The sequence below is a fragment of the Rhodofomes roseus genome (assembly GCF_022264815.1).
Source record: "Rhodofomes roseus strain CIRM-BRFM 1785 chromosome Unknown C8Q71scaffold_37, whole genome shotgun sequence".
Taxonomy (NCBI): Eukaryota; Fungi; Basidiomycota; class Agaricomycetes; order Polyporales; family Fomitopsidaceae; genus Rhodofomes; species Rhodofomes roseus.
This window is the reverse complement of record NW_025952993.1, coordinates 173442-238566: the sequence shown is the minus strand read 5'-3', so window position 1 is coordinate 238566 and position 65125 is coordinate 173442. Positions and strand designations below refer to the sequence as shown.

At 55.6% G+C, this 65125-nt stretch overlaps 20 protein-coding genes across 20 annotated transcripts; 17 read left to right on the top strand and 3 right to left on the bottom strand.

Moving 5' to 3' along the window:
• Positions 1–6206: 6206 nt before the first annotated feature.
• C8Q71DRAFT_718104 (uncharacterized protein) lies at positions 6207–6590 on the top strand (the record flags this gene model as incomplete). The annotated part of the gene is made up of 1 exon (XM_047921212.1): positions 6207–6590. One exon carries the CDS (start codon positions 6207–6209, stop codon positions 6588–6590), a length of 384 nt encoding a protein of 127 aa, XP_047773059.1.
• Positions 6591–9432: 2842 nt separating this feature from the next.
• C8Q71DRAFT_863175 (uncharacterized protein) lies at positions 9433–10271 on the top strand (the record flags this gene model as incomplete). Its single annotated transcript, XM_047928131.1, has 2 exons — positions 9433–9543; positions 9615–10271. 2 exons carry the CDS (start codon positions 9433–9435, stop codon positions 10269–10271), a joined length of 768 nt encoding a protein of 255 aa, XP_047773058.1.
• A 973-nt stretch (positions 10272–11244) lies between these two features.
• C8Q71DRAFT_682685 (uncharacterized protein) lies at positions 11245–11571 on the top strand (the record flags this gene model as incomplete). The annotated part of the gene is made up of 1 exon (XM_047919773.1): positions 11245–11571. A coding segment is annotated over one exon (327 nt), but the record flags the coding sequence as incomplete, so codon positions are not given.
• A 6403-nt stretch (positions 11572–17974) lies between these two features.
• C8Q71DRAFT_718060 (uncharacterized protein) lies at positions 17975–19348 on the top strand (the record flags this gene model as incomplete). The annotated part of the gene is made up of 1 exon (XM_047921211.1): positions 17975–19348. One exon carries the CDS (start codon positions 17975–17977, stop codon positions 19346–19348), a length of 1374 nt encoding a protein of 457 aa, XP_047773056.1.
• Positions 19349–20256: 908 nt separating this feature from the next.
• On the top strand, positions 20257–21869 carry C8Q71DRAFT_790072 (uncharacterized protein). Its single transcript, XM_047925286.1, has 4 exons — positions 20257–20680; positions 20746–20785; positions 20848–21305; positions 21359–21869. Exons 1-4 carry the CDS (start codon positions 20578–20580, stop codon positions 21787–21789), a joined length of 1032 nt encoding a protein of 343 aa, XP_047773055.1. The 5' UTR covers positions 20257–20577; the 3' UTR covers positions 21790–21869.
• Positions 21870–22172: 303 nt separating this feature from the next.
• On the top strand, positions 22173–24091 carry C8Q71DRAFT_718049 (GTPase; the record flags this gene model as incomplete). Its single annotated transcript, XM_047921210.1, has 3 exons — positions 22173–22373; positions 22461–22503; positions 22557–24091. The coding sequence occupies 3 exons, from the start codon at positions 22173–22175 to the stop codon at positions 24089–24091; spliced, it is 1779 nt and encodes a 592-aa protein (XP_047773054.1).
• A 766-nt stretch (positions 24092–24857) lies between these two features.
• Positions 24858–26595, top strand: C8Q71DRAFT_863170 (galactose mutarotase-like protein; the record flags this gene model as incomplete). The annotated part of the gene is made up of 12 exons (XM_047928130.1): positions 24858–24977; positions 25038–25128; positions 25183–25222; positions 25278–25329; positions 25388–25454; positions 25513–25590; positions 25642–25685; positions 25738–25799; positions 25850–25918; positions 25971–26158; positions 26214–26418; positions 26469–26595. The coding sequence occupies 12 exons, from the start codon at positions 24858–24860 to the stop codon at positions 26593–26595; spliced, it is 1143 nt and encodes a 380-aa protein (XP_047773053.1).
• Positions 26596–29159: 2564 nt separating this feature from the next.
• C8Q71DRAFT_689533 (uncharacterized protein) lies at positions 29160–30452 on the top strand (the record flags this gene model as incomplete). The annotated part of the gene is made up of 2 exons (XM_047919846.1): positions 29160–29192; positions 30003–30452. Coding segments are annotated over 2 exons (483 nt in total), but the record flags the coding sequence as incomplete, so codon positions are not given.
• A 294-nt stretch (positions 30453–30746) lies between these two features.
• C8Q71DRAFT_799689 (fungal-specific transcription factor domain-containing protein) lies at positions 30747–31736 on the top strand (the record flags this gene model as incomplete). Its single annotated transcript, XM_047925906.1, has 3 exons — positions 30747–31265; positions 31366–31496; positions 31556–31736. 3 exons carry the CDS (start codon positions 30747–30749, stop codon positions 31734–31736), a joined length of 831 nt encoding a protein of 276 aa, XP_047773051.1.
• A 647-nt stretch (positions 31737–32383) lies between these two features.
• Positions 32384–33475, top strand: C8Q71DRAFT_799688 (uncharacterized protein; the record flags this gene model as incomplete). The annotated part of the gene is made up of 1 exon (XM_047925905.1): positions 32384–33475. The coding sequence occupies one exon, from the start codon at positions 32384–32386 to the stop codon at positions 33473–33475; it is 1092 nt and encodes a 363-aa protein (XP_047773050.1).
• A 468-nt stretch (positions 33476–33943) lies between these two features.
• C8Q71DRAFT_402848 (MCM2/3/5 family-domain-containing protein) lies at positions 33944–37629 on the bottom strand. The gene is made up of 8 exons (XM_047918338.1): positions 37262–37629; positions 37079–37211; positions 36307–36995; positions 35413–36257; positions 35242–35357; positions 35096–35189; positions 34761–35036; positions 33944–34709 (listed from the first exon to the last, which is right to left on the bottom strand). The coding sequence occupies exons 1-8, from the start codon at positions 37536–37538 to the stop codon at positions 34128–34130; spliced, it is 3012 nt and encodes a 1003-aa protein (XP_047773049.1). The 5' UTR covers positions 37539–37629; the 3' UTR covers positions 33944–34127.
• A 290-nt stretch (positions 37630–37919) lies between these two features.
• C8Q71DRAFT_717998 (MoaB/Mog domain-containing protein) lies at positions 37920–39225 on the bottom strand (the record flags this gene model as incomplete). Its single annotated transcript, XM_047921207.1, has 7 exons — positions 37920–38145; positions 38203–38342; positions 38414–38613; positions 38681–38757; positions 38825–38863; positions 38916–38996; positions 39050–39225. 7 exons carry the CDS (start codon positions 39223–39225, stop codon positions 37920–37922), a joined length of 939 nt encoding a protein of 312 aa, XP_047773048.1.
• A 907-nt stretch (positions 39226–40132) lies between these two features.
• On the top strand, positions 40133–40896 carry C8Q71DRAFT_863166 (uncharacterized protein; the record flags this gene model as incomplete). The annotated part of the gene is made up of 2 exons (XM_047928129.1): positions 40133–40649; positions 40697–40896. 2 exons carry the CDS (start codon positions 40133–40135, stop codon positions 40894–40896), a joined length of 717 nt encoding a protein of 238 aa, XP_047773047.1.
• A 338-nt stretch (positions 40897–41234) lies between these two features.
• C8Q71DRAFT_402785 (permease for cytosine/purines, uracil, thiamine, allantoin-domain-containing protein) lies at positions 41235–43705 on the top strand. Its single transcript, XM_047918337.1, has 11 exons — positions 41235–41702; positions 41760–41849; positions 41906–41989; positions 42041–42064; positions 42114–42173; positions 42230–42386; positions 42443–42474; positions 42529–42741; positions 42790–42835; positions 42897–43174; positions 43227–43705. Exons 1-11 carry the CDS (start codon positions 41491–41493, stop codon positions 43615–43617), a joined length of 1587 nt encoding a protein of 528 aa, XP_047773046.1. The 5' UTR covers positions 41235–41490; the 3' UTR covers positions 43618–43705.
• A 272-nt stretch (positions 43706–43977) lies between these two features.
• Positions 43978–46368, top strand: C8Q71DRAFT_843686 (uncharacterized protein). Its single transcript, XM_047926573.1, has 3 exons — positions 43978–44392; positions 44447–45877; positions 45932–46368. Exons 1-3 carry the CDS (start codon positions 44120–44122, stop codon positions 45983–45985), a joined length of 1758 nt encoding a protein of 585 aa, XP_047773045.1. The 5' UTR covers positions 43978–44119; the 3' UTR covers positions 45986–46368.
• A 1852-nt stretch (positions 46369–48220) lies between these two features.
• Positions 48221–49018, top strand: C8Q71DRAFT_863164 (uncharacterized protein; the record flags this gene model as incomplete). Its single annotated transcript, XM_047928128.1, has 2 exons — positions 48221–48359; positions 48420–49018. The coding sequence occupies 2 exons, from the start codon at positions 48221–48223 to the stop codon at positions 49016–49018; spliced, it is 738 nt and encodes a 245-aa protein (XP_047773044.1).
• A 508-nt stretch (positions 49019–49526) lies between these two features.
• On the top strand, positions 49527–51323 carry C8Q71DRAFT_402640 (uncharacterized protein). The gene is made up of 7 exons (XM_047918336.1): positions 49527–49607; positions 49656–49734; positions 49782–49894; positions 49952–50196; positions 50248–50418; positions 50482–50723; positions 50784–51323. The coding sequence occupies exons 4-7, from the start codon at positions 49988–49990 to the stop codon at positions 51254–51256; spliced, it is 1095 nt and encodes a 364-aa protein (XP_047773043.1). The 5' UTR covers positions 49527–49607; positions 49656–49734; positions 49782–49894; positions 49952–49987; the 3' UTR covers positions 51257–51323.
• Positions 51324–52416: 1093 nt separating this feature from the next.
• Positions 52417–55315, bottom strand: C8Q71DRAFT_402561 (permease for cytosine/purines, uracil, thiamine, allantoin-domain-containing protein). Its single transcript, XM_047918335.1, has 15 exons — positions 54876–55315; positions 54756–54820; positions 54672–54701; positions 54409–54621; positions 54265–54350; positions 53915–54212; positions 53647–53860; positions 53552–53587; positions 53476–53480; positions 53357–53423; positions 53175–53309; positions 53017–53120; positions 52906–52964; positions 52516–52851; positions 52417–52453 (listed from the first exon to the last, which is right to left on the bottom strand). Exons 1-14 carry the CDS (start codon positions 54972–54974, stop codon positions 52583–52585), a joined length of 1680 nt encoding a protein of 559 aa, XP_047773042.1. The 5' UTR covers positions 54975–55315; the 3' UTR covers positions 52417–52453; positions 52516–52582.
• Positions 55316–57551: 2236 nt separating this feature from the next.
• C8Q71DRAFT_728014 (uncharacterized protein) lies at positions 57552–58602 on the top strand (the record flags this gene model as incomplete). Its single annotated transcript, XM_047921913.1, has 3 exons — positions 57552–57721; positions 57779–58074; positions 58133–58602. The coding sequence occupies 3 exons, from the start codon at positions 57552–57554 to the stop codon at positions 58600–58602; spliced, it is 936 nt and encodes a 311-aa protein (XP_047773041.1).
• A 1533-nt stretch (positions 58603–60135) lies between these two features.
• On the top strand, positions 60136–61656 carry C8Q71DRAFT_825032 (NAD binding Rossmann fold oxidoreductase; the record flags this gene model as incomplete). Its single annotated transcript, XM_047926271.1, has 5 exons — positions 60136–60227; positions 60251–60707; positions 60755–61168; positions 61225–61422; positions 61487–61656. 5 exons carry the CDS (start codon positions 60136–60138, stop codon positions 61562–61564), a joined length of 1239 nt encoding a protein of 412 aa, XP_047773040.1. The 3' UTR covers positions 61565–61656.
• Between the last annotated feature and the right edge of the window lie 3469 nt (positions 61657–65125).

Here is a 65125-nt window from a genome sequence, read left to right as displayed (position 1 = left end):
GTGTCTCATTGTGTAGGGAATGGTCTGTTGATAAGTAAATCTTCTATTGACACTTCAAGGATTTCCAATGGTCAGGCCGGTACAGCTGCTTTTCTTGTCTGGCTGGTAAGTAAACTTACTGATGACACTACAGTATATTGTATTCAATTTGTACATTTGTAGCTCATCTTATAGGAAATGTTAGGTTCATTAGTAAATCTTCTAATGTCATTACAAGGGTTTGTATGTGGTTACTTATAAAAAGTGAGGTTTATATTTCATTGTGTAGGGAATAGTCTATTGATAAGTAAATCTTCTATTGACACTTCAAGGATTTTCAATGCTTAGGCCAGTACAGCAGCTTTTCTTGTTCAGCCAGTAAGTAAGCTTATTGATAGCACTACACATATTTGTATCTCATCTTGTGGGGAACATTAGGTTGATAAGCAACTATTATGATGAGACTACAAGGATGTGTACATCTCATGCTGTTGTTATTGTACAGTAGACAGAACACTACATTACAAATGTGTAGTACTATGACAACTTCTGGCTGATCTAGCGCCCACACTAAAGTTGGTAGCACTTACAGCTTGGAAGATTAAGCTATGAGATTTGGCATATGTGCTGCTGGCTGTATGAACATACATTATAGCCACTAACCTAATGTGGGCAAAGAATACTGCCATGGTGAGGAGAGTAAGAAGGGAGCAGGGACATGCACAATTAGTGATATGTCTCTGAAGTGATAAGTTGTTGCCTTTATGTACAACTTTTGTGCCAACATGTGTCCAGATGAACAAGTACATTCATCAAGTCATGTATGGATGGGTTGCTGATACATGTTTCATTTATCCTCATACATTCTGCTATGATCATGATGGCCACACCCTACATATATATCTGTATGTAGAAACCAATCCCATATGAATATGAGACATTCTATAGAATTAACACATGTGGTCCTAGGTACATTGCTCTGCTACAGCCTACATTTGGAACTCACTGACTTTTCTGTAAATGCTAGACAGTTCAACCTTGATGCAGGGTTGTAACTATGATGTATTCTTTTGTGATAATCAACCTCTTGTTCCTACAGTGTTCCTTTGTCTTAATTTCATTATGTACTAATTAAATACAACACACTGTAGTGTCATTAGTGAGTTTACTTACCAGCCAGAACAGGAAAAGCAGCTGTACCGGCCTAACCGTTGAGAATCCTTGAAGTGTCAATAGAAGATTTACTTATCAACAGACCATTCCCTACACAATGAGACACAAACATCACTTTTTATAAGTAACCACATACAAACCTTTGTAGTGTCATTAGGAGATTTCCTAATGAACCTAACATTCCCTATAAGATGAGCTACAAAAGGTCATTAGTGTAACAAACATCAGTAATCTTTTTGTGATCATTGTTAGAAACACCATTATTCCTCAGGTTTAGCACAACTCGGCGCCGAGGTAGTACCAAGTTGCGGCGCCGCAGGTGCACCAAGTCTCGGCGCCGAGCGATGTTTCTCGGCGCTTAACGAGACGGTGCGGCGCCGAGGCTTGGTGCACCTGCGGCGCCGCAACTTGGTGCACTTGCGGCGCCGCAACTTGGTGCACCCCCGGCGCCGGGACTTTGTGGAATCTCGGCGATTGTGCAAAATACTCGGACTTGGTGTATAAGGCTCAGACCTGTTGTAAATATGATTTAGGGAGCTAAACACATGTGCAAGAATAGCCTTTGAAGCAATTCCAGCCTGGAAAACCTGGATCTGGTCTGTTTCCAGGCTAGAAAAGCTCATTTATGGTGCTTTTGAAGCATGGGCATGGTTTGTATGTACCTGATAAAATTGGGAGCATGTAAGGGAATGCTTGTCAATGTATTCCAAGCCCAAAAAACCTAGGTCCAGTGTGTTGATGGTCCAGAAACCTCAGTGCATCTTTGACAATGTGTTCTGGGATGTTTGGCACAATTATCATTCAGATTCCATATGACCGGCCGGTTCATTTCTAATGTAGGTTTGTTATGACTGTCCGGCCCATGTGTAGTGTAAGTATGTCATGCCTGGCCGGTCTGTTTTTGGTGTAGGTAGACTATGACCGGCCGGTCCTTTTGCAATGCAGGTATATGACCTCCGGCCGGTATGTTATAAATGTAGGTACATGAACTCCGGCCGGTGCATTATAAGTCAAGGTATATGAGCTCTGGGTGGTGCATTGATAATGTGAATGTATGAGCTCCGGCCGGTGCATCAATGATGTGGGTATATGAGCTCCGGCCGGTCTGTTATAAATGTAGGTGCCTGATCTCTGGCCGGTCCATTTACAACCATAGATTAAATTCCGGACCATTGTTCAGTAACACTTGTTGATTTGCCCTATTGCCGGCCGGTCCGTTCAAAACAAGACCGGCCAGTCTGCTAACAATGGGCACCTCAGGTGCTGGCCGGTGGGTTTGCAACCTCCGGACACATTTCTCCGGCCGGCGTCGGGTTTCCGTTGACAACGGGGAATATGCAGCCCGGGTGTACCGTTAGGAACGTAAAAGTACACTCATTGGGCTCGAAATGGAGCACGATGAGACTTGCCCCATTGACAACCTGCACAAGGAGACTTGTCCTTGTCACCGATAGAATCCACACCCTTGGTGTGCTTGGGTAGTTGACGGATAACTTCTTCAGACGAATGTCCGAAGCGTTGATGCCAAAGGCGAAAATTTGACTTGTCCGCAGACTTAGCCAATTGCGGTTTCATAATTTCCATGTGCAACATATAGAGATTGTTGAAGGGCGTGTGATGCGCCTCCATGATCTTGTTACCACGGATTCGGTCAGAACCATGCAAAATAGGTTGGTCAAAAATGACCATACGGCCTCCACCTTGAACAAGGGTGAAACCTGAACGTTCAATAACTCCAGTTGAAAATAGGCGACTAGACGCGGCAGGGATATATGCAACATTGGTGATAGTCGACACAATATGTTTCCCTTCAACATGCACAACACCTTTGATAGTGCCTTCACCGTAAGCTGCAATCTTACTCTTGCCGGCTGTGCTAAAAATCATGGGCTCCTCGTAAGGAGTGTAATCCCAAAAATCAGCCATGTCGTTGGTGATCGTCTTGGATGCACCAGAATCCATAATCCAATCAGTCGTTCTTCCTGACGCGGTGTTAGCCGCAGTATACCAAGAAGCAGTCATAGTATTCGCAGACGACGAGGAGGATTCTACAGTTACAACATTCGAAGAGTCCGACGCAGATGCAGTGTTAGAAGTACCAGAACTAGATTGACCATTTCCTCCGTTCTTTCCCTTTCCTTTGCCCTTGCCCTTGCCCTTGTTGTTCTTCCCCTTTCCGCCACCTTTATTCTGAGGGCGGAGATGCGGGTACTTGGTCCAACAATTCTCGCTACCATGGGCCCCACCGCAGTGATCGCAGGGGTCCTTGGATTTATGCTTGACCTGGGACGTCTTAGACGCAGACTGTCCCATACCGGACCGGCGAAGTGATTCCTCAGCAAGAATTTTGCTCTGGACCGAGTCGACCTTTAGATCTTTGAGGGTCTGCGTCGCCAGGAGCGCAGAGATCATCGACTGGTATGACTCTGGCAGCTTCGACAGAAGGAGAAGAGCCTGAGTCGAGTCACCGAGCGTAATTCCGCCACCACTAATCTCCTTGAGCCGGGTAACCAGCTTGTTGATCTGATCCTGCATTGGCTTGGAGTCAGACATTTCCGGAGATTTGATTAACGACTGGAAGAGAGACCAGACGTATGCCGTGTCGGGGGTGCCAAAAGCGGTTTTGAGCGAGTTCCACATGTCCTTCGCATCCTTGAGATCACCGGTGTCTTTCTCGAGCAGATGATGCATCGAGCGATCGGTTCTCATAAATAGAACACCCTGGGCACGGGCATTCTGAGTGGCAAAGTCCGCTGCGGGTGTGCCAGTTGCAGTAACGGCAGGCCAGGCTTGGATAAAAACCAAATAGCCGCGCATGGCGGCTGACCAATCAGCATATTGGGACGCTGAGGAAAGCTTGGGGACATTGTCAGGCTTGACGTCACCCATGGTTGCGGATAGGAGGATAAATTCGTCTTGTGAGACGGATGGTAGTTCTGGGGTAAAAACTTCGAAGGGTAATTCCTCGAAGAATGGAGATTGAGGTCTCGACTCAGGGAGCGGGACTAGGTGTTCAGGATATGGAGGTAACTCCGAAAATTCACTAGCAAATAGGAAATTCTCCTGCCAAGGAGCGACCGATATTCCAGTTGAAAATCCTTCTGGAACTGGACCTAGAGGTTGATCGTAGCGATGTGGGCAACTAGCGTCGTCGCAGTTAATCCACTGATCTTCTTCGACGTCGAAATGATAATCAAAGTTCTCCTCGTAGTCGTAGAGATGATGATGGTCGGTGCAATCGTACGGTGGAATTACTCCGTTCGATGCTTCACTATTTGAGTCTCGGTCAAATGTCTCTTCTTGAGACGAAGCCACAGTGTGATGCTTAAATTCTAGGGACGAAGATATACAGAAAAAATGCGACTACAATCGCTTATCTACCCAGTACAAGTAGTTGTTCTTGTACAAGTCCCCTACGTCCTTGATAATGCGGCCGAAATTCTGGCTAAGATTTATGAAGGAAATCTTTGCAATCAGCTCGCAGACAGAACAGATGTCGTTCAATTCGACTGCAGACCACGTGGTTCCTTCCTCCTCGATATTCGTCAGCACCCAGTTGAAACGCCTGCCAAAATCGTCCAAGTTATCCAACAAGGGAAGACGGGCGTAGAGGCGGTTACGGTGGCGATAGAGGGGCTGAAGGCGCTTCTGGACGGCAAGGAGACGCTTGCACAGGATCTCGACTTTGTCAGCGGTGGACTTCTTGCGGAAGTCGGACAGGAAGATTGGCTTGAGAGCCGTGGGAACGATGGGAGTTTCTCCGCTAAGACGCTCAATGAGCGAAGCCTTGGTCTCAGCAGCAGTGGCACTAGCGGCACGAGCAGCAGCGAGTTCGGCTCGGCGAGTCTCGGCGAGAGCTTCGGCAACGTCCGCTTTCTTCTGCAAATACAAGAGGTGCTGCTCCGGCGAGGTGCGGCAGGACTCCTTGGGAGGAATGGACGTGTCTACGCGGCCAGAGGCTTGGCGGCGGCGACGAGGGGTAGGAGCAAGGATGATGTCGATCTGGCGACGGACGGGTAGATGACCGTACAAATGCCGATGACGTACGGCGATGACGTTAGAGTCGTCTTCGTCAACGTCGTTTCTCTCACGACGAGACGGATGATAAACTTCGTAATTGCCTTTTCGGGCTGCCCTAGAGATGCGCTCAGACAAGGCCTTCGGCACTATGTCACGCAGCGACTTAAAAATAGTCCAACAAAGGACAAAAATTGCCAACTCACTCTTTCAAGAGTTTAGCTTTGGAGCGCGCAAAGAGGGGTGCAGGTGATCAAAGAATCAGAGCGCAGGGCTCATAACCTGTTGAAGAAAGAGGTTTTAGGCTTAGTAAGCCCAGTGGCAGTGAAGGACTAATGAGTGAGTGAACAGACCAGTCCCAAAGGGAAGATCCTATGCTGGCAGGCAGAGGAGAGGACGAAGGATCGTTATCATTACAGGGCAAACCAGCCCAGTATATATACACATTTGATACAGGTCACATGCTGTATCAGTGGTTCATCAGTAAGCACTAAGTCCGAGGTTTTGGGGATATGAGTAAGCTGGTAAGCAGCATGAGTAAGCCAAAACTCGGAGTTTGATGTGGAGAGATATATGAAACGTGATGGAACATCAGGAATAATATGAGACATGATGGAACATCAAAGAGTGATATAGGACGTGATGGGACATCAAGGAATGATATGGAACGTCATGGAACATCAAGGAATGTCGTGGAATATCATGGAATGATCCGGACTAAAGTCACATGACGTAATCTAGGCAAAGTCCATCAAAGAACGTATGTAATCTGACATCGCAGAACATAAGTCCATATCCGTACATAACTGATAAGATAAGAACACTGAAAACTCGGAAGTTCAACACTCAAGTTCTGGAATCAAGATGCATTTCAACGTCGGAACGCCCCTGAGATCTTGGATACCCTCCACGCACGACCAGGATACCGGGATACCCAAGGCCGACTCGTCGCGGGAAGATTTGATACCGCCCTGGTCAAAGAGAGAGAGGGTGGGCATATAGGAGTCACTGGTATGTCAAAATTATATCGTTGAGCGATGGCAACGAATGACAGAACTGTAGGCTACCGCGTGGGCCAAGTTCGCACCGTATTCTCGCTGTCAAAGAAAGCCCACCAGAATGTATTCCAAGACCACCCCGACGCGCCCTCCCATTTTGTCTACCTGGAGTGGTTCAGCCGCTTCAAACCACGTCCCGAGCCCAACCATCTCTTCTATCGCATACAGCGTTCGCGTACGCAAGACGGTGAACGTTTCGCTGCAATAGTACCTTTGGAGAGTTTGCATCGCAGTGCTCATCTCATCCCAAAGTTTGGAGCTGCGCAGCCTCCGGAATGGACGAGCAACAACGTTCTCGAGCTCTGCGAGACATTCTACGTTAATTCATTCACGGACAGGCACACGTACATTACCGTAGTTTAATCACATAGGATTGTTCATCTCTTACGAAGATAGATGTATGTTGAGGCACAACTGCCCTGCGCGAATGCACATAGTGTAACGCGAGTGTGATTGAGTACCCACGTGTCACGCAGTGTGACTCGTGAGTGCGTAGCCTTAAGCTACCTCCAGCTCTCAGCTTGAGGATTTAAGCAATGAGAAGTTAGATGTATGTTCTGTGAACATAAAACAGGCATTCGGCGTGCAGAAAGGTCTTCGGGAATGCGGTCTTGCGCGAGGAGTTGAAAAACTTTGCTGCAATCGCGCGCCACCGTGCCGGCGCTTGTTGTGTTGGCTACGCGCGTGACTGAGACTCCCCCTCACTGATAGCGACCACCGCCAACTCTCCTCAGCCTTCGCCTCACTGCTTTTATCTGCTCAACTGGGTCTGCGGGACGCTGCGTGTTGCGCTTGTGCCGCAACAGTGCATTAACGTTGACCCCGCGGTGTATCACATCTGTCGTTCCCGCAGACCCTCCCTCCAAATCGACAGGACGACTTGGTTCATTGACTCGAGGCAGTTTGCCGCTACCTACGACAACATACACTCTACATTATACCGGTCTGAACTCTTGAAACCGATCAACCGCGAGGCTTCCGCGTGGAGAAGGAGAGCTGGAATGGCCAGGAGGAGGAGAAGATGATGATTCGGGCGAGCCGGTAGTGAGTAACTCCTAGGACGTCTTCTTCATGCCGGTGTTGACAGCACTCGTCAGTCAATGCTGGCATGTTATACACCCTTCTGATAGCTTTCTGACCCCACCTCGCCCTTGGACCCGCGCTTCCTGTCGCCGACCACCTGCGCCTCCACGCCCATGGTGAACCAGCCGCACAGACCTTCCTAACACCGCTTCTCGCTCCTGAGCGATGATCGCAGTGCCCAGCAACACATTTGGACACCCTTCACAGTGGCGGCCACCTACCCCCTCTCTGGTCGGCAGATCCGCCCCCGCGCAGCAGCGCAGTTGAGGACGCTCGCCTGGCACAGCCGGTCAGCGCTCCCACTGGTGGCTCTCACGTCGGCCTCCACCGTTCCATTGAGGGGTACCCAGTCTCCAATCCATTCGGCGGGTGTTCTACATCCCACACTCGCAAGTCTCAGCCCACTGCTCTCGAAGGTGAACATCCAAAGCTGCGCTCACCCCGCAATCGTCTTCCAACCGCCCCATCGCCTAGGTCCCTTGCAAGCCTCATCGAAGACACCGGCATGCGCAGCTCTTCATCGCCAGCCTTCATAATGCCACTGCGACCGGAAGCTGAGCCTAGGATTGGACACACCTAGTCACTGCGGTGCTCCAGCGCGTTCAAGTTATGGCGCCGTATTCGTTGTTGGCCTAGAGGCCTGAAGCACCTCTGGCAGTACAGTTGGCGACAGCACTCTGCCACGAATATGCGCGCGGGTAGTCTATCGCGCAACGAATGCTGCTGCCCTGCGCGGCCCCATTCAGCGCACACACGACCTGGTCCTAGTCGTACAGCCACCTACTCGGATAACCCCAACGCGCGCGCGATACCCGTCCCGCTTGTCCTCATCCCCACGTCCCTTCCAGTGCCCTCCCGCCATCTGATGACCACCCCGCAATTGAGGACCGGCCTCGGAAGTGACGAATCAAGGACGAGGGTCAGGCCATGCGAACGAAAGGAAAGCAGGGGAACGAATGCTGAGTGCGAGTCATTGGTGAGCCATCGGCTTGCCCATGTACTTTTGCCCCCATTGTCGCTCTCTGTGTTGCTCGTTTGCGCCCTCTAGCTCTCGCTCTCGTGCGCTCGAACCCGTGCCCTACCTATGCCCTTGTCGCGGCAGTGACTGCTCATCGTGACAACGAAGCCAATGCTCGAGCTCTGGCTGGCCCACGACACCCTAGCACTGATCGCTCCCCTCCACTGCGGCCTGCATCGAGGTCGTACCACTCCACGTCCGGGTCTCTCGGCGCGCCCTTGGGTACCCGCTTCCTGCCGCCAAGCGCCTGCGTCCTGCAGAATCACGCCAGTCCCGGTTGCACGCTCGCCGCCCAGGAGACCTCTCAATGTTGAAGATGCCACACCGTATCCCTCCCGCAACCTTCGTCAACACCACGCCCATCGTGCACTCCCTCGCAATGCGTACCCCTCATGCCTCCCCTGGTGCGACCATCGTCGAAGTCGCTGTTGCGCCCTCGTCCTTGCACTTTCGGTTTCATCCCAACCCTCGCTCTTTGCTCCCCTATACCCTTCATCCTCGTCCTCACGCCTTCACACTCTCCCTCTTGTTCTTGCCCGCTCACCATCTCGCTTCTCTTCTATCTCGTCCCAGTCTTTACCCGAGCGCCCATATTATCGCCATTGCCCTTGCGCGCTCGCTCTCGCCATTGTGCTCCGCCATTGCACCTTCGCGGATGTCTCGATTCAGCAGTCGCGCCTACCTCGGTCGGGCCCGCAGCACGAGCCTGACGTGGCGCGACGAGGAGCGGTTATTGTAGGATGGAGGCGGGCAGAGGGTTGGACTCGTTGTACTCGGGCATGGGGTAGGAGGGGTCGAAGAGAGAGTTTTGTGGCTCCTGTGATGCGGATATGCCAGGGCCTCCTTGCGCAGGCCGGCGCTGCATGCATGATATCATGGTACAGAAAGGTAGACACGGAGCGATGTAATGATTTCTTGTGGAAGGAAATCGGCGTCAACGTCATGTATGCATTTGTCCTGTGTAACATGTAGATTGTTATTGTACTGTGCACTGAGCCTTTGACTTGACCGGTGACCCCCGAGCCCTTCATGAAGCGTGGGAACACTGGTCCAAGTAGACTTGCGACCCATGCAGTTTTACATTGGTCGCGCAGCGACCTCTTCATGACCCAGCCCACCCTAGCGACAGCGGTCGACATTCGGCATGTCTACACTGAAGACACACACACGATTACCCTACTGATTCTCCCGGGAGGGCCTGGCCCAATCAACCTGGTACGTTGTCAATGTGGTGACATATCTGCATACTCTGACTGGTGAATGACACGCCCGTCCCGATCTTGTAGACACTGAACCTCTGTCGCCACGACACGTCTCTGAATACGAGCAGACCCGCCGTGACCTCTCTCATACCCAGCCAGAGCCGTGTTCAGCGCAGCCGGGCATTCTCAGACGCCGCAACCGTTCCCGATTCCCAACCTCCGGAGTACCCGCTCGAGACGCAGGATATTGACGCGGTCCTCATCACAGCTCACTCTGATCCACTCGCACCTCTACCTTCACCTCGCGCAATGCGAACCTTCTCAAATGCGACAACCGAACTGGATTCCGAGCCAGCTCTTGGACCAACCACATCCCCGGGCGGGCAAGTCACTGGCACGCAGAGGCTCTCTCCGCTGGCGATAATGGGGCCCGAATCAGAACCTGCAGAGTCCCCAGCTTCGAAAATCCCAGACCAGCTTGCCACGTCAGCCCTGCTCGGGCTCGGGATAAATACACCGCGCACGTCGTCGTCCGACGCCCCCGAGTCCTCCGTTCCCAATCGCACGGACTGGCCGGTTGACTCACAAGGCCTCCCGACTACCCAGGCGATGTACGAGATGTTCGGCGTGCCATGGCCCCCTACAATGGAAGACGGTGGGATGAGCAACGGTTGGGACTCCGAGTCGGAGGATGGGCAGGAGGATGGGTGCGTGGGTGGACACACAGGCACAACCTGTTAAGTCGAACCACAAAGATATTCACGGCACTCTCGGTGAGCCATTTACACGCACTTACGTTGATTGAAACTGATTTGCGCCAAGCACAGGAAATACGATATTTGGTCCGAGTCTTTCCTGTCGCTGCTTCAACCGCGACGGCATGCTCAACGCGGCTATCGCGTTCACGGGCGAGGGTGTTCACGCACTGTTGGTTGACAGCTGGCTCACATTATCAAACGTGGTCATGGAATGCGGTGCGCCGGCCTGTCACCTTCCCCATGAATGAGACCTCCTCGAGTTGTATGAGCGCGCTGCAGCGCGAGCTGGTGCGAAGCCGCTGCCATCAGGCTGTGGGCCATACACTGGGCTCGGGACGGCCCGGGGTACTAACTTGAGGGACGGTCGAGTGGAGAACTGCGCGACAAACTGGAACAACAAGGGATGATGCATGGGCAGCCCAACGGCACAGGTATACTTGACGAGCACGGTGACTCGGAAGCAGGGCTACTAGTACATCTGCAGCTCGGCGCTCAGGTGCCGCTAGGTTCTCGATCACGACACCGACGACTCAGTCTAAAAACGCCAGCAATGACTCGATGAAGGTAACCGTAGTCCCCGGCTTCCCTGTGACATTGCATGACGGTTAGCATCTGTAGAGCGATCGTATACATGTACGGTTGTGTATTACATAGTAAGAGTAGTATATTGGAATGCTTTCGGATCAATGCCACTGAGACGTATAATATTTCTCGCATCATACTGCCAGTGGCAGGATAGTATTTTCGGAATGCATTCGTGAGGTATTCGCACCAGTTTACAAACCGTTCACGATGAGAGGCACGCGGCGGCGATTTGGCGCCGATTTGCGCCACATTCGCGTAGGGGGGGTTTCCTGATGGCCGAAGCTCTCGCGAAGCGCAAGGCGCTCCTCTCACGATGGATCGTCGATTCTGGCGCGTCGTCTCCGATGAGCTCGCAGCGCGAGTGGTTCCTCAACTACTCGCCGCTCGCATCACCCAAGCGCGTCTGGCTTGGCGATAAACGCTACATCCTCGCAATTGGGATCGGTCAAGTCGCGCTCACAGCAGACCTCGGGAATGGGAAGAAGCGTACTGCCCTCCTTCAAGGCGTGTACCACGTACCTGACCTGAATGGCAACCTACTCTCGGTCTCGCATCTCACGAAGCGCGGCTATTCGGTTTTTTTCACCACGTCCGGCTGTCGCATCCAGAATACCGAGGGCCAGCTTATCGGCACTGCACACGACAAGGACAACCTCTACGTCTTTGACGGCTCACCTCATGTCCCGGAGCGTGCATACACGGCAACACTTGACGCAGCCTCCACTCTTGCCGACCTTGCCTCTGATCCCTCACCCTCACTCAACCTCTTCATGGCCAAGACCGAGACCTCTCGCGCCAGTCTCGACACCTGGCACCGACGTCTTGGTCACATCAATGTTGACTCCGTCTTGAAGATGGTGAGGAAGGGGATGGCGAAAGGGATGGAGATTGTTGGCGAGATGAAGCAGCGGGTCCAGGCCCAGTGCAAGCCATGCCTCGTCGGCAAGGCAAGCCGCAAGCCAATCGCGAAGGAGTCGGATGTCGAGAACCCACGCATATTCTACCGCGTGTACTCCGACTACTGCGGACCAATGCCAACCACCGCCCGCACTGGACACAGGGGGTTCAGTACGCACATCGATGCCAAGGCTCACTACGCCGACCTTCGGTTGCTCAAAACCAAGGACGATGAGCTGGTCGAGTTCAAAGCGTACAAGCAGCACGCGGAGAACGTAACAGGCAAGCGACTCGCTTTTCTACGGACAGACGGTGGCGGCGAGTACACCTCGACGGTTTTCGAAGCCTATCTCAAGGCTGAAGGGATCCATTATGAGATAACAAATCCCTACACGCCGCAGGAGAACGGAGTCGCTGAGCGGATGAACCGCACCATCGTTGAGATGGCACGTTCCATGTTGAACGACGCTGGGTTGCCGCCATCCTACTGGGGAGATGCAGTCCAGCATGCGGTGTACATCATCAACCGCACGCCGACGCGTGCGCTGCCGGACAACATCACGCCATACGAGGCCTGGACAGGCAACAAGCCTTCCCTCGCTCACCTTCGGATTTTTGGCTGCAAGGCCTACGTCCACATCCCGAAGGAGAAGCGTAAGAAACTCGACGCGAAATCAGTTGAGTGCACCTACTTGGGTTATGCGGAGCACCGCAAGGCTTATCGCCTGCTGCACTGCCCGCCACACGGCGGAAAGCCCACGGTCATCGAGTCGCGCGACGTCTACTTTGATGAGGGCACCGAGGTTGAGCCGAGTCGCGTCGTCATTGACGTCGATCTGGTCGAGGCAGCCCCGGAGTCCACGCCACTCAAGGACGAGGCACAGACGCCGGAGGCTAGTCCCAGACGGTCACCTCGCACGACGGTGGAGGATGTACCTGATGAGGACGATGAGCCGCCGAAGCTCCTGCCTGATCCGGACGACAGTGACGACGAGGACGAACAGCCGCCCGCGCCAGCCGCGCGACCTCCATCGCGCCCAACTAGCACCGCGCCCTCACGCCGCACAGCCGCGACCTACACGCCCGTAGGCACGCCCTACCCCAATCCAGCACCGCCACCATCACTCCGACGCTCGCTTCGCACGCGCAAGGAACCGGTTCGAGACGACGACCCACGTCTCAGGGTTTCGTCATACAATCGGAAACCGAAGGAGCGGGAGGTGCAGGAGACGGGGGATGACTTGGAGGGTTCGAGTGGGCGCGTGGAGGATGCAGGTGAGCAGCCATCACGCGATTCAGTGGGCGCGGATGAGCACGCAAGGCGCGCGAACGTCAGTGACGACCCGAGGACCTACAAGGAGGCCATGTCACGCCCGGACGCGGAACGCTGGAAGGCTGCGTGCGCGGAGGAGCTGCTCTCCTTCACCAAGGCAGAGCTGTACGACGAGGTGGAGCGCCCGAGGAACCGCAAGGTCGTCGGTTGCAAGTGGGTCTTCAAGATCAAGCGCGGCCCTGACGGCGAGATCGAGAAGTACAAGGCTCGACTCGTTGCGAAGGGCTTCACGCAGGTCGAAGATGTCGACTACGACGAGACGTTTGCACCCACCACCAAGTTCTCGACCATCCGGACCCTCCTCGCTCTTGCTGCTGCACACGACCTCGAAATCCATCAGATGGACGTCAAGTCGGCCTTCCTCAATGGCGACCTCGACGAAGAGATCTATATGGCTTGCCCGCCAGGATTCGAGGATCGCCCCGACATCGTCTGGCGACTCAGAAAGGCACTCTATGGACTAAAACAGGCCAGTCGTCAATGGTACAAGAAGATCCGTGCCGAATTCGAGTCTCTCGGATTCAAACGGAGTGATGCTGACCATGGCGTCTTCTACAAGGAAGTTGACGGCTCGCTGGTGATCGTTGCACTCTACGTTGATGACATGCTCATCTTCGCAGACAAGGTCTTGGCAATCGACTCGGTTAAAGCATCCCTCAAGGAAAAGTTCGACATGACGGACCTTGGGGAAGCTCACTGGGTATTGAACATGGAGATCATCCGAGACCGCCCAAACCGAACGCTCGAACTCTCGCAACGCCAATACGTCGAGACGATCCTCGAGCGATTCGGCATGACCGACTGCCGCCCGGTCAGTACACCCATGGCGGCAAATCAAAAGCTTGCGAAGCTCGACGAGGCCGAGGTCGACGAGAAGCGTTACCAGAGCGCACTCGGTTCACTCATGTATGCGATGCTCGGGACGCGCCCAGATCTCGCCTACGCCATTGGCACGCTGAGCAAGCACGCAGCTACACCCGGAGAGGAGCACTGGACTGCGCTTATGCGCGTGTACCGCTATCTGCGCAAGACGACGGACGTGCGACTCGTCTATTGCGGGAACTCGCCAGGTGAGCTCGTCCAGGGCTATGTTGATGCCGACTGGGGGAGCGATCCTATGGACCGCCGCTCGGTCACTGGCCACGTCTTCCTGATCGCGGGAGGTGCTGTCTCGTGGTCATCAAAGAAGCAAACTTCGACTGCGCTCTCAAGCACGGAGGCTGAGTACATGGCCATGTGTAGTGCTTCGAAAGAGGCTGTATGGCTACGACTGCTGCTATCAGAGCTAGGGCAGCTGTCCCCTCTCGCTACCCTCATCCTCGTTGACAACCAGTCTGCTATGGCTCTCGCAAAGAACGCCACGTTTCACGACCGAACGAAGCACATCGCCGTGCGCTACCACTTCATCCGAGAGAAGATTGATGACGGGGAAATCCGCGTGGAGTACGTGCCGACTGGAGACCAGGTCGCTGATGTCCTTACGAAGGCACTTGCCCGCGAGAAGCACGAACGCTTTGCGATGGGTATGGGTCTTGTCACGTCCGCCGCCCGCTGAGTGGGCGTGTTGGAATCCAGGTACGGGGTTCATCGGGAGTCGGAACGTGTCGCGGCCGAGAGAGTCGGCGGCGCGATGATGGCGCGATGTGCGCGCACGGACATTCTACGTACCTGAAAGATCGATTATCATTGTCACTAAATACCGCAGTCTGCCACGACGCACCTCAGTCTTTTCGCCTCGCACGAGAGACTGAGGTGAGTAACTTACTTTACATTTCTTTTGCCTGATACTGATGTACCGAAGACGTTCCTTATTCTCTCTTACTCTAGGTACATTCAATATAGTCTTTTCGCCTCGCACGAGAGACTGAGACGTTCCTTATTCTCTCTTACTCTAGCCTACTGCGTGCTTCAACCTTCAAAAGGAAGGGGTTTGTATTATATACAGTGTCTTCAAAAAGGGGTGAGGATGATCTGTCCGTACTTTCTCCAGAAGCCGTGACCCTCAAATAATAGCAGCGGGTTCTACACACTCCCGATGACATTGGTATACCCGATTGGGCCAACGGCGCTTACCCTAGCCGTACCTGCGCATTGAAATAATCCATGCTTGATGTGCGATGCAGAGTAAATGGGGCACCGTACACGTGTAAAAATAAATGCTAGATGTGTATGGAGGCCTGTTTCAAGCTGCAGGTGAAGCATGTCGTACTGTGCAGGCGAGGGTCTTGCTGCTTAGTCAGCTGCATCCCGTAATCAAACCTGCGAAGGGAAAGTGAGACGCTTGCTGTCAAAAGACCTTCGCAGATACACGAATAGCTCCTAGGTGCGGTGGTATGCATATAATCTTATGCATCTTCGTGCAGTTGTACGCAGGGAAAGGATAACTTGTCGCGGTCGAGTCACAGACGTCACGCGCGCGTGACGACGGCAGTGCGCTGTGGCGGCATGCTCTGGAAACGCCTGGCGGCAAACCCCGAGAACCGTCACCTCCAGCTCCGGGCTCCAGCTGGAGCTCCAGAGCTCCAGCAACTTTGAACGTAGCTAGTACTATACAGAGCGGGAGGAGGAGGGAGGAGGAGGGAGGAGGACTGTTTCCATGTGCACGTGGCAACTGGCGCCGTACGCGACTCGGACACTCGACAGCGCTCACTGCTGCCGGTGAGCGCGTGGGCGAATACGCGACTGTACGCGAGGCTAGTGCGTACTAGGCGCACAGGTAGCCAAGGTGCTCGGGCGAGTGCGTGTCGAAGCGGGAAAACAGGCGCATTGGATAACAGACGCATTGGATAGGCGTGAGCATGGGCGTAGTTACAGACAAACAGAATCAGGTAAGCATTCGAGACTTGTTCAGATCCACACAGTGCGTGATCTGTGTTGTTCAGTTCAGTCTGACAGCAGTGACAGTGAGCGGCGAAGATAGCTTACGGATTCGATCCGAGAGATGGCTCAGCTCTCCGTGTTTACCCACCATCGCACCTGTTCTTCAATCCCTGCCTCGGCAACCATGTCCACGATGGCATCAAACTGCTTCTGCGTCTTTCTGCGTCGGTATCTTCTCCTCCGCGAGTCATCATGACACAGCAGAGTCAGCACAAGTAATGCTGTTTCAGGCTCCACTGCATTTGACTGGGAGATGGCTCGCGTGATCGCGTCTGGTGCATTGCCGTCTAATCAACAGACACTGCGCTCGATTTCATGTCCAATCCGTGTGTTGATCGTGGCCTTGACATCAACAAGCACCTTCAAGATATTACAAGATGGTCTGCTTGGATGTAGGTGCTCCCACAACCGCGTCCACTGGTCATCGGAAAGACCAAACCCGAGGCAAAACTTGCCAGTGTACTTCTGGTCCTCAGAGAGCGGAGGAATCTGAGGTTCCGCGGGAAGTTGAACCAGCGGCCCTGCCTTGAGTTCTTGTTTCCGAAGTATATCCAATTCTGTCTCCTCATCTAGTACTCCGAAGCATGGTATACCGGCGCTGCGACGAACGCGTGGCGATTTGCCCTCCGGCTTCTGGTCCAGCGACGTCACGAAGGTGTCCTGATATGCAACGTTGAGTCATGGCTCGCTCGCAGAGAAATGAATCAAAGTCTTACTTGCTTAGATTCGACGTTTCTGTCTTGGTGCCCGAGCATGGTAGATTTGGTCCGTGTTCTGTACATCCGCGAGCTGCGCGTATTGAAGCGCCGTCACGTCGACTTCGCGGAGGAGGAGGAGGTATTGGTATACGCATACGACATGGCTACGACGCCTCTACGCCAGGTACGTTCAGTATATACGTAGCCACGAGACCATTCAACGGAACGGAAAAATTTACGGTTGGTGACTGAGTTGTGAAGGTTCAAACGTCGGGAGCTCTCATCAGGGGAGACGAACCTACGTCGTAGCGCGGCGTGTCCTTGTCCATGCCTCTGTGAGAGCGGGATGTAAGTTATTGAGAAGACGGAAGAACAACGGAACGGTGAAGGCGATTGCGACATAGTATGGAGAGCTTCATCGAGGTAGCGCCTGTAGAATGCGCGTCATTCGTCGACGAAGCATTGTCGCGGCATCTCGGAGACATGCTCAACATTGCACCGGCTGACGTCTGGACCCACGAACAGCTAGCCTCGACCAGCAAAGAAGAGAAGCGTACGCCCAGCAGCAAGGGTCTTACCGGAAAGGTGCTCGTTATCAGTCAGCGTCTCATCAATGCACACCATGCCCTTGCGAGAACGACGGTCAGCCGCGCAAACCGAACTCAATGACCTGGGACCGTGAGTAGCATGCGAAGATGAACGTTTGTAGGCGTATGACTCTACCGAGAACCCCTTGCGTATCTTGTACGTATGCGCCTTCACCAGCCTTGCACATGGGTGGGGATCGCGTGCGAGTTAATATTACGCGTGGCATAGCACAAATATCGGGGAGTCAGCCGAGCCCGTCGTCAGACGACCTGCGAGGCAAACGACGAAAGCAGGCCCGACTCGGAGTGTTCAACAGGGGCTACCGCGCCGCCACCGCCGCGCTAGCAGCATGGCTGCGCGGTGTGGCTGGACACTGAGTGCCCGAAAAGGCAGGCAAGTATGAAGGAGCCCGACACGTGCATAGATCGCCAGCCAATGAGAAGCGGCGGAGACGGTCGTGCGACGAGGAACGGGCGGCGAGAGGCGCGCGGTGGGCAGCCCGGCGCACGTTCCTCTGCACACGACCAATCGTCGGAGGCACGATCATGGCCGTCGCACCAGACGTCGCCCACGGATCGCGCTTCTCGCATTGTCGCCCCGTCAGCCGCCTATAAACCACCCACCCCGCGCCTCCAACTCGCTGTGGCACCCTGTCGTGTGCCCACTCGCCCCGCCCCCGCCCCCGCGTCCACGACCCGACTCGCCATGACCGGACTGAAGGACGCCAATGTGCCGTATACAGGCAGCTGCAACCCGCCTCGCCGTGCGAAGCGTCCGCGGACTGACACCGGCAACCCGACGCCCGGTGCAGCACACGACGCGGCGTCGTCGCGGACCCCCGCGAGACGTGCACGGCCGGCCATCCTCCCCAAGAGCCCTGTCCCTGGGACCGGCTCACCGGACGCACTCGACTCGGACTCTGGTGACGAAGACGACTACGAGCCTGACGCACGCGCCACCACCCAGCGCCGCCGCGGCCGCAAGCCCGGCGCCTTGTCGCGCTCCGCCCGCGAGTCCCTCCGCAAGCTCAACCACTCCCGCATCGAGAAGGCCCGCCGGACCAAGATCAACGAGACACTCGCGACGCTTAGCGCACTCGTCAGCGAGGCCGACCAGGAGCAGGCCAAGGACGCAGGCGAGAAGCCAGGCGAGACGAAGACAAAGGGCAGGACAGAGGAGAAGGAGTTCAAGCTGGACGTGCTCGTCAAGACCGTCGTGTACGTCCAGGGGCTCATCGACAAGGTGCGCACGCTCGAGGCCGCCGCGGATGCCTGCCTGCATTGCTCCCGTGATCGCGTCGCGGGATCTACGCCCGATCTGAAGAGGAAGCGGCCCGCAGAGCAGCACGCCAATAGGGACGTCGACATGACCGTCAACGTTGACGAGGAGGACGAGGAGGACGTCGAGTACGCCGGGGACGACGAGAAGGGCGACGGCGAGCCTGAACGAGACTCGCCCACTGGCACGCTCCCGGACCACTCCCCCGCCCTTACCGCCACGGCAGCTGCGGCTTCCACCTCCACCCGCGCGACAATCTCACCGCGCCTCCCGCCAATCGCAGCGTGGCTGCCACACCCCTACGTCGATCCGAGCTGCATCGCCGCCATGTCAGACTCTCGCGCGGCCGCGACGTCGCAGCTGCCCTCGCCCCCGCTCTCCGGCCCCTTCCGCGCTGCCAGTAGCGTCGCCGCGCGGGACGTCCCCGCGCTCGCGCTCCCGGCACCCGCGCACCCTATCGAGCCAGTCAAAAGGGGAGCGAACGCACCTGACGAGCGCCGCCCGGGCGCGCACTCGCGCTCGCCGACGTGGACGCCGGAGGACGAGACGGCCGCGTCGCTCCTGCTGCAGATGAGCAGCTCGCCGGCGTCGATGCGGGCGAGCTCCGCCCCGATGAGCTCTGCGTCGAGCGTAGGTACGTCGGCGTTTGCGCTCCCGAAGGCAATGGAGGCGCCGGCGCGCAGGATGTCGATGACCCGGGGTGGGGAGCAGGGTCTGGCCAAGGGAGAGAGCGCAAAGCAAAGCGCGAGGATGAGCGTCCAGGCGGAGACGCCGAGTTCACTGTTGGGCTTGGGACGGTGAGTGGCTAGTTGCGATGTGAAGAGAAAGACGCACGGACAGATAGAGGAAACGGCGAAGGTGTACGAGTAGGTGAACTTATTACTTTCTATGGCTTCCTCCTCTCTAGAGATCCGCCAGCCTGAGCTTGCGGGTCGTGTACGCGTACGGGTCTGCGTTCGTTCGATACCATGATGTGGATTGTTCCTAGTGTGCAATCGCTGTACTTGTTGTATGCTAGATGGGAGAATGAAGATTTGGGTTTGTTATTTGGATGGGATAAAAACGTCAGGCCTTCAGGTCCCAGAGGTGTCCGTCTGAGTCTCCTTGTAATGGATGGTCTGGGTGAGCTCGAACTTGGTAAACGTCGATCACATGCGCGGGCTCGGTTAAAGTTGCGCACTGCACTGACTTCCGAGTGCGTTCCAGAGGGGCTGTACTAGTGATACAGAATATCCACAAGGATTTGGTAGACTGAGTGCTAATTCGAGTCGTTTCAGAGGTGGGCCGCGAGGACTCGGAGGTACCGCGGCTTACCGCGGTCACGGTAGCCTTACATAATAGTAATAGAGTGTTCCGGTACGTAGCTTACATAAGCTCGGGCATACCGGATCCCCCTCTCGTCCGAGTCGATCATAACTTGAACTTGTACTGCGACCTAGGATTCCCTAGGATTCCTCTATGATGTTAAAGTACTGATGCGAGACCCGTTCTACTGCACAGGTACAGTATCGATGCCTCCTTTACGAGGCGTATGTTCTAACTATGCAGTCCGAAGCTTCGATGTCGAACTTCATACTTGTCACCAGGAGGCATGGAGGATCTCACCGAGATTCATCTAACTGTCCGTCATTCCTCCAAATCATGTCAATGATCGTTCACTGCAAAACGGTCACCGCTGAGTTCCGTGACAAGGCGGCAGGGTATGCTAAAGGAAAATGACAGGACCCACCTGGTGAGAAGTCAATTCTTGGTCGCTCACACTTACAGCGCAAGCCCAGATTTTGAATTTGATGACTTACCGCCGCTCAACCTCGCTCAACCAGCCTGGACGGTATTTGTAAGGGTATGTGCTACAGATATATGCTTGCATACGTGTGGTGATATTCGCGATTCTTTCATGTGTGTGTACCAGGCAAGTACCAGGTGCTTCGCTCCCTAAGAGCGCAACATATCCGTCCCCATGGCATTACGGTGGAGAGATCGAACTGAGCATCCACATCTCATGATTGAACCACATTACTGTTGCTGCAATGCATTCGCAGTGCCATTACGGGGATAGAACCCTACTCAAGGCTGTGTCTGGTCATGCAGCAAGCATCAGATCGAGACGTCGAAGTGTCGAGGAGTCGCCATGTAAGTAAACGCCTAGACTCGAAGACTTGTACCCTCTACCCCAACCTACTCATTCTCTCCCTTAGACCATCGTTTGAGTTGTCAGCTATATACGGTTGCGCAGAGGTGCGTGAACGACGGCACGACAACATGCGATGTTGACGCTCTTCTGTTGGCGTACTGCGCAGACGTGACCATCCATTCCTTGCAGTACTTTGTCCCCCCATGGCGGTGTCCACCCCCAGCGACATATTTTTCTTGTCGTCCACAGATGGTGACTCGGAAACTCAGAGCTACGTTGCAACCATTACCCTCGAATGGGTTGTCGCCGGGACTTCGTCATTATCCTCACCGACATCTCCCGTCACCACAACGAAGGCTGACATCGTCACAAGGACGATGACTTCGGTCTCTATGGCTACCTGGACAGTCACGGAGTCTCGCAACTCTTCTACTAGTATCCCGATGCCTAGTATCATCATGATGCCAGCCGGTGGTCTCAGTGCTGGTGAGGTGGTGGGAATAGCCGCAGGAGTTGTACTCGGAACGCTCTGCATCTTAGCGGCGATGACCGCCTGCCTACTATGCTACAGGCGCGAGAAGGCCCCGTCGCACAAGTTCGTGCCGCTGCGAGATACAGGCGAAGGTCCGTGAGCGTCCCACATCTCTGAATCGCATCCGCACTCATGCCTCCACCAGACCCTCCTGGTGACTCGTCTGTATTCCTGCACATCGCACATAATAAGTCGTCGTGGATGCACGATGAGGCAGAGCCCCTGGCCTGGAGTGTGCCCACGGAACCCCGCACGCCACTCACTCCTGCCTCCCCAGTGCCCTCTGACTTGCTCACGACCGCGACCCTTGGCTCGCCCACTGAACCTGCACCCTGCGTCCGACCTGTTCAGGAACGCCAGGAGGTACCAGACGAGCAGCGTAGGGCCAAATCGCATCCCCAGTCCCGCGCGTCTCGCATGCTGTCCTGGATCGACCCTCGACGGTCTTTGCGAATGCTCTCTGACGCTGACCGTGCTTCTGAAGTGGACTCGGGTTTGCGGTTCAGGTACGAACTGCGACGAGTTAGTACGCCATCGGCGTTGGTGTACACGCCTCCGCCCTATTCTGAAGCTTAATGAGTTGCGTTGCGTTCTGGTGTTCTATGTAAATAAAGCAGTCCGACAGATATATGTTGTATACATCAAGTATACATTAAGCAGAAGTGTGGCCACGATAGTGGTTGGAAGGTCAAACGAGTGGTACCCGCAAGTGTCACAGTAAGGAAAAATAGTGATGATAGTAATATACAGTAACGAAGAATGCTTACATCGTGATGATACCATCAGTAACGCACTCTTACCCGAGTTATAAGCGCCCAGTGCATCTCAACAATTTCGTGGACAACGCGGCTCTACAATCGACCTCCTCCTCCTCTACTACCATCTCTGGCATAGCGTTCTCGGTTGCAATTGCTAGGGATCTGTCGTCTTTCAACTGTTCACTACGCCGGAACGAGCGTATGAGCACGGCGCACCTTTTCCGGCCGTTTGGTCGCTTTACTTGTCGTCGACGCATCACTCTTTCTCTGCCAAGGACAGGGACAAGCCGGTCGTATTCGAGCATTACAGAGTCTGTAGAAGACTCTATCTCCACGAACGCGGAGAGTGACCAAGATGTCCTGAGGAAGAAACGAAGGACGGAGTGGAAACGGCGACAACATGTGAGTGTCCCGCGTGGCTCGTGCAACTTGCGCACATCTTGCACGCAGGTAATAGCTGCATCTGATGTTCTAAAGAATTGAGTCTAGGGGCAAACTTTCCTCGACCACATAATTGTCCATGTACGCGGAGGTATGTACTCTCGACGCGTCAAACGTTCCCTCCTCATCTCTATTGGGGCTCAGGCAAAGGCGGTGATGGTTGTGTCGCGTTCCATCGCGAAAAGTTCAAGCCCTATGGACCGCCCTCTGGTGGGAACGGCGGACGCGGAGCGGACGTCTACATCATGGCAACACCACATCTTACCACCCTATCGTCGGTTTCACCTCGAATCCGAGGGCAAGCAGGCGGTTCTGGGCAAGGGACTTGGCAAAACGGCAGGAATGCACCACCAATCATCATCAGAGTACCGGTCGGCACCATTGTGCGTGAACTGGAGCGGGACGACCAGCGGCGATCGAAAGACGAATACGAAGCTGAGGAGGAGGCACTTGAAGGGCTCGAACCGGAGGAACGCAAGAAGCAGCTGCGCGAACGGAGATGGGTCCATTATCCTACGTACGCGGACGAGAACTTCGAGCGCAGCTTCTTCAAGGAGGCGGAGCGTTCGTTATACCGCGAGGAACGTGAGCGGAGGTATTGGCGGCGACAGAAGGCAAAAACTCCGATTCACCTTGACCTCGATAAGTCTGACGAGCCCGACAACGACGTGGATCTGAACGCGCCGCTGGGCCATCGGAGACCAGACACCATGGGCCACCTCATTGCGGCCGGCGGGCATGGCGGCGTGGGTAATCCGCACTACCTAACAACTGAAAACCGCTCGCCGAAGTTCGCTACGCGCGGATGGGACGGCGAGCGTATCTCGCTGTCTCTCGAACTCAAGCTCCTGGCGGACATCGGCCTTGTGGGCCTGCCGAACGCCGGGAAGAGCACCCTCCTGCGCGCTCTGACGGGCGGACGGGCCAAGACAGAGGTCGCGGGCTACGCATTCACGACACTGAACCCAGTCGTCGCTGTCATTCGCGTCGCTGACGACGGCAGCTTCGAGGGCTCGGACGGGGCGGTCTACGACGAGACCTGGGCGGAGGCCCAACACGAGAAGGAACTCATGGAGAGCGGTGCGCTCGCCGACGCACTTACGCGGAACCAAGCGAAGGCGGCTGCTGTGGACCTCGCATACAACCCGCTCGAGTCTTTCCGCTTTACCGTCGCAGACAACCCGGGGCTCATTGAAGAGGCATCCTCGAATATTGGCCTCGGACACTCTTTCCTACGGGCGATTGAGCGTTCTCACGCGCTCGTGTACGTCATCGACCTCTCTTCCCCCGCGCCGTGGGACGAACTACGCGTGCTCCGGGACGAGATCGAGAAGTACAAGCCAGGCCTGAGTCCGAAGGCACGTATGGTGCTCGCAAACAAGGCGGATTTGCTCGGAGGTGCGAGCGAGGACGGCCAAGAGGATCCACAGGCCGTACGGGAGGCGCGAGAGAAGCTCAGGAAGCTGGAAGAGTTCGTGGAGAGGGAGATGAAGGCACAGCTGCAGGATTCCTCGGGGAATGTAATTGGAGAGAGGAGCCTGGACGTCGTCCCGATCTCGGCCAAGTACAGCATGAATCTGCGCAAAGTCATAGGGCTCATGCGTCAGTATGTCGAGGAGGCGCGGGAAGGGGTCGATCCGTTCCCGAAATCGGTGGCTCTGCATGATGTATCGAAGTAATACGGCTGGAATATCTCTAGTCGCGAACGTCTAGTGGGCGTAGGTTACTACGGTCATGCCCTCCGTGCCCGCGTACGTATTCCTAGGCCAGCGAATTTCACTGACAGGAAGACGCACGCAATCCCCAATGACCATCACCATACGAATCACCGCCGTCATGAGTTGGAGACTGGTGCGTATACTCGTCGCATCTATGTCCATGCAACTCACTTTGCATTTAGTGCGTGTCGTGCATCATGTCAGTCTTGTTCAAACATCGTGCTTTTACGCTTTCTATGGTAGGAGTACGCTTTGTGCGCATGCTCAAGATTACACTCAAATCCTGATGCTAACTCGTCGCTGAGCCATGGTTGTCTTCCTCACCTATGCGTCAACGTAATGTCGTACGAGTGCAAGCGTACTTATGAACTCACGTACCTTTTGGTGCGTCGTGCGTCACTCGAGCAGTCAGCTGCCCATTTTCCATCAATTTGGTATGTTCCTCGCGGCCAGTTGACCTTTCGACTGGTCGGCCAAAGCCTCAGAAGGGTTTCGGGCCCCGCGTGACCAAGGCGGCAGCAGCGGGCCGACCGACCACGGCCTCCTCAACGTCCTCCCGCATCAGCGAACCATGCGGGGAGTGCGCGCAGTGCGCTACCCGGTGATCGTGGTCGCCCATACGATGACGACAGGGTGTCATGCATGGCCGACAGATGGTATTAAAGGGTAGTGCGCTCGCCTGTAAAGGCGACAGGTGCCATTGCCTCAGCATCCCCGTCGTCCTCTCATGCGTCTCGCCAGCACTCTCGCGAGCCTCGTCGTCTTCCTTGCTCACTCGACGGTGAGCCAGGCGTGGTATACTGTCATACAGCCGCTCGACACTATATGGCTCAGTGCTCCAGACAAGGTATGAGTCCAGCTGCAGCGAGGAGTGATAGGACATGCATCTAACAGTGTACGCGTTCAGTCAATTAATGCATCGTATTTGCCGTTCGGTGCGACGCAGACTAGCGTTTGGGTGAATGACAAGTACGGCACACCTCGGGACCTGGTACTAGGTATGCCTGTCATGATTCATATCTGCGTACGAATGAACTGAGCTCGTTCTGCAGGCTATGACAACGTAACTACTTACTTGGACCCGCCTTCTCGGTACTCCTGTTTTGCTAGGTTCATTGTCACGATTGGCTCATGCACGGCGTGCCAGGTACTTCGGTCCCATTGTGGGTCGGTACGCTAACAGGATCAAAAACGGCACGGTATTGTCATTTCAGCCTTCACATTCGTCGCCAAGCTCATCCGTTTCACCCTTCCCAGTTCGAGCTCGACAACGTGACGTATACGATTGTCAAGAACGAAAATGACGGCCTGGATACGCTACACGGTACACCATTTCACTCAGTGAAACTCCGAGTCAGAAAGAACTCAGCAATGTTCGATAGGTGGTTCGATCGGATGGGACTCCCGGCCGTGGACCGTTGTAGCTTGGAGCGAGTCTAGCGTTACCTTCTACTTACAAGGTGAGCATACACAAGCTTCGCTTTTAACCTGTCACTTAGTGTCACCTTGAGATGTGGCTGGCAGCATGGGATTCCCCGCTACCGTCGAAGCATATGTACGTTCGTGTCAGACTCCGTGCACAAACAGTGCTGATAGTTGAATCAAAGGTTACCTACACGCTCTACAACGACGCGGCACTGACGATTGAGATTAACGCAACCGCCGATGGGTGAGACATCCTGAAAAGGTCAGGTAACGAATGAACTCACCGTTTCTTAGCGAAACGCCGATATTGCTCTCGTCTCATGATTGGTGGAACCTGGAGGGTTACTATTCCTATGACGGCCAGTACGTATGGTTTCTTTCTAAGAGATCGAGAAGCCCCATGATCTCGTCACAGAAACTCGTCCATCCTCAACCACACATTCTATACCCCAGACGTGACGTCGTACGTAGCGGCAGACGGCATTCTAATCCCCACGGGCGAGCTGCCCAGTGTTGAGGGCACGCCACTCGACTTCCGCACTGCTCGGACCATTGGCAGCGAATTCAATGAAACTGTTGACGTCTGTGGTACTGGATGCACAGGTACGCACTCTCTTCCACGTACGGTCGCATAACCGTAAACGGAAGGATGGCACAGGATACGACACGTGCTTCGTCCGCGACCACAACGGTACGGACAGTACTCTGGCGCTTGAGCTGTACAGTCCAGCGTCGGGAATCAAGCTCAGCATAAGCTCGGAGCAACATGCAATCCAGCTGTACAGCTGCGACGGCCTCGACGGGACGATCCCTGCGAAAGCGTCCCAGGGAGGGCTCGATGGTGTTGTGTACAGCCAATACAGGTATGATCAGTGCCTTCGTACAGCGCGGAAGCTGATATTCTCTTGGTAAGTTGCGCGGTCTTGGAGATGGAGGAGGTCATAGATGCGATCAACAACCCAGAGTGGGGTATCGATTCTATCTACGGCCCTGACCGTCCATACACATGGTCGGCAACATACAACTTCACCATTGTGTAGGGTAGTTCTGTGTGCGGGACATGGTCCGTAGCTATACTCGCTGTGTAGCTCAGTGGTGGCCGGAAGGCTGTCACCCCGAACTAGTAGTTGCTCAATGCGAACTCGGGTGTTTAGCAGGTTGGTCAATGCCCGAGCGTACCACGCCCAGCGGTGAGTCCGCTTTGTATGTTGAGAGCACGTACGCATTCGGTTGGCCGGCCGATGAGTCGCCGTGGTGCAATCGGTATCATCAAACACTGACAATGACAGTTCACGCAGTGCCGCACCGTGCTAGCATAAGCACGATGCACTGGCATCATCGTCACTCTCAAGTTAAGTTGAATGTCCTCTCGAGAAGCACTGTGGCTGCTGCGGTAGCTGCGACCAACCGCGCTACTCATTTGTTACGGTGTTGTAGGCAATGAATCCAGGTCAGGCATGTCGTGTACTTGCATCGCTCGCGGCATTTCACGATGACTCAGACGCGACCGTGCGCGCGCGACAGCGGAGTCACTGCGGTCTGCATTACGACACGTCCTGGGAACGGCGACGAGAAGTCGCGCGGGAATGCAGCCCGGCGTTCAAGAGCGCAGCTTCTCACCGGCAGAATCCAGGATTCAGAATTGAGAGCATCCGGCGCACGAACCCGGCGAAGCTGCGCGACGCGGGTGGATAGTAGCCGATGTTCCGCTGCATGCAGGCTACGATACGCCTGGCAAACGCGGACGTCTTGATTGGTGGGCCTCACACTGGCGGTGACGGTTATAGAGTGTATGGAGTCTGACGAGTCGACAGGGGCGCGAGCTATTTGTGCTATGTGCACAGTAGCGCGCACCGCCTTGTCCCGCCAAACCATGTTATGTTTGAGTTCAGACTAGTAGGGGATCCCCCGAAGCTTCTCCTGACGGCGCACCTGCGCGAGCTCGTGTGGAGGTTCCGGGCGTTGCTGACGCGTTATTCCAGGGCGCGCCGCCGGCTGGTGTGCTGACAGGGGTGGTGGGGCCCGGGGCGGCGGTAGGTTTGGGTGGTTATTGTGCGAGCGGCGAGAGGGTGGTTGATGTGCGGGTGCTGGAATGGTGTAGGAGATTAGAGGGACGGGGAAAGGGCGAGTACACCCAAAGTCGGGCTGCATGCGAGGGACAGTGTACTGGACCGAGTATACGTACAGCAACAGTGAGGCTCCTACTCGGAGTAAGCTACGAGCGCGCGCGAGGCAAGTTCAGGACTAGACATCAGCATAGGCTGCACAGCGTGGTTATGATTGTGGTGACCTGGGAGCCCGAGTGTGAGAGTTTGTACCGTATGATGACCGTGCCCGGCGTAGATCCCGGACTGGCCTGACATGGCGGAGCCTGTCACTGTGATATTGAGTCTTGACCGCAATTGGTTGGCGTGTTCTCGCCGCTAGCCGTCAAGCCGTGCGCTCGAGAACAAGCGGTAGGCGGGGCGCGTGCGCTCATTTTGTCCCTTTGAGGGCGAGAGGGAGCGGCGGCCGAGATAGCCTCGAGGTCACAGGCGCGCTCGCGCGTCTCCCGCGATGCTATTCCATTTCAAACTGGCTAATTATGCTATGTCATGGGTCTAGACATGGCGGTACGTGTACATAGGACTCACTCTGACACTCGCCTTCCGCCTGCGAGGCTTGACGAGAGCGAAGAACGATCAGCGCCAGCGATGACTTAGCTGGCCCGCGGAGGTGCACACCTGTGCACACTTGTCCGGTCTTTCAGTCGCATCGCTGGTGTGGGAAGAGCTGCTGACAGGTGCGGTCAGAGAGTATAATTAACATGACAGTAACGTCAGACCGCGCGTGAGAGGGGCATGTTACGCGAGACGAGCACATGAGGGTCTTCTTCGTCGAAGAAGCCTGAGAGATTCGTGCGAAGCCCCTAAGCTTTTTGGGTTCACCGACTTCTTGCATCCATGTCGATGGGAGGGAAAGCAGGGCCGTTCGGTATCGAGAACATGTCAGACAAAATACAGTTGGCCGAAGAATCGGACGTGCGAGACAACGAGAAACAGCGCGTAGACATGACAGTTGCGGTACAGAATGTATTTGGAATGCATACGTACAATCCTGTAAGTACGGCGTCTCCGGGGGCACGACTGTCAGGGGCGATCTGCCTTGGCGCCCGCCGGGGGGGCCCGAGGGGTGGCCGGGGTCGCCGCGCGGCTGGTCTCATTCTGAATTCACACTCAGTTCGCACTTCCCGCTTCTCGTCCTCCTCCCGCCCTCTCCCCGCCACGCGCGTCGCGCACCATCTCCTCCTCCTCATCGTCGCCAACGATCCACTCGTCGTCTACGGCCTGCCCAGCAGGGGCGGCGCGACGATGAACGGCGCACAGACATCACAGGTAACCTCACACGCGACCCAGATACCCTACCCCCATCCCCACCACATGAACGGACACGCACAGGCCCCTGCCGCGGGCGCATCTGTGCAGCACATCGACATGACACAGTCTAGTCCATCCTCGAATCATGGATCGTCGAGCGGGCAGCCAAAGTTCTCAAATGGACCGTGCGTACCTCAATTTCCTGTTCCGCATCGACTCCTACTTGATGTGACGTGACCGATAGACACATACGCTCGAGGATCACTGTTGTATGCGCCGAGGTGAGCATTCGCAACTTGTTGACCAGTCAGAGCGATGGGTCTGCACGGCCGCCTTCTCTCATATTGTTCAATTTGGGGACCGCCGGCTTCTCGCTTGATTGACCGACGCATTCGAGGTCTTCGCGCACGAGAAGAGAGCGATTTCTGTGACGTTCACTCGGCGGCCTCAGTACAGGTCAAACGGCTAGTGCTCTGCTTGAGACCACTGTTGAACGCGACAGCGTTACCCCAATCTCTAGCTTGGGCAACCTCACGGCTGTCGCCGCCTGCGGATCGAGGTACCCGAGGCAATGCGAAAGTGTGTGCCGACGTCTGGGGCGCGGCGATAGCGATGATGGTCGGCCAGGATGTCGCAGACGACGCGGAGGTTCCGCTTGGGGATGATGACGTGGACGTCGAGCTTGGCGTGCGCGAAGTGGACAGTCGCGAGGTCGCTCCTCGGAAACACTATTCGTTTGGTCGCTCTTCGCGCAGAGACGACCTTCACTGCGATCTCCGTGGCTGTATTTGGGTGAGGTGTGTGAATCGCCCTGCAAGCAGCTGCGCTACTGCGCGCGAGCGCAATCTCATTCTCTCTCGTGGATGTCTTGTGGCGACTGGTGTCCTATGCTCATTGCACCAGGTCGGAGGATGTTTCCATTGCTGTCATTTACTTACACGAGCAGTGGATGGCCATATACTGTGACAGTCATGGTAACGTGTCGAACGCGTGCTTGGTGCCCGTGCTCTGTGTTGGTGCTCCTTGTTGCATCGTCTGCTTTGGGCCTACGTTCGTCTTCTAGTGCACGGTGTCTGATCTTCCTCCTCTAGTGTAAACGCCTCAAGCTGAAATGCGACAGACGGACACCATGCTCGTCTTGCATCAAGCGCGACACCGTCCAGCGGTGCGTGTACTCACAAGCCGCAGCAGAGAAGATCGACGTGCAGTCGCTGCACAATCGTATTGTTGTGCTCGAGGGCATATTGACAAAGCTGGGCGAGGCATCGCCCGGCGCACCGATTCAGAGCATACTCGGAAGCAGCGGGTTCAAGGCACCCTTCGGAAATCTGGCTGCACCCGGAGCTGACAATGCCATACCTGGGCCTGGGATGAATCATTCGTTCGTGCCGAGCATCAGCAATGACCGTGCGTTGCTTGCAACGGGAGCAACTGGGAGCTCCGTCGTGATCAGCTTGGACGACGTCGCAAGCATCTGGTTGAATGAGTTCCACGACATCGCGCTCGGCCAGGCAGATGCCTCATCGAGTAGCCCGTCCGCTCCTTGTGTCAAAGTCGAGCCGACGCCCATCCTCCTCTCCTCCCCTTCGCCATTCAGCAACTCCGCATCCCCCTCCACCACCTCCCTTCCTCGGTTTGTTCCTCCTGTCCCGTACTCTGAGTTCCTTCCGTCGCCTGAGCCCGTAGGCGACACACATGTCACGAACGGCGCCAACCTCTTCCCTGCGTTTGGGCCCTCCGCGCCCGAGCCTCTGCCTCAAGTGACGCCAGAGCTGCTGAAGCACCTACCGCCGAAGGAGCGCGGGGCAGACATCATCAGGTGTCTTGAAGAGACGATGGTACTTCATCCGTGCTTCCACGTCGGGCACTGGGTGAAGCGTGTCGAAGCGATGCTCGCCTGGGGAGAAGGCGGCCAAACCGGGGCAAGCCCTGTGATGACGAGCTCGACTGGAAGCATGCGCGAGCTCGCGCGCGAGGTGTTCTTCGGGCCGCCTCCAGGGAAGAAGGCGAAGGCGCCACAGCCGAGGCCCACTCTCAGCTTCTTCGCGAGTGCGTGTGCCGGGCTCGCACTCGGTGCGCTTGTTGCAGCGAAAGGACACCCGGATTTGCCTGGCGGGCCGCCGCCGTCGCACTCAAGGCCGGGCTCCTCGTCTTCGAAGGGCAAGGACGAGCCGAGCGAGGCGGAACGGTGCAGTCCCGCGGCGCTGTTTGCGCTTTCGGAGCAGGCGTTCGGCTTGGCGGAACGTACCGCGTCGTACGACATCGATTCTGTGGTTACAATGATCCTGCAGCTGTTGTATCTGTTGCACTGCTGCCCGGGAGGGACGAGTGTCCAGCAAGGCGTGTTACCGTTGGTGAGCCGTGTTGCTTGCTGCGTCACTTCTACCGGAACTGTGCTGGTAGGAGTGGGGTGCGGTGAGGTGCAGTAGTTGACGAGACCCTGCGTTTGTACAGGTGGGGAAGATGATCAACGTCGCGAGGATGATGGGGCTTGCGAATGACCCTGATGAGTTTCCGGGAACGTACTCGCTGTTTGAAGCCGAGACACGGAGGAGGGTGTGGTGGGACGTGTTCTACTACGACCTGTGGGTTTACTTGTCTCCCTCGGACGCGCGTTGAGGCTTACTATGATTCACGGCATCAGCTTTGTCTCGGACTGCATGGGGCACCCGCCATTGATTCCAGACAACTCATTCACGACGCATCTGCCAGCGGACGTGGACGAAGATGCATTTGGTCCGAGTTCATTAGTCTTGCCTGGCCCGTCTGAGGGCAACGATGGCGCGGACCAAAGCTCTGCATATTTCTCACTCAAATGCAGGTGAGCATAGTTGCGCCGCACCTTCAACACGGCGACTGATGTAGGCACAGGCTAGCGCAGCTCATCAAGAACGTCAAGAAACAAACGTTCAGGGACCCGCTTGGCGACGACCCTAACGAGCTATCGATCGACCAAGCGGCACTATATGAGAGTGACGTGACGGCCTTCCTGGCCGAACTGCCGCCCGCCTTCTGTCTTGAGCTCGACCACGATTGGTCGGATCCCGTCATCCCTACGCATTCGACACCTGCGTCGACGGCACTGCTGGCACAGAAGTGTGAGCTTGCCATTCTCGCGAACCGCCTCCTCATGAAGCTCTACCTGCCGTTCCTGAAGGACAGTCATACGGGCGCGGGCAAGCATCAAGCCGTCTTTGGTACCCTGAATGCTGCTCACGCGATCATCTATGCGAGTCGGCTGTTGCATGGTGTATGGGCCAACACGCGGCCCGCAGCTTTCGACTTTTACGATTTCGGTCGGGCGTTGTTCGACGCAGCCGTCGTGTGTGCGCACGCGGTTATCCAGCAACCCGGTGGGATGCTCGCCGGCGAGGCCCTCAAGGGCGTCGCATGCGCCTTGGATGTGCTCAAGACGCTCAGCTCGGACACCGCCGTGGTCAATAGCAGGGCGGATGCAGTGAGGGTGGTCGAGATGATGAAACGGAAGGCAGAGGCTGCGCGTGCGAGCGGAGGGTCTAACGGTGTCGCCGCTGCAGGCATGAAGCGGAAGCGTGACGTGCTCGACAACGAGCGTATGCCGGCGGGCTTCCAGTTCCCCTACGTGGGCCCATCCGTGAGCTCGATGAAGGCTGAACCGGGGCGCTCGCCGACGAAAGCGAACGGTAGCACGGTCAACGCCAACGATGCTGCGCCGGACAGGCCGGGGAGGAAGGAGAAGAAGCAGATGAAGGAGAAGGACAGAGAGGGGGGAAAGCAGGCACCTGTGGGCATTCGCGCGCGGCCTAGTCAGCCACCGAATGGGAGCGGGAGACCCAGAGGCGCATCCGTGTCGAGCAATGCTGCTGCGCCTCACCTACTTCCCCCGCCGCGACACACAGCGACACCCGGAAGCGGACCTTCCTCCGCTGCTTCTTCGTCCGTCTCGCACGTTCAGTCCCTCCCGTCTCATCCTGCCCCCACCTTGCCTAGTGCCCACGATCCATACGCAGCGCGCCCGCCGCAGACACCCGTGCAGCCAGTTCCAGTGCACGAGCACATGCCCCGCGAGGACTACCAAATGCAGTTCTCGAGCGACGATGCGGACAGGAGGCGGTACAATTCGACGTTCTCCGATTCGCCACAAGGACCGTCGCTGTTCGACCCCGCATCGCTCTCGCATCCCAGTCCAGTATCGTACAGCACGGGTCCCAGCCCGCCGAACTACTACCAATATGCGCCTCCGCCGGGTCCGCCGCAGTCGTCCCAGGGCCCTCCTCCTGGCTACGAGAACGGTCCGCAAATGAGCCACCCGCAGAATGTAGCGCCTCCGCCAATGGGCAGCCTGCCCATGGATGCGTCCACGGGCCAGGTTGGGCAGACCGGTCTGCAGATGTCAACGATGGTGGAAACCCGGTACGGGATGCAGTACCGACCTGAGCACGCGCAGCCGATGCCGACGCATGACTACCACCCACATCCGCCACCGCCCCCTCAGGGCATGCCGATGTCGGGCTCGCATGCTTGGCTGCCTCCTGAACACAATGCGGGTGCAGAGATGTGGAACGAGTACAAGTATGTGGGCTAGACATGATACCCTTCGTCGAGTCTGCCCAGCCGTCTATCTTTATTTCTCTTTTCCTTTGATGCTCTCGGTGCTTCGTCGGTTTTCTCGCCTCTCCTCCTCTTATCTTTCTGTACACCGCTCCTCTGATTCTATCCCGTCTTGTTCCATGATTGGTTGGAGCCCATTCTCCAAGTGGGCTCCGTCGCCCGAGTTGTTAGGAAGGAGCCTGAGACACGACATCTATGCACGCGACAAGTGTCCCCGGAGTTTGGTTGCAATCATATTTCACTTGGCTTGTCTGATCGTAGTATATCTGTCGTATATGTCGTATGCTTCGTCTAGTCCTCATGTATCCATACGTTTCATAGATTGTTTTACGGACTTGGTCCTACAAAACACATATCTGCATCTTGTACGCACGATTACCAGGCGGAATGCACCGCGGGAGCCCATGCTTATACCCTGGAGCTGGAGAATTTGCTTCCATGTGCCCTCTCATCTGACGTTTCGCGACTCTCCGGGATGTGCCAACTGAGATCTGATGAGCTTCGTAACAAGAGCAATAACAGACTATACCACGATAGCGCTACAACAAGAACGACGCAATACTGCAAGTACAACCGTACAACCGCAGACGGTAAACAGCCGCTAGAGACACTACAACAAACCTCTCTTATGCGCCATCCACGCGACGAATGGTTCGCCTCTCCCGATCGCCCACCACCTTGACCATACCCTCCTGCTCCAGTTCCTTGATGACCTCCTGGAATTCCGACGTGCTGATTCTGACCGAGCTCTGGCTCTCCAGCTCCTGGAGGGCCTCCGACCACTTGACGCCGCGAGTGCTGCCGGCGTTGCCATCGAGCATCGCCAGGACAGCTTTGCGCATGTCGCCGCGCATCTTCCGCTGCTGCCGCCCGATACCCGTGTCGAGTAGACCCATGTCGATCTCACCCGTCGTGGGATCCCTGGCGCTCGTGCTGATGGCCTCGCGCATGAGACGGTACGCCTCCTTGACGTCGTCGAGTTCGACAAACGGCGAGAACCGCATCCGGGCATGGGCCTCTGAGAGCCGGATCATGCTTTCGAGCTGTCTCGTCGTCGCTGTGATCCGTTTCTCACTCGATCGGGGGTCATCGCCAGCCTTGCGGAGCGTAACATAGCAGCGGACGAGCTCCTCGGAAGCTTCTTCGGTGATAGTTGGGTTGATGCGCGACCGAGCATAGGTAACGTATGCTGCTAGTTGATCAAGCGGCTGCGGCAAACATTTAGCGTCTATCCAACAAACCTAGAGAATCGTACATACCAGGATGTCCTGTCCGCCTGTTTGGGGAGCATCTTCTAGATACAAGCTAACCAAATGCTGCGCTAGCTTCCTATCGATGGCTTCGTCGACTTGGTCGAGGACTAGATAGAGGAGGTCGAAGCGCGAGATAAGCGTCGGCGGCAGGTCAATGTTTTGAGTGACCGTGGCGTTTCTGTTGTACTTCGAGCCAATAGGGTTGGCCGCAGCCAGAATGGAGGTACGCGCGTTTAATGTAGTGATGATGCCTGCCTTCGCTATAGAGACTGTTTGTTGTTCCTGGTAGAAGGCGAACGTCTGAATAGTGCGACGAAGACGTTGCCGCAGACGAGACTCACCATGACTTCATGGAGGACACTGCGAGTAGCATCTGACATCTTGTCGAATTCATCGATGCAGCAAACACCACCGTCACTCAAGACAAGAGCACCACTGGATTCGGGGCTGAGCCGCTTTGTTCGTCCAACATGAGTGCCTGGCTTACCTTTCGAGCACCAATTGCTTCGAGTCTGGATCGCGAGTCACATATGCCGTGAGACCGACTGCAGAGGACCCTTTGCCCGAGGTGTACACGCCTCGCGGAGCAATCTTGTGTACGTACTATGGTACGTAATGTCAGTTGAAGCAGGCATCGAGCCAATGGACGTTCACTCACTTGGAGGATCTGTGACTTACTCACACCTGGATCACCAACGAGCAGTACGTTAATGTCGCCACGGAACCGGGGTCCCCCGCCGCCACCACCTCTCGCGATGCTCTTGTTCGTGCCTCCGAACAGCTGTAGCAATATACCTTTCTTGACGTCATCAAGAGCCCAGATAGACGGGGCAAGCGAGCGGGCGAGGAGGTCGTAAATATCCGGCCGCTGACTGAGCTCCCTCAACTTGGCCTCCATCTCCTCCCGCCTCGTCGCGCGCCGCTCCTTATCTCCGGCGGCATCGTTTTCGTCATCTTCGTTAGCACCACCACCGATCCCGCCCATACCGCCCACACCGGGAATCCGGTCGCCGCCCGCAGGGCGTGTGCTGCGGTCAAAGCCCAGTCTGTCCTCGCTATTCATGCGCACATGCACGACATCCAGGAAGGTCTTGAACAGGCTCTTCAGGGTGCGCTGACGCGGGTTGACGCGGACGGGTATGCTACGGAAGATGCCTGTGACAGCGAGACGATCGCCGGGCTTCGTAACGTCCACGAGCTCATCGTACACGCTGAGCGACACCGTATGCGGTGTCTGACCATCGGGCACCGCGTCCGGGGTTTCTTGCAGGCGAATGACCTGCCTGTCCGCGAACTCGCACCGGTTGTGCACGAGGGCCATTGTCCCCAGGGAGGCACACACCTCGCGGGGACACATCGCCGGCTCGTCGATTTTCCCCCGGTCTATCTCGACCTGCACGGTGTGGTTGCACTTGAGGCAGCGGAAGAACGCGACCTTCATGTCCGGTATCACGGGCGTCGCGCGGATGACGAGGCCCTTGATGCATACGAGCTTGTCCGTATCTAAGGGCACGCTCAGTTGAATTCGCACCTCATCAATGCATGTACTTACCTGTCGGATTCAAGTCTCGCATGTTAATGGCCGGCATTCCAAAAGGCCGGATTTTGTACACCTTGCTCATGATGTCCGCGATCTCCTCTTCGCCCTCCGGACCAACCATGCCCGGCAGACCAGCTTGCTGGTCTTCCTCCGCCACCTCGAGCATGAGGTCCTTGAGCACCTGGTCCATCGCGGGTATCACTTCCTGCGGATACTTGACAAGCTGGCTGAACAGCTTCCGACTCGGCGGATACGACGACAGGTTGACCATGTCCAGGTTCAAGTTCGTCTCGCCCGTCTGGCGCATCCGACGAAGGTACGTCACGTACAGCGTGTGTTCGCCCTCTCCGGGTGTGGACAGCACGCGGGTGCGCAGACCGCGCTCGCGGTCGTAGGCGACACGGTACTTCACTTTGAAGCTGAGTAGAAAGTCACGGAACGTCTGCATCGTCACGTTAATGTTTACCGTCGTGCCCCAGATGGCACGAATTTCATCCGGCTCATCAGACGGAACAGTCGGTGCTGTTAAGTTCGCGGCGGATGAGGCGGGGAGTGACATGTGTGTGCCATCAGAATTGAGGTCGTTATCGAGGTTACGTGGGCGGGGTGCCCGACGAGAGGCAGCTGGAACAGGCGTCACGCTCAGGGAGGAGTGGATATCACCGCGACGGTTCTTTGGTGTGCCTGTGGGAGCCGGGCTCCTACAAAAGATAGGTCAGCATGTCTAGCAACCGTGACAACTAGCAATAGAGTTCTATAGTTTCAAAGACGGTAGCTCACTCACATCGGAAAATCGAGCGGTTCAGAATCGGCAGCGGAACCCGGCGGGTCGGAGCTCATGGCGAACAGAGGACGGCGGGATGGGGTATTTTGCTTGCTCGGGGAGCTCGGGAACGCCATTGGGGAGGAGCTCGACGCTTGAAGCGCATCAGAACGTGCGCACCTTACCGGTACTGAACGAGCTCACCAGTGAATAGCGGAGTCTTTCCCCGTGGCGTGTTCATGCCAAGGGCTCTGCGAGCCACCATTGACATACTACTCCCAGGTGTCGCATGACGTTGCTGACGTGCGGGAGTTCCAGTAGCTGAGGGGGTCGACGCGAGAAAAAGTGGTTGGGCCGCAGGCGCGTCCGAGGTGGGCTGTTCAGCTTGGACTCCGTCCTGCATGTCGACGTCGTCCGATGTCCAGAAGTCCTGAGGAGGAGACATTGGAGGAGACATGGGTGCTTGTGGCGGCGACGACATATTGTCTGTATATGAGCACAGGAGAGAAGGGATGAGGTGAAGGTCGAGGAAGAGGACGGGGCGCGGTCGCGACGCGACGTGACACTCATTTACGCGACATGTCACGGACCACGTGATATACGCGTGCCGCTTTGTGCAGTTTCAAGTCTCAAGATATCAGTCTTAGAGGCTATATATAACTTGAACTTAATGGTATCTGGTATTCACTGGATTTAAACTTAAAAGGACGAACGAATAGTTATTCGTCTACCGATGATGATCGATGATATGCCATATCTCCCCCAAAGGATACATGCTCAGGAACTATGATAGACAGGCGACATCATTCGGCGTACTGTTACATCCCTCGCCCTACTCCGAGTCTGGTACCTCCCCTACGCCCTACATACTTGCCTTCTCCTTGGCCGCTTCCTCCTCCGTGACGACCCTGCCCTCAAGCCTCTCTGCCACTTCCGCCGCGAGCACTTTCACATTTTCCTCGTCTCGCCCGATGAGCGCGACGTACACTCCCCGCATCAGCAGTGGATACGACCCCACGCGCACGCCAGCGGCCTTCGTCCGTGCCTGAAGCTCAGTGAGGTACGGGGCGATGGACGACTCCGGCATGCTACGGTGTGTGAGTCAGTGTCCAGTCAAATGTGGGAGTGGGGTCAGATGGACGTACCTCGTGAAGATTTGGAGACGGAAGGGGCGCTCGCTCAAGGGCGGGAGAGGTAGGTAGAGCTTGAGCCCATCGAGCATCTTCTGTAAGAGTCTTGGGATTCCCGGGAAGACGCAGAGCTTGCCCTCCAGGCGCACCACGGGCTGCATACAAGTAAATTCTCCATGTCAGCATGTGCTGTGAGCACCGGCATTGATAGCCCAGCGACACGCACCACCCATACATCAGGCCCGATGAAGAGTGCCTCGGCTCTCGCAGGGAAAAGGGCCATCCGCTCGCGAGCCTCGCGTTGCTCCGCAGTCTGGTTCATGATGTCGGCGCGGTGGCGGCTCATTGCCGTCATCCGCGAAAGAGTCTCTGCGTGCTTCTCCAGCGGCTGGTTGAACGCCTTTGCGAGGGAAGCATATGTGATGTCTGCCTCGGTTCATGAGTATGACATTTTAGGAAGGACGGTTGTTGATCGCGCAGCATTGTCACGTACCATCATGCGTAGGCCCTATGCCTCCGGAGGTGATTACAAAGTCGTACGTCTGTACAAGTCGACGACTGGCTTCGATGCTATAGGTGCAGACAGACGACAGTTATGAGGCGGAAGTCCGCCATGTGCATGACGTAGCGTACGCACATATCATCCTCGTCATCCGGTATAACTTCGATTCGCTTTCTGTCAGCTTACGAGTTATTCGTGGGACTGACCGCAAAGTCATAAATCTCACAGGTCGATGCCATTCTCAAAACAGAAACGCGCGAAGTAGTTGGAGTTGCGATCGAGCGTCTTGCCGTTCAGTATCTCATCTCTGACCAATGTTGATCAGAAACGATGCACACGGATGGCAACCAGTGTACATACCCTATGATGAGGGCTGCTGCCCTCTTGATATATTGCCCCTCACCGAGAGGATTAGGAGGCACGGGCGACACTGGGAAGTTCCACTCCGTCACTGGCAGGGCATCTGGCGCTGTACCAGCGCTCGCGCCTGAGGCAGGCTTCGCGGATGGATCGCCCGGGATACCTTGTTGCGACATGTTACGGCAAGTCGATTGGTGGGGGACGTTTGTCGGTTCCGGGCGCCGAGCAATTGTGAACCTGGAGTAGCAGCTCGAGAACTGAAGACGTCCGGAGCGGAAGGGTTTGACTCGGAAGTACAGGTGCGAAAGGGAGCGGGGATACATGCAAGCTTTAGTATTAGTAAGTATTCTGTAAGGCTAGGTCGCTCGATAAGGCATTTAGCTTGGTCAGACGCGAAGTCGGACGCCGATGAGGATGCGTACTTCACGGTGGCGTCTGGTGGCGTGGCAGATAGTACGCCCAATAAGTCATAGACCCTGATTTGAACGGTCAGGGACTTGTCAATGTCAGGGACTCATCTGTTCGTTGGTCACTACACACTGTATCATACTTACCTCATCCTAGCATCGCACTTACCAGAAGAAATACCACTGCAGCCTACGTTGATGCCATTCAAGTTGGACCAGTATAATTATCACTGTCAGTACTTGCAAGAAACGAGAAATGAGATTATATCAGCAGACTACGCTAGTACAGCTCAGGTCACGCGTGACCTCGTCTACCGTTACGGGCGAACATATCAGTGCGGGCAATGGGCATAGGAGTAAGGCATAAGGAGAAGGGCGAAAATGTAAGTAAGCAGTGTTAAGAAACGACAGGTGAAGTGATGCGTAAGATATCAACAGGAATGGGTGTTAAGGTGAGAGAGGTCGTCTAAAACTTGTCTAAAACTGTCTAAAACAATGCATCAACGCCCGGTCATGTGACTTGACTGGTTCAGCCGAGCTGAGCCGCCGTTGTTAGTTAAGTAACCTTTATTAGTTGCCTCTTCTACATCTACTATCATACTACATACCCTCAGCGGCTCGCGAACGCTCACAATCAGCTCGCATTCTGCAGCTACGGTACCCCGAACATGCAAAGATGCTACGAGCTGAGTCGGATGTCGAAACAGTCGAGGAAGCTGCGGTCCTTGAGTGTGAGTCGTGGTTGTCTCCCCGCCAGTCCATCTTACACAGTATCCAACAGTTCAAGGGAACCACCCCTGGTACGGTCTTTCCGGCCAGATGGGGCAACCGCAACGCTGTCCTTGACCCAACTCATCCCGCTCTCCGCACGCCGCACTCGCAGATGACAGTGACTTTCTCGGCCTTAACCCTTCGCATTGTCCCCAAAGGCTTGCTATACCACCCATCGATCCCAGTTGGCCCCGCTCCGTACAACCCAAAGCAGGACCCCGGGCAAGTCGATGTTTCGGTTCGCGTCGTCATGGGCGCGAACAAGTTTCCTTCCGCTGTCATGCGGGCCAAGGTCGCTAGCAAGATAAAGAATGCGATGTCACTGGTCGTGACAAGGGGTGCGTACGTGGAGGAGAACGCGGAGGGAAAGCCGAAGATTGAGTTCAGGGAGAAGGATGCTAGTCGGGACTGGATCCGCAATGGTGCGTTGCCTAATTCCCAGCAGCTGCACCGCCTTGACGCGTTCCAGGCTACACATACGTGTTCCATCCGCCACCGGAGCTATACAGAATGCCCTACCAGACCCTCATCCCCATCGTCCGCAAATTGCTTGGTACGGCACGATACCGCGGGCAAAAGCTCGAAGACTTGTGGGCCGGCCGAGGAGCACCGCGCTCGCGGTCTACACCCGCAAACCACCAGTCTCGCAATCGACCCTCACAAGTCTGACCGCGCAGACAAGATGACGAAAGGCCCATGACATTCCGTGCGGTGCGCCAGAATATCGCCAATTGGGGAACCTACGCTGCAATTGGAGCAAGCAATTCAAGGCCAACTTCACCCGGCGACAAACGCTGCGCGCCGCGTGCTTGAGCTGTATCAGACGGTCCGGGCGTTCATGAAGCTGCGTGGCTACGAGTCGTCTTCGTGAGTAGTCCAGGCGCTACCTCATGCAACGCGCTCACAGATTTAGGTCGCGTTGCATGATTGTTATGCACATCCTTCGTAGTCTGCCGATATTCCCCCGTGTACGCGCCCTGTGTCCTAATCGAATCCATCACGGAGTCATGACATGGCCAGTCGACGAGTACGCAACAGACGGTCTTCCGTCGTGGCATTTGCTGCTTACACGTGAGGGCACAGTGTCTGCTTCTGTGTTTGCTACAGGCCAGCACCGGCGGGAACAATAAGGCGATTTCCCGCATGACCTAGCCATTCCGGCGCCGTACCGTCATGCTCGTGCCTTCTCGATAACGGAATTTGTTCATGAGCTCGGAGTCCGACGCTTAGGCAGTCGCCATCCCCACTCAGCTGAGGCAAGCTATGTCGCACACTGACGTTCAGGAGCTGAGGCGGTCGACGGCGAAGTCGGAGATCGAGCTTTACGAGGATTCGGAGAAGCAGCTGCCTGCGGTTATGACGATCCAGGCTAGCCACCCGCTGTGCGCAACTGGGGATGAGGAGACATCGAAGCCGCAAACCACGCTGCAGAGACTCACTGCTCGTCTTGCACGGTGGGGCGTGGAGACGAATGGGTGCGTGTTCAGTCCCCCGTTTGGCATAGAGGAGGCTGGACACGAGACTTTCCACAGCATTACGCCCGTACTGCCGGAGCAGAGAACTGACCGACGTCTCTACCAGATGTTCTTCGTGTGGTTCTCTGCGAATCTGAACATCCTAACGTACGTCTGCGCTAAAGTGGTTTTCTACAACATCTGACCATGGTTTATGTGTGCAGACTGACTGCCGGTACCGTTGGGCCGGCATTCTACGGACTAGGCATCAGGGCGTCGCTCCTGGCCATTTTGGTGGTGGATGTAGTGTGATCAAACCAACTACTGCGTTGTGATTATTCGCTGACCAGATGCAACAGAACGTGTACAATACCTGCGTTCTTGTACGTCGTCAACTCTTGCCTGAAAATGTCTATTCACATCCCAAGATAGCGCTGTTCTGGGGCCGAAACTAGGGATGCGTGGAATGGTGCAAGCTCGCTTTTCTTGGGGGTATGTAGCCTCACTTCTCCGTGTTCGCATGTCGACGCTGATCGATCTCTTTGTAGGTATTACGGGGCATTGATACCTAGCACACTTGTTACCGTCACACTCCAAGGCTATCTCATCCTAAACACCATCGTCGGCGGCCAGACACTCGGAAGCGTCTCTGCGCACCTTAATGCGTCTCTTGGTATCGTGATCATCGCACTCGTCACCCTAGCGGTGCGTGCTTAGGTGTGGAGTACACACAATTCGTGGTTAACCTTCTTAATGTACAGGTAGTCTTCAGTGGATCTCGAGTGCTGCATTGGTATGCTCGCCTGTGTACTATCGAGCCCAGGCATGCTCATAACGATCCCGATAGGTACAATACGTTCATATGGATTCCGAACCTCGTCGCTTTCATCACGATGCTCGGTGTGAGCGGCAAACACCTAGTCGAGTCGCCGCTATCTAACCCTACACCTGTGGGGGCCTCCAACATCATGACGTTCGGAGCGACACTCGCAGCCAGTGTCGTGAACTGGTCTCCACTCACGCCTGACCAGGGCGTGTATCACGATCATACTGCAAGCGCGTGAGTCGCGGCACTGCTGCTGCGAACATGCTCTCACTATGCAGATAGGCTGAGGATATGGACGTACACGTACTCGGGTCTTCTCTTGTCGAGTGTAAGCGCTCACACCACGAAACTCCACTTGTGCTCACCCTCGTGAATGGTTACATCGCTAGATGCCGGCACACATGCTCGGCGCAGCCTTCACAGCGGGGGCGGCCTTCAACCCTTCGTGGAAAGCAGGCCTTGGGAATGGCAACGACATCGGTGGGCTCATCGCCGCGGTGTTAGAGCCCGCAGGCGGATTTGGGAAGTTTCTCGTGGTCCTGCTGGCATTGACGACGCCTAGTCAATGTGCACCGTCAATGTACACGGCATGTAACAGCTTCATGACGCTGGCGCCCACTTTTGCTCGGATACCAAGGTTCTTCCTTGCCATTGCGTCCACTGCCATGTGCGTATCGTGTCGCTCGCGCTGCTTGTGAGGACGGCTGACACGCAAGCAGAATCATACCCGTTGCGATTGTCGGCTCCAATACCTTCTACTCCATCTTCTCCGACATACTTGGGTTCATAGGCTACTGGCTCGCGCCCTACGTCGCCGTTGTCCTCGTCGAACATGTGCTCTATCGCCGCATGCGCTGGTCGTGCTACGACGTCTTCGAGGCGTGGGACGACCCGAAGCACCCGAATCTCGCACCGAGCTACTGCAGTGTCATCACGTTTGTCGTCTCTGTAGGCTTCATCGTGGTTTGCATGGACAAGGCATGGTGGGTCGGACCGATCGCACGGGCAGGTACGGGTGATGTGGGGATGCTGCTCGGCTTCATCCTCGGTATTGTGGTCTATGCGGCAGTGAGGTGGTGGAGCGGGAGGCGTCTGATCGCTTACACATGAGTAGTTTATCTGAAAAGCGAGAATTTCACGAGACCAATGTAGTCCTTCCGCTTGGTTATTGATGCCTGCGTTGCCAAGCCCGGTCTTCACCCGTTGTTCCCTCCAATCATCTAGGGCTGTCGAGCTCTCATCTGCTCATCGGATTGTCAATCCAGTAAGACGGCTCTCTCAAGTGGTCAACTACGCATCTGTCAACAATTATGTCTCTCGCCCATGCTCGTCAACGGCAAGCCGACATCAAGAGGGTCACCAGCAAGAGCACATTCGTCGTTGGCGCGACGCGCGTTGTACGTGTCACATGACCGCGATGGCGCTCATCGTTTCACGGTCTCGCCGAATTCAATGTTCATCTCGTTTCTCATTTCTCGCCGTTCTCCGTTGTTCGCCACTGCCAGGAGCGACCAACACGACTTGAGCTACGCACACGAGTCGCACTCGTCCCGCCGACCCTCCTTCCTCCGGACAGCTTCCCCGGTTCTCCTCTACCCTGGTTTTCCTGCAGATGTGTACAGCACCAAGTCGCGTGCTTGAGATACCGCATCTCCTTGAACAGATTCTAGGGCAGTTTGCGCCCCAATGGACAGACGAGCCGGAGCTCATTGTGATGCGGAGGAGAGATGGAAGAAAGGCCAGAGATGAGCGCAGGACTCTGACGGAGCTAGCATGCGTATCCAAGGGGTTCATGGGTCCCGCGCTCGACATTCTATGGCGAAACCTGGACGATCTTGCTGCTTTGTTGCGTATATTGCCTTCCTTCCAACTAAGCGGTTCTTGGGTAAGCTTTGAGTTTTCTAGGACTACTGATCAGTGGATCCTAATGGTTTTGCAGTATACGATCACCGAGGATATCACGCCCAAGCAGTGGTCGCGCTTCCAGGAGTACGCGAGGCGTGTTCGCGGCCTGAGGTGGATTCACTTTATCGCGTCCACAATGATGGACATTGTTTGGGTCATTCTCGAACGTCATTCAGCCGACCAACCTCTATTACCACGCCTCCACACCCTTGTAGTGCACGGAGTCGACGTGAGCAAGCCGGCCCCACTATCGCTCTTGCTCTCACCCTCTATCCGAACGCTCAGGATGTCGTTCGCAGATGGACCAATCCGCCCCGGGGCGCGAACGAATCCGTTTCTGAGGCAATCAGCCACTGGCGTCCTCATTCAGCTCGTTGTCGCGGCACTACCGGACCTGTCTAGCTTCTCCATAGACTCTGGCATGCCGAGCGATGTTCCTTCGCGCTACCTGACTTCCCTCACGCAACTCCATCGCCTTGAGAGACTCGAGCTAGTGTACTCCAACGCTGTCGTCGACCACCAAGTGTTACAGCACATATCTCACATGACATCTCTCAAGGCCCTCGATTTGAAGATTTCTTTCAATGGGCTGAGTAACTCGGACCGCTTGCACCTCGGCGAAGCATTTACCGGTTTGGAAGAACTCAATGTCTCCGGAAGTGCCCACGACATTCAACGGCTCTTCGAATCTGACGCGGTTCGATGTCCCAACCTTACAAGTCTCTGCCTAACGGGGTTAGAGACCGTCTCGACGGAGGCTCTGAAGGACGCCGTCGCGGCCGCGTGCAAGAAGCTCTCCCAATCTCTGAACGAGGTTAACATGTTTGTGTCCGGAGACACGTTCTCTACGACCCTCTCCCTGATGGACGTCCTGCAACCATACTTGTCCTTCCGCGAGATGGAGAACATGAGCATCGAGCTCGACGGGTGTATCCCCCGCATGGACGATGAAGCCGCCCTTGCATGTGCAAGTGCCTGGCCAGACCTTCACTCCTTCAGTGCGCACTATGGCCCGGCATCGCGTCGTCCCGCTCAGTTCCCGAAGCAGCCAACAGTTGCCGCGCTTATCGAGTTCGCGCGGCGATGTCCTCGGCTAGACTTCCTTACTCTGTCCATATTGGATGTCAGGACCCTTCCACCGCCGCGCTCGGTGGCTCCGATCGGCCAGGAGTCACTCAGTCTCCTGCAGACCAGGATGTACATCGGGGGAAAGACCGCGAATTTGCTTGACCTCGCAATTATCCTCGATCTCCTATTTCCCCGTCTCGGGACACGACAACCCAGCATTAGCACCACGCAAACCGACGTGACCCGGAATATCTTGAATGGTGACATGCACGAGGCACCCGTGCGCATGACCCAGCTATTGCTGGCGGCGATGTGTGCTCGCAGAGAGCTGTCCAGTGGAAGCATCCCTATGGCGACTGACAGCGAAAGCGAGGACACGGACCCGGAGAGTGCTCAGGTATGCATTTCTACCTTGCGGAAGCTGAGTCGAGCTCACTAGTGCCTCAACTAGGTTAGCGAACATGGCTCGGATGACTCGGATGAAGTGATGGTATGGGGTAGCTGAGGCATTGGCTCGGTATCGGGTTGCTAAAATACACACATTCGCCGATACAAGAAGCTGAACTCTTGCGCCTGCTCATTGTGAGTGGGTCTGCGAGGCGCCGGACTCACGTCACCGACTCGACCTTTACCGAAAATGCCACGGCGCTCACTTGGAGGTAGTATCAGGTAGCATGCTGGGGTATCATGCCGGACTCACTCATACGTGTCAATGCGATATTCGCTCATGTTCTGGGCGTAGCCGCCAGAGTTATGTAGTACATGACCCGGCGTGACAATGTTTCGTTGGCTTGAGCCTCAGCGCGTCGGCTGGGTACGCTCCTGCGTAAAGCAACGAACGGACACAGAACGTGAATCGCTCTCAATGTGATAGTAGTTTCAGAATGTATTGGGCGAGTCGAATGGCTGTCAGGATTGGTTGAGTGACCTCGGGATCCGGTGAACGTTTTTCGCTATTCGTCACGCCCCGTACGAACACAGGCAGACCTGCAGAGAGTAAAGGCGGCAGGTACAACATTGACTTGAGGGAATGCGAAGTACCGGGACATAAGACATAAGTCAACCAATGACTTTGAGTCGACGCCACAGTGACATAAGTCATATGACCGTATACGCAGCCAAAGCCAGTGGGCTCAGAGCCACGGCGCATTCGACTTGCACAACTACTTGCCCTCCTCTTTCAGCAGTACATTCTCAACGACAATGACAGGTCTGGCGATCCCGTCCGCATCACCAAGTTACTACAGGCTGCGATGTCTGCGCGCCGGACTGTACTTGCGGGGGACTCTCCTGTGGCGACGGGTCATACGGATAGAGGGAGTGCTCATGTATGCCCTTTGCGCACCTGCGATATCCAGCCTCCCCTCACTGATGATCACTCGAACAGGTTGGCGAGCTCGACTCAGATGAGGAGCCATGATACCGTACTCGGCCGCCGATGTCTACTTAGATATCAGCATAAATGGATTGCAGGCGTGGGCTATGCTTGATAGCCTTGCGGAGCGCGAACCTCACACTGAAGACTCGACGACAGTTAATAACGCTGTTCCGCGTAGGCGCTTTGAAGGATTGCATCAGTTTCTTGACGTACTCATAGACCGCGACTCTGTATACAGCGAGCAATACATGTAGACCGGTGCGACAAAGCAAACCAGAGAATGGTCTGTCGGCTTTGCGGTGAGTCTTGTGTGCGTCAATGCGCGCCTTTGCTGACTCGGACGGCTATGCAATTGGTCTCGCTAGCTCGGATATGTACATGCATTATTCATACTCGTCAATGCTTCCTATCGCCGAGACCTAGTTCGTACCGCAGTGTATGGGGTGTCTTGGTCGTCAGTCTCCAATTGCGCTGTGTCTATACACTCACAGGTAAGTCTGTGTTCTTTGCTTGGCCTCCGGATGATCTGACGCATGAATCACCTCCGTCAGAGCCGGATCAATTGGGCAATGGCAAGCAAGAAGAGACGAATGCACGGTGACTTCTCAGACGAGCTGGGCTGTTGCACCACATACAGTCGTTCTCCGTCGATGGCTCATGTCTGCCCTGCTGGATGCAGTGTGGTATGTCGTCATCGCATCCGAACAACTAGTTGTTAGTTGATCGGACTGTGATTGAGTCTTTATCAAAGCTTCAGTTGACGAGCCGCAATCCTTCATTAAAAGGTCTAGCATATGGACCATTGGCCCTAGTCCACAAACGATCCCCTGCGTTGGTATGTCCGGCCATGACTCTGTAAACTCCTCCCTGATACATGCACAGACTTGTTGCCCCGTTCTCGAGACCCATACTTGAATGGTTAACACCACCATCAATCAAGTGACATGGACTCAGACTGCGCCGTCAAGATATTCGTTGTCTGTTGAAGCTCCACCATCGAGCTCGACAACGTACTCGACGAGTCTCACTACCGACGTAACCATCTCGCCAACCAATGCCTCTCAGGGTACTTCTGGCTCATCGGACGCACTGACCTCTTCATTGTCTTTGTCTTCGTCGGCGGCGATGTCTTCTGAGGTGTCCAGTCCGTCTCCGACAATCATGTCGGAGTCGGAGACGTTACCCTTGTCCACACACCTCTCATCGTCGCTTCGGTTAACCCTCACCAATGGATCCAGCACGCCGACATCGGCCTCAAAAACATCTTCTGTGATTCTCATGCAGACATCGAGAGGGACATCGAGCGCACAGTCAGCACACTCCTCTGTGCCTACGTTGTCTTCCATTGTGCACCACCGGACCATGTCTAATGCCAATATCATCGGTCTCGCAGTAGGGCTCGCTTCGTTGACATCGCTAGTCGCTGCTGCCTCCATATGGTGTGTTGCCCGTCGCTGGAAACTCAAGCGGGCGTTGCGCCACTCGAAGGAACCGAATCAGGGTGAGTGGAAATGCCCTGCTGAACCTTGATAGCGCTGCTCACTGACATCATGTTGTACAGAGCCACACATGGGGAACAACGTACCAGTCACGTCACAGGTTTATCCGTCATCCTGCCCAATGTGGGCGACGGAAGACGTCCTCATAATCGGCACACCTAGACACTCCATAGAGCAATCGGTATCCCAACAGACCGACAATACACGTGCTCCGCGTCTCAATGTCAGGTTCGATATACACCCGCGATCGTCGGACCCATTCTTAGACCCTGCCTCATCCCGTCGTTACACTGCCTCATCATCTTTATCCCATGTAACTCGCGCCGCATCCTTCGAAATCGACCCATCGGCAACATCGGTGAACGCTTTCGGGGACGAGCAGATACATGCTCCGCTCGAGTCACCACTTCTTAGCTCGCCCGCACATCACCTCAGCCTCCGAGACAGCTCACTCGTCGCGCAGCAAGGGTCCTCCTCGTATCGCTGGTCGGTAATGCCGCCTCTGCCTTCGGCTGCCACAGTCCGCATACCAGCGATCCATAAACTTCCTGATCAGCCGGGGCAACACACCGATTCTGGTCTCCGATTTCAATACGAGTCTGCGGCTGCCGGTATATCCACAGACACCCTGGATCGCCCACCAGCATACACAGAGGACTGAGGAGCGCGTGGGCTTGTGACCGAGTGTCAAGTTCTCGGATACCGATGGGCCTGCCGGGCCGCCTGCGGAATCGAGTGGCTTCGTGATCGTAACAGTTCGTCACTTACGACAACATGTCTTGTTAGGCCGATGTTACATTCATTCGTGAGGGATGTACCCAACTGTATCAGCTTGATGATCTCGCAACTCATTTCATAGTGTTGCCCTCCCTCAGGTCACCATGAGCCTCTGCATTTGCACGTCGACATGCTACTTGTTTTGTTTGTGAGCGACTTCCGTACATGAGGTATGTCAAGATATATGAACCTTGACGTTGTCAGCATCGTGGAACGAGTCCTGAGCTGACTTGCATCGATTTACAGTCAATTAAGAGCATACCTGTGTGTGCTATCACATCCGTCGTCAATAAGCACAGCAGATGATGATGGGCAGTTGGCTCTGTGCGTTGAGGTTGATAGATGAGTCTACACCATGATCTCCCGACCTTCCGAGTTCTCCTACATGATAGTCGGACACAACCATTTATCTGAGCAATGACAACTACGTGGTCAAATGAAGAGTCGGTTTTGCTTCTTACAAGGGCTCAAGCGTACGCAGTTCTAGTTGCCGGTACACGATACTGCTCACAGTGATCCAGTACAGCCCTGTCCTGGCACTAAGAGCCGCCCGTATTCCTAGCTGATAGCAAAACCCCGGTCAAGTGAGCGATTATCACTGTGAGTAGTAACCCACGCAGTCAGCTTATAGCGCTCAATTCTTCAAGTTGCCTTGATGTGCTCATGATCATCCATCCTTCTGTGATGACGTCCAGCGACACTCCCAACTTCCGCGAACATCGCCCTTGGCTGCAGTCTGCCATAGCGGATTCATCACAAGGCATGTACAAGTGACTGTCATTTGGGACGAACATATTGACCATCATCATGGTTGCAGCTTATCATAAATGGGCTCGTGCCCCCGTATATTGCGATGGCAGCCCCCTTCTCAGGTTGTTCTCTAATGCCGAGCACTACTTCAAGATTCACCCAAGGCACTTACGCCCTAGGCTCGCCCATGTGGGCCCCCGCACAGATCTCCACCACCACCGAGTTCGAAACGAACAGAGCTTTGGATGCAACTCCCGATAGCTTCTCTTCCGCTTCTCTTGCGATTGTCAAATCAGGCAGCGAAATTGTTGCGTAAGTTACGCAGAAAACGGGTTCTACGGGAGATACTAACATCGCTTCAAGTTGGCACATCAACAGAGTTCGACCAACTCAGTCATCCCGAGGCGTGCTGCTGGGTGGAGTCGTCCTCGATTCAACTAGCCCTCCAGATGCACCCACGACGTCGAGGGCTAGTATATCCGAGAAAGCTCGTATTTTCTATGCCACGATGACATCAGACGGCGAAACTGTTGTGTACGTTCCACAACGGGTTGCGGCACCTTTGCGGGTCAATACTTATGTTACTCACATATATAGAGTGACTGCATTCGTCCCCTCAAGCACCCTCCCTCCAGCTATCCCGCAGGACGCACCCGCACCATTGGACACTACCAGAATCACTCAGAGGACCGTTGGGGTTACTCTGGGGGCCCTACTCTTCATGGGTCTTGGGTGTCTGTTGTGGCGGTGCCGCCGACGCCGACGCCGGCAAAGGTGGAACCAGTGCTTGACTGCCAGAAGCGACACGCGGCATATTATACGTCGAGTATCGGGAACCAGTACGTGCTAGTCTTACATCGCTTTCATTAGTATCTTCATATGACAACGATATCCTGCAGAGACGTTCACCGAAGATGCATCACCTATGGACTTAGAGTCGCACTCGGGGGCAGATCTAGAGCTAGCCGAGTCGCCTGCCCTCCAAACGGCGACCGACGCAAAGATCTCGCATCCGCCGAATGCCAATCTCGTGGTTGACGAGAACTGCCCAGATAATCGCAACGCTGGACTTGGTCTCCCGGATAACGTCTTGCCGCTCCATACGACGGTCACAGAAGACGTTTGGTCGGGACCAATACGTAGCACAGCGCAGGATGCCCCTTCCGTGGCATACGCCACTTTTCTGCCTCATACACGGTCGTCCATAACCCCTCCGCCGAGCTTCCGAACACATCCGAGCGCGGCAAGTGTCCGTACGTCGTACGACCAGCACGTCGATTCCGGATTCCGCTTTCATCCAGGTGGCGAATCACAGGCTCCGGAACCTCGTCGTCGCGTTGTCGACCTACCGCCTGCATACACGGAGGATTAATCACGGAAACAGGAAGAGCGATAAGAGCCTACTGACTGACAGATATGCGATACTACTAACATCGTCGTCACTTCGATGCCATGTTCGACTAGTAAGCGCTTCGAGGGTCTTTGTAGCGTAATCAATCACATACATCATTGTCGGCCGCCAGAGACACCACGGCAAGCTGTTCTGCCTGCGGGACAGCGACCTCTTCCCAGTCGAAGTCGTCGTCGCTGTCGGCTCCGATGTAGTTGGGCTTATGACAGATCATCTCGTGAAGTGAACCTGTTCTTAGCTGGGACTACTCACGTTATGGCGCTACCATGAGGGTGCACCCTCTTGCGCCTCGGACAATCATGACGAGCTCTGCTGCCGCTCATCAGTTATATTATCACTGGGAACACCCGTAGCCTACGATGTTGCTGCGCGTTCCCATAACACGGTCACAAAGGACTTTACAACATGAGATTCAGTAATGCGAGCCTGAGTTGCCCGCGCTTTGCGGCCGTAGAGAGAATACACAGATGGCATGGCGATGCCGCTTCTACGCGACACTGGCACGTTGGGGCGTACCAAGGTGACATAGAACCGAAGGTCGAGCTTGCGGAGGCGCGAGACTTCCATAGAGGCTGCACGGGATGTGAGCAGAATTGCCGTCCATTCGGACCTCCATCCATGTCGTGCGTTGTCGCAAAGGCTGTAGCCGAGGGCGAGGACCTCGAAACGGTGTTGTGTGGCAAGACAGGACCCACTGGGCCCATGACGGTGTATCAGCAAGTGTTTCCCAACTTTAAGCAACCGGCGTGCTACGCACCTATCATCATCGGAAACACGAGACCCACGAGAGACGATCCCAGACGATCCTGCACTCCAGCCGTTACATTGAAGAAGTCCCGTAGCCTCCAGGCATCCTGGCACACATCAGTACATGCAACGTTTCACGCTTGTACGGCATGCGTCCGCGCCAGCCAATCGAACAGCGACTCCTCGCGAAAAGACCCTGCGCTATTCCGGTCCGTCACAGCGAAGAAGAATCCTATAGAAGAGCGTGCAGCTTCAGCTTGCCACCCGTAATGGATGTGATAGCGGTGACAGGTGTCGATTATCTGGCCGCGCTCGTGGCAAGTGGAAGCTTTCCTTGTCGCCGCGTGTACCTGCATCTGTGTACACAATGTCTGATATTCTATCCACGGAATACTCTGCAACACGAGCTCCCTGTGGTTCGAGTGAAGCATTAGCGCGAACTAGTGCATGGACACCGAGATTTGAAATCTTACCAATATCTCGACCAATGTTACGTGGACCGCATCATAGTCTACTAGAACACATGAGCGAACTGTGTCTTCATACTGTTGAAACGATCTCCGAAATGCCATCCTTCGAATCGCTCTCCAGTTCATCCCCGCTTTGCGTCTTCTCCGGCTCCTCGGGGTCATGTATGCCGTCGATGCGACTTATCATACCCGAGTGATCGACTTCCTGGAAGGTCTTCGCTGCACCGGCCGCGGGGAAGATCTGATTGAGTGTCCAATATATGGAGGCCGATACGGCGAAGCCTGTGAAAAACGATAGGTCATAGATATGGATGGCTGCCTCTGAAACTGGTTGGCCAGCTATACAGCGACAGGCATGAGCATGAGGATAAAGCCAAGCTTGAGACGACGTACCGGCACCAGCGAATCCTACGACATTGATGACTATGCCTGAGATATACGCCACATATGCCCTGCATCGCTCAAGACCATCATGAGCGAATCAGAAGGTGGTACAAGACCTACCGTAGATTGATTCCATACGTATAACTGTACCAGCCACCTTTATCGGGGCGGTATAGGTCGCTGACGCGGTAGTGCCCCTTGTGTATGATGTAGTAATCTGTGACCTACAGCGCGAGCTGAGAAAGTCGCGCAATCAGTCGAGGTCGACGGTCGCTCACCATCACTCCTGCAATCGGACTAAGGAACACAGAGTACGCAGACACGAACGTGGTGTAGTTGCTACTCTTGAGAACGTTCCATGGGAGCATGCACAATCCAACTATCGCAGCGATGTAGCCTCCGCGACGGATGTTCTGCACACAGGGTCAGAGATGCTCAACACATAAGCTAGGCATCTTACGATGAAGCGCGGAAACAAGGCAGTGAGGTCACAGCCAGCACTGATTGAGTTCGCGGCAATATTTGTGCTGAAGTCGTACATGAGCACTGCACTATCCCATGTGATTCATCGATACTCACCCAAGCTAGAAATTCAATCGGGATGCAGATGACGAAGCATCAGGCTTGCACGCTCTGACACAGCCATGAAACGAACCTGTGCGATGACGAACGCTGCCGAGATGAACCATACCTGTATCGAAAGCATTGTCAAATACGACGAAGGACAGATGATGGATAGGACAAACATACCGCAAACCGAGTTGCATGCGACGGGCTATCGTCGAGAAACGTGCCGAGCAGAGTGATCGGAGACCAGATAGCCTCGCCGTATATAGTCTGTGACGACGAGCTGACGATGATCCCGAGAAAGCAGACAATGCCGAAGCCAAGGGGCATGGATATGAGCTGAGGCCACAGAGCATCCTGCGGCCGTCGTGCCCTCGACGCGAAGTCCGGGGCGTTCCTGAACGGATGCACATGAGTATCTCCGCACGGTTGAGGAGGGCGGTACGCATACGTTATGAGCGTAGAAATATTACTGATGCACGACATCGTTCTCGAGATCATCATCCACGCCAGAGTTGAGCCATGCAGTGTTCCCGGTTGCCGCACGATCGGTCCGACACCGTGCGCTTTGACGATGCACCATATGAAGAAGGTGACGATGGCAATCGGGACGATGATGGCCTTGACGGTGAAGAGATGCCGCACTTTGTGGAGGGGGAGCCAGATCGCCGGTAGGGAGATGAGCCAGAAGAGGAAGAAGCACATGAAGTCCCGCGTCGTCGTTCCAGAGGAAGCCGGCATCGAGTTCGCTGCGAGTCGTTGAGACAGGACGCGGACAAGATTGGTGATAGGATTGCGTACGGATGTTCTCGACGCTCGGCCATATCGCTCGCAACATGACGAGCACGCACGATCCACCCAGGCTCGCCTGCACGCCGTACGAAAGGCTCCAGGCGTGACGACTATCGGTGTCTATTCACTATTCTGAGGTACTGTAAGACTTACCACGCCATCGCCACCCGATTGAGGATGCACCAGAGGCTCCCCCAGATCCCGAAGCTAGCGCGAGAAACCACGGGGAAGGTGATATGGAAGATCGCTCCCGGGCGAGCATTGAGCACAACGAATGGTGCAGCCACGCCGAATCCCAACCAAACGCAGAGCCAAGCCTGCCACCAAGATAAACCAGCGTTGATCATAGAAGCGGCAATCTGCCATCTGGGCTTATAGTGAGTCGGGTCATGGCTTCGCGGGAGGATGCTACATACGTATTCATATTGAAACCGTCAGTAACCCAGCTGAGAGGATGGGGAACATCAGCAGTGCGCTGCGAGTTGAGACGACAGTCTTACAACGAGACATAATTCAACATGGCCCAAGTGCGTCGCTCGGGCGGGACAGGATAGAGATCCTCATTCTGTGAACGAGAAAGAGTGATCAGATGCACTGACAACTGAGAGTGTTGTAATCACCTTCAGGAACCCTTCGGAGTACGACAACTCCCCATCTGAGTCCACCTGCTTGACTTCCAACTTGCGAACGAGTCGCTGGAGGTACGCTGTTGCGCTCATGGCAGTCAGTTCGGCACAGAACTGCCTGCCGACTCATGCGACCCATGTCCCTCCTTTATGGCTATGCCTCGAATAGAAATCCCATTGCAGTACGCTGATGGGGGCGACAAGTCGTGTGCTGTCGTGTGAACCGCTAGATAAGTGAGCGCTCTGACATAGTCAGCGTCATGACGCTCGGGGTAGGACAGTAGAGACGTCCTGTCACTCGATTACGATCACCAGACAAATTTGACTCGGACACAGTCAAATGTTTTACTACCGAGCTGGCAGGAGGAAAGGAGAAGCGGAGACGGGAGGAGGAGGAGGAGGGACCATTTAGCCGCCGGCCGTGGCACACGGCACGCGCATCTCGACATCTTGACGGTGACACTGACAGCGGCGGCCTCAGATCACTAGCGGCCTATGTTCGTACAACATCGCGACTTGACCGCAACCCATACGCCTACTTAGCACATACCACATTGCCGCTACATCGTGTAGATGTGGCCCCCGCCCTGACCCTCTCGCCACAATTTGGATTCGGCTGGGCGGACAGTTCTGCTATGTAAAACCTGGTGAGAAAACCCGTCTCCTCCCAGGAACCAGTACCTATTCATATTCAGTGCCGGTCCTCCGGACTCATCTGACCGAACTCACAGAGCGCCAGGCCATCTCATGACGGCCTGTTGTCCCAAAGTTATCCTCGAGAAAATGACAAACGGGTTGATGGGCGAACCCATCTATCTTCCGTCCGGTGCAGTGGTTAGCAGGGGCACCGTTTTGCAGTGCAAGTAGCATCTCAGATGGTAGCTGTTCGGTGAGTCCCATAGCCTGTAACGATGATATAGTCGCCACGCGAGGTGGCTTTGATGGGCCCGCGTAGCTATGATTCTGTCTGGGGTTGCTCTTCGTAGGAGACCACCAAGATGGGGACAATGTCACACAGCTGGAAGACCGTGTGCGTGTGCGTGTGCTCCGCGAGCAGAGCCACTACGTCTTCATCTCCAATATTGCTCTCCGCGATGAAGCGTTCCGGCATGTGGCACCAGTGTATGCACCATAGCAGCCGACCGGTGAACACAGCGACGAGGAAGCGCCCCCGTGTTTTTTTGCAATTCTTTTACTGAACACTGTAGTGTGCGTCCCTGTTACATACTCTTCGTTCACGCGTCACCGACGGCGTCCGCCGGCTGAGTACCTCGATGGCGAGAGGGTGGTCGGACACCAGCAACTGTCATAAGGCTAACCTGTGGCATCAGTTCGTGATGCGGCGAGGTATACGCGACGCTCAGAGGGGCGCTGCGCTGTGATCGTGCCGCGAGGACAGTGTGGCGATCTGTTATTTGAGAGGGCTAACCGACGACGTTCGCAGTTCCTCGAGGCAGCCGGCAACATAATCTGTCGTGAGTGGTGCGGTGATATTGACCTCGACAGGGACCGGCAGCTCGGACAGAGCAAGGCGGAGATCTCCTACCCATGAAGCATCTTCCGAAAGGGCCATCGCCCAGGCCAAAGCCAAAGCCGCGAGGGGCAGCGCTGGCGCTGCACGAGGACGGTACACACGCTGTACGTAGTTGGACTTTTTCAAGCTGCGTCCCTGATGTCAGTACATCAGTGTCGAGTGCGACCCTGCAGCCCGCCGTGACGAGGCGCGGGTCCACATGCGACTGGCACCGACTCAGCCTTTCCTTCTGCGTGGTGTGAACATATCGAGCGATGCGGGAGATCGCCGACAGAGGGTGATCGCGCGATGCCAGCGTGCCTGTCTTGCGACGAATTCGAACGAGACTCTGGCACCTGTCCTGAGTGCATTTCCCTGAAATGCGGTGAGATCTTTATTGTTGAGCGCATCTCACCAGTTTGGCACACTTTGACTCTGCGTCCGAACGAGGAGGTATGTTACTCCGAACCATTGAGCCTAGTTCCTGAGGTGCTGAACCAGATCCACAGGTGACGGCAGTGAGACTAGCGTCAGAGTGGTGGCAACGGCGCGGTCAAAACACAACTACAACACAACTAATGACCGATCGTAACGGATACAAAAACCACAATATATCATGCAAACCTACCATGATCGTTGAACGCAGACCCGGAAGCATCGTCTGCGACCTCCGCATCGCAATTCCGTCTGAATATGTGACATTTTCCCTGATATTCATGACTGCAGTCCGTCAATCGCGTGATTGGCAGATTGATCGTTCGTCTCCACTACTTACAGGGCTACAGCACACGCGCAGTATCATACTCATCATAGCAATACGATAGCCTCTCACTCGGTAGTACCCGTCACGGATTCGAAGCCAGGGGTCCGGGGCCGACTCGGCGACACAGCCCTAGAAGTAGGTTTATAATGTTCAATGGAGTCAGCGTTACTGTGGCATTGCTGAACCGATTCCGCACCACAGGTCTTGTGCCACGCGCCTCCTGTCCTGCAAGACTCAGGTGGCAAGGTACACATTTCCGTTTGTACTGGTGTATGAGTACTGATAGTCGAAACAAGACATATATTGGAAATTTCTTAGTACCAGGTGCAGACACAACGGTGTCCCTTCGTTCCATGGCTGTTTACCAATGTGCTGATGAGACCAGTCCATTGTTATGGCAGACCCGTTGTCAGGCCTTTTGCCGACGGCTCCTAGTACTTTTTCCTCCTCCTCCTCCTCCTTTAGCAGCAGCTCCTCCTCCTCCTCCTCCCTCAACACTACATTTATATACCACACTTACGAGCCGGACACCTCGTTGACTTACTCGGACACCTCGTTGCAACGGTACGCTAGGTATACCTCCGATGCAGGCTGATGTGCTAAAACAGATTGCATGGACAGCCCATCATCGCTGGACTCGGAGCCGAGTCTAAGCACCACACTCACGAGTACCTCCGCGACACCTACACCAGCGGGTACCCCCGGGCCGGCAATATCTGCACCAGCGAGCACCCTCCCCTCTCGACCAGCTGATCCTAATCATGAAGTTGGGATAGCCGTCGGGGTCGCACTCGGAGGCTTTTGCTTGGTGATCCTTGGGTGTTTAGCGTGGTACTATCGCCGCAAAAAGCGGGCTCAGATGCGGCTCGAGGATAGTTCGATCCTAGGTAGTCTACCTGGGGCCCCCGGAGCCGTCGGTGAGCATGAATACAACCCTTCATTCATTGTATGCTGAATCATCTGACAACTTTCCAGACCCGTATACGAAGATCGAATTGCCGCACTCGGGTGCGATCACGGCCGCACTATCCCCTGCGCCGAGGGTCGTCGGCGGGGATGGCAAAGGGGACGATACTGGAGTCGAAGGCGTTGCGCCCACGCACGACTCGGAGAATCGTGGCACCGATCAGCGCCGTACAGCCCGAGACATCTATACGACCCATCCTCAACTCACAACTGTCATCTCGCTGTTCGAGACCATAGCAACCACGTCGAACACTCATAACGCGGGGCTGGCAACCTCTTCCCTGACCGACGTCGCTTCTCTGAGCCCGCCCGACACGCGGTCGTCCATCTCCCCGCCGCCCAGCTTCCGGACACAACCGAGCTCGGTGACACTCCAGACATCCTACAATCACCACGTCGATTCTGGCATCCGATTCTATCCCGGGGAGCCACAGCCTCGCCGCGTTGTCGACGTGCCTCCGGAGTACTCAGTCGACTAGTAGGCACAGCGACTTGGAGAAGTCCCTATCGACTGCAGCGACCACGCGTACAGTCTCAGCGCTATCTGCTTGCTTCGCACGCGCTCGATTTAGGCTCGGTCACTCACATTCGAGAGGAATAATCATCAGAATAAGTTCGCCGTGGGGCTGATGATGGCAGTTCATCATGACGGAGTGCGTTCCATGTAATATTGCAATAGAGTTACATCGCGTGTTGATCATAGGTCCGATATAGTACCCTTCACTGTATATGATGATGAGACTGCCGACCAGGAGCACACCTGACAGTTCACCGGTGCGTATCAGTAGTTCTTCCAGCTGGTGGCTGCGTAATCTGAACCCTACAGTGTTCACGTCAATCTCTGCATTGCAGGCGGGATCATGCATAACTGTTCAACGTTCAATCATGCCTCAAACATCGCGGCGCAACGACTTCATGGCAATATTGTGGCTTAGGCTATGCAAGTGATTATGTATCGGCTTACTATCGGCTGAGGCAAGTGGTCAGATTTAATCATACAATGCATCTTGCGCGTTCCGACCTAACTTGACATCCTTACGATCTCCGAATCCACTTCAGTGTCCGGCTCGCGGACTTCGTCTGCCTATCTCTGCCCAAGTGACGCATTAGGGTATGCAGTGGTCAACACGACGGAGCGGACGATCAAGCTCATCATGGAAACGTTTGACGTGCAGAGTCACATTAGGCAACGTCGCCTGCTTACGTTCATTCGGACACTGGCAGCCGCCGTCGGCTGCAACCAAACAGCCCGCCAACCAGCATGTTCATTCTGGGTTTCGCTTCCACCGCGAGACGAATTTTCCAGATCTTTTCAGGGAGACGTAGTCCGATTCGCCTGCCACTTGCTTTAATTCCACCGAGACTCGAGAGTGAGAGCCTGAGCCTGAGCAATGGTTTAAATGGCGAGTTCTCAACTTGAATGAGTTCATATAGGGTTTACGTGCACGTACCGTGTTGTATTCGACCTGTAGTGTCCGAGGCTTAGGCCACGGGCCATTAATGGGTGGCATTGAGTGGACTGCGCTATGAGCATGGCACTAGCCTGAGCGAAGTCGACCAGGGAGAGGCGGCAACTGCCGAGATCGGAATCGACGCAACCATGACGTCAGCACGTGTGGTTTGGCCGACTTCAACTGCCGGTGCTCAGCCTCGGCGATGCACGCACTCTTCCACCAACCTTCTAGTATGTCCACTGCCAGAAATCTGTTCAAGTTTACTTGCATGCTGAATACACTTCACTACAACCGGCCGGTGGCTCGGAGTTTCTGCCGGCGATGAGAGCAGTTGTGACGTCAGGTTCACTGGCAGTGCCCCACGCCCTTCGACCTCTTAAAGTCTGGCCTTCCAAGTCGTTTCGCAAATCTACTCCAGGTACTCCGGCGACTTCCAAGTTAACGACTGTCATCTCCAGTAATCTCGCGACCATGGCGATGGTGAGCCCCCGGTGTATGCTCCAAGTACGTAGAAGAAGCTAATGAGTCGACATGTAGGCTATTCAGATGTGAGTGACCATGTACAAGGTCGTGTTCAGTGAGGCTGAAAGAGGTTCCAAAGTGCGACTTTCCTACACCAATGGTACCCTTGACTTGCCTCTTGCTGAGGAGTTCGTGATGCATATTTCGACAGGTGGTATGGACAAAATTCCGTGCCGACCAAGACCTCGGATCCACTGCGAATCGGGATCCTCTCGTCCGCGATGATCAACGCGGCAGGCATTATCCGCCCGGCCCAGACCCACGGCGAGGTCGTGCTCTCCGCCATCGCCTCGCGCGACCTCAAGACTGCGCAATCGCAGGCGAAGAAGTACAACATCGCGCACGCGTTTGGGTCGTACGACGAGCTGCTCGACAGCCCGCTCGTTGACTTCGTCTACATCTCGCTCCCGAACGGGCAGCACGGCGAGTGGGCGATCAAAGCGCTCGAGAAGGGCAAGCACGTCCTCCTCGAGAAGGCCTTCACCGCGAACGAGGCGGAGGCACGGCGCGTCGTCGAGACTGCGCAGCGCACGGGCAAGGTCGTCATGGAGGCGTTCCACTGGCAGTGCCACCCCGCCGCGCACGCGTTCAAGGACGTCGTGTCAAAGGTGCGTCCGCCCTCCCTCTGCTCTCCCTTATGCTCACCGGCCCGCAGCACGGCAGGATCCTGCGGACTCACGCGATCATGACCTCGCCCGTCGGCTCGATCCCCGCGTCCGACATCCGCTGGCAGTTCGACCTCGCGGGCGGCGCGCTGATGGACATGACGTACGTCCTCTCCAGCACGCGCTTCGCGCTCGACGCGGGTGCGCCCGTGCGCGTCAACTCCGCACACGCACGGCCGTCGCCTTGGGATGCGCGTGTCGACGAGGCGATGGACGCGACGCTCGTGTACCGCAAGGGCTCCGCGGAGGGTGCGGAGGGCGAGTACGACGTCGAGGCGACGGTGTACGCGGACATGCGCCGCGCGAACGTCGCCGGCCTCGTCCCGCGCGTGTGGGAGCTCCCCACCATCGAGGTCGAGACGGAGCGCGCGGTCGTGACGCTGTACAACTTCATGATGCCCCACGTACGTCCCCCGCTCGTCCGAGGTGGTCCCGGCGCTGACGGCTATGGCACGGGCAGCTGTACCACTACATCGCGATAAAGGACAAGGCGACGGGCGAGACGCGCTACGAGAAGCACTACAAGTACTCCGGGAAGACGGGCGCGCACGGTGAGGAGTACTGGAGCACGTACCGCTGGCAGCTCGAGGTCTTCGTCGACAGGCTCCGCGGGCGCGAGCCTGCGCACTGGGTCACGAACCAGAGCTCTATCGACCAGGTGCGCATTTTTCTAGCCTGTGTTTCTGCGGACAATGGTGGACTGACGGCTGTGGCGACTGCAGATGAAGTCGATCGATATGGTGTATCAGGCGGCGGGGCTGCCTCTGCGGCCCGCGACGAGGGATGTGGTCAAGCAGTGATGATGTCGATTCTGAAAATAGAAAGTGACGTACATGTATGATTAGTTGTCTAGCTTCACTGCCGACGTGGTCGCGTTGACCGGGAGATCATCCTGTGAAAGCAGCACCGCGATTGCGCTGCACCGCCGTCTAGTGTGCGGCTGGGACTTCCGCAGTATGACTGGTGAGTCCGTGTGGTTGTAGAATCTCATGACGGCGGACTCTGTCTCGCGCTGATTGGTCTGTAGACATGCCGCGAACGTATGCTGGCTGCACAGCTGATACGCGCAAGCCGTCGACCTGGACGGCGGCGAGACGCGGGTAGGGAGTGCCTGATTGGTGGAGAGGAGCGATTGGGAAGGCTGGTAGATTACGAACAAACCCTGTACATACATCAAAGAATACAGCATCTTCGCACATGAACACGAGTGCGAGAACAAGCGAATACGGCGTGAACAGTGGCTGTACGCGACCCCGCCGTTTACTCCCATTTGCGGCCCCGACTCATTCGTACAGACGGCTACCTGTCGTCGTCGCGCGCCGCACACATCGCCTGGACATGCCACGCGTCCCTCTCCTCCGGCCCTTCCTGAACGATGCACTGTCAGCACTGGATCCGAGGCCATTACTTTCGCTGCTCACCTTAGCGTGTTTCCCAAACCACTGCCCTCTCCATGACCTCGCGGCACGCACTCCGGAGCGTCGATTTGCTCATCCACCTCACCGCCTGCCTTGCGCACTGATACTGCGACGTTCGCCCGCCTTACGTGCTTGTTGCAGTTCTGCAGAGTACGGATGGGCTGACCTGTGCAGACGACCGACTGCGCGCAACGTGCACGTGTTCCCTCTCCAGCGTCCGGCCGTGTCTCAGCCGCTTTCCACCATGCGCGGAGAACTAGGATGCACGTCCGCAGCACTTCGTCAGCGGCCTGCGTATTCCGAGCCCGCTGCGAGTGGATGCGCGTTGGTGACGTTACATCGCCTCGCACAGGAACAACGAGGTCACGTCGCAAGCGGTGACATACGAGGCCGTCTTCATCGCACGCTGTAGACGGCGCGGCAGCGTTCCGGATACCTAGTTGGCGAGAGCGAGTGAAGCGATGGCCAGCATGCATCTCGAGTGCATGAGACGATGGCGGAGCGGTGAGTATGTCGTGACCGACAAAATGAGAACACTATGGATTCAAAACGAATGAGCATGGGCCGGCGAAGTTGACTGGGGTACAGTTATCGTTCAGATGGAGACACTGAGCGGGGTTAAACTGGCGAGCGAGGCTGATTTAGAAGCACGACAGAGCGAATTGAGAGGAGGCAGTTGTTTGGGTGTTGCAGCAAGGATGGAGCATGATCACGACGTACCGGTGACCGTTGCCATATCTTGGCCAGTCAGTGGAGGTTTACCTGTCAATGTAGCATCATCAGAACGCGAGGGGCGGCGAGGCGCAGCGTGGCTGAACGTGCATACTCACCAAGTAAACGCGCTTCTCGCTCTGCGCGAGAACGACGATGCGGGCGATCAACTATTCGCAGCGATCATCAGGCTGCAATGGAACACGTTGGTGGGAAGGGGTGACACCTACGAGGAGAGCAGCATCAACGAAATGTACCAGAAGAGATCTCGTTACTCCAAACGCGGGCTCACCTGACAACAGCCGATTGAGTACCATAGTGATTACACATCACACTTCTGAATGAGCATTGGATCTGGGCGGAAACGCGACGGCGCCACCAGGTGAGAATTACTGTCGCTCCGACGAGCCAAGAACTGGGCTTACCTGTGTAGCGCCTCGCCACGCACTGCTCCCGTTTCGACATGGTTGTACGGCGACGTAACCATTCAGATACTCGTCCCGCACGTACACCAGGCGATGTATCTTTGAACCTCGCACGAGCGCGTCGCTGCATCTTGTCACAGTCGGTGGTCGTCAAGCCTGGCTACTTTAACCTCGGAAGAGCCTGACAAGACCAGTGGCCGTCGTTGCGCGGCACGCGTCGTTACCCCGGGACGGTGAGTTGATTCCTTGTAGTGGCGAAAGCGTCACAGACGTGGACGCATGACTTGTGGGATGGGCCGATTGACCCTCGCGAACAGAGGTCCTGCTTGTGTTTTGACGGCGATGTCTCGCGCCGCTGCGATGGACGACTGCCTGGCGGGATACATCGTCGAGCATGCGTGCGAGGCGCATCTCACTGCGTCCAGGCCCGTCCGGCTTGCGATGGCTCTGGCTGAACCCGGGCGGTGTCACATGCCAGGTGTCCGTACGCGCTGTATGTAGCTACGGAGGCGAGGCTGCGAATGCCGTGACGAGCGAGAGGCCGGGGATATGTAGTCCACCGGGTACATAAGCACTGTGAGCGAGTTGGCGCTGACTGCGACCACTCGCCACGTCGGATCAGCAATGGAAGTATCTTGCAGTGGTGGCCGGCACGGAGGGAGGCTCTACTGCCACTGCGCAATGCATCCAAGATTGAGATGCAGCAGGTGACTAAGTAGCCGTCTCACTCAAGGCCCGAGTGCTGTCTACAGCCCAAGAGTAGGTTTTTGGGAAGGAAGCATCTGGCTGGGGACTGGTTGGAGGGAGTGCACGGTGGCGACGTGTTCGGGTGAATCCGCGTCTGCCCATAAGTATTCGACCGGAACGGTGGGTTCTTGATACGCGACCATGGAATAATGGATGTGTGACGACAGTGCAGGGTCTGAGAACCGTGCAAGGGACGCGATGTTTCAGTCAACTCACATATCGTTCTTCGTCATACGTTCGGCACCAGGCCGTTGCACACAGTTGGTCGTGGGAACCTGGATGTGCGACGACCGTGGAGAGTACAACGTCAATGAGCGAGCAGTGCACGTAATCGTTAAACTCACCATTGGGAGGATCCGTGATGTGAACACGATGTAGTGACTGGGCCGGCTGGTCGTAGCCATGTTCAGAGCGGCGTCGTCATCGGGTTCCGTTGCGCCGAGGACCTAGAGCGATGTTGAGACGCGGACAATGATCGCCAATCAATCCAAGACCACTTACGGAGATGTTCAGCAGATCCCCTTGCCGACGCTCAATGAGTCTCGGCGGGTACCTAATTGTACGCCGGTCCTTGTCGCAAATACCCTGCTGGCAAAGACGTTGAGTCATAAAGGCGCGAGAGAGTGACCATCTCGACTCACCGGGCATATGGCCGGCCAGCTTGAGAGCGCGCTCTCACTGTACCGGTCCATGACAATGACGTAGGTTTCAACGAAAGGCGTTCTCTAGTCCGACTCACCGCTTAGCCAACGACGGCGCTCCAAGGCCGCACCTCGCTGCGTGCCGTATGATGAGATAGTCGTGCACCCGTATTCGGAACTTCGCCGCGGTGGCGATGTAGTACCTTCCTTGATCACTGTTCGAGAACGTAGTAGTCAGTCAAATGCGTACTGTATGCATAAGTGGGGCTGCTACTTACATTGTCCACGAGTGTCAGGTTGTCACGGAGCAGCTGCATGATACTAAGCACCTAATTTAGCACCAATCGCGCCGTTACATGAGATAACATACCTCAGTGAAGCATCATTTGTCAATGAGCTAGTAGAAGACCGAGAAGTTG

Bases quoted from the DNA above. Each gene is read 5' to 3' on its own strand.
- C8Q71DRAFT_402785 (XM_047918337.1), top strand. From the start codon at position 41,491: ATGTCGCACACTGACGTTCAGGAGCTGAGGCGGTCGACGGCGAAGTCG. The intron at 42,065-42,113 runs GTACGTCGTCAA...ATCCCAAGATAG, and splicing joins TGTACAATACCTGCGTTCTT to CGCTGTTCTGGGGCCGAAAC. The intron at 42,836-42,896 runs GTAAGCGCTCAC...TTACATCGCTAG, and splicing joins CGGGTCTTCTCTTGTCGAGT to ATGCCGGCACACATGCTCGG.
- C8Q71DRAFT_402848 (XM_047918338.1), bottom strand. From the start codon at position 37,538: ATGTCGTCGCCGCCACAAGCACCCATGTCTCCTCCAATGTCTCCTCCT. The intron at 37,212-37,261 runs GTGAGCTCGTTC...ATGCGCTTCAAG, and splicing joins AAAGACTCCGCTATTCACTG to CGTCGAGCTCCTCCCCAATG. The intron at 35,190-35,241 runs GTAAGCCAGGCA...CCCCGAATCCAG, and splicing joins AAGCAATTGGTGCTCGAAAG to TGGTGCTCTTGTCTTGAGTG.
- C8Q71DRAFT_402561 (XM_047918335.1), bottom strand. From the start codon at position 54,974: ATGAGCGCAACAGCGTACCTCCAGCGACTCGTTCGCAAGTTGGAAGTC. The intron at 53,310-53,356 runs GTAAGATGCCTA...CCCTGTGTGCAG, and splicing joins CCTTGTTTCCGCGCTTCATC to AACATCCGTCGCGGAGGCTA. The intron at 53,121-53,174 runs GTGAGCGACCGT...CTCGCGCTGTAG, and splicing joins GTCCGATTGCAGGAGTGATG to GTCACAGATTACTACATCAT.
- C8Q71DRAFT_790072 (XM_047925286.1), top strand. From the start codon at position 20,578: ATGCATTCGCAGTGCCATTACGGGGATAGAACCCTACTCAAGGCTGTG. The intron at 20,786-20,847 runs GTGCGTGAACGA...CGTACTGCGCAG, and splicing joins CTATATACGGTTGCGCAGAG to ACGTGACCATCCATTCCTTG. The intron at 21,306-21,358 runs GTCCGTGAGCGT...TGCCTCCACCAG, and splicing joins GCTGCGAGATACAGGCGAAG to ACCCTCCTGGTGACTCGTCT.
- C8Q71DRAFT_402640 (XM_047918336.1), top strand. From the start codon at position 49,988: ATGGCAGCCCCCTTCTCAGGTTGTTCTCTAATGCCGAGCACTACTTCA. The intron at 50,197-50,247 runs GTAAGTTACGCA...CATCGCTTCAAG, and splicing joins TCAGGCAGCGAAATTGTTGC to TTGGCACATCAACAGAGTTC. The intron at 50,419-50,481 runs GTACGTTCCACA...TCACATATATAG, and splicing joins TCAGACGGCGAAACTGTTGT to AGTGACTGCATTCGTCCCCT.
- C8Q71DRAFT_843686 (XM_047926573.1), top strand. From the start codon at position 44,120: ATGTGTACAGCACCAAGTCGCGTGCTTGAGATACCGCATCTCCTTGAA. The intron at 44,393-44,446 runs GTAAGCTTTGAG...ATGGTTTTGCAG, and splicing joins TCCAACTAAGCGGTTCTTGG to TATACGATCACCGAGGATAT. The intron at 45,878-45,931 runs GTATGCATTTCT...TGCCTCAACTAG, and splicing joins CGGACCCGGAGAGTGCTCAG to GTTAGCGAACATGGCTCGGA.